The following is a 55258-nucleotide window of genomic DNA, read 5'->3' on the forward strand; positions in this document are numbered from 1 at the left end:
AAGAAAACTCCTCACAATAAAATTAAACTGGTATCAATGGGCGTAGAGATTGCAAACCCCAAACCCACGTACAAGAGAAGAGAGGAGCTGCGCCTCAACCAAACACGGACAAACGGAAGCGCCGGCTTCTTTGAGCGACGGTTGCTTCAGCCAATAGGAAATGAGATCTTCTTCCAAAATTCCCCAGCGTCCAATAGGGATGCTGGAAAGGCGGGAATAGTTGGAGCAGCGGGTTAGGCTTGCCCTCAGCCGCTGTGGCTGTGAGGCAGAGTGTGGCTTTAGTGCGGGCGGCGATGTGACGGGAAAGTTGTCGCTTGTTTTGTGGGCGACTCGGGCGGGCACAGGTGGCGTCGGCGACCAGCGGCGGACTTCTCCCTTCCATCCACCGGGGAGTATTACCGCAGCTGATTTTTAATTCTACTTCACACCTGGTGACTACTGCTTGCCCCCATTTTTTATCTTTTACCTTTAGAGGAACTCCCCTCTAAATGCCAGCAGCCATGATAGAGAAGGGGGCAGAGGGGTCGGCCAAGAGGAGGGGCAGGAATAACGCTGCCAACAGCAAAAGTTTGACGGCTCAGAATGGTAATGGCAGCAACTCGTGGGAAGAAGGCAGCAGCTCGACCTCCTCCAGCGATGATGAGCACGGTAATGGTAGCCTCGAACTCTCCACCTCCCCCCAGAAGTGCCCCTCGCCCCCGGCCCTCACCCTCTCCTCTCTTACAGGTGGCGGGGGCATGAGAGTGGGCAGCCAGTACCAGGCTGTGGTGCCAGAGTATGACCAGGGTAAGTTCTGCACTATTGTGCTGCTGCTGGTGGTAGCCTCAAACTCGCAGCACTGTCTGCTAATGCCAGTCATCATTATGTGTGCCCGGATCTGGGAGGGCATCCTGAGTGGGTGGGGGGCAGGGACTAGTGTAATATATGATATATTTGCCGTGAGATATAGTTTGTGTGAAAAGAATAAAAAAAAATCAACTTTTTTTGTTAATCCCCTCCTTGCACCTAGTGTTCACATGGAGAATAGCAGGGAGAAAATGTGTTGGGTAAACATGGCACGTGCAGGGTGGTAAGTAGCCATTCTGCAGGAGGGAGGGAGAAGGTTTCCCAGGTTCCTCAGCCTCCTAGCTATAGGGGGCAGTGGTTGGTCATCTACCATCACCAGACTAATGAGCTTTATGGATTCAAGGGAGGGAACAGGTAGTCACCCAGCTTTCCCATGTTCCTGAGCCGCATAGCTACAAGGGAGAGAGTCGCTCAGCTATCGGAGCCTCCCAAAGGGGGAGAGAATTGGTGCACATCTAACGTCTCCAAACCTCTGAGCCTCATGGCTATTAGGGAGAGAAGGGTAGTTACTCAGCTTTCTCAGGTTCCTGAATATAATGGCTACAAAGGGGGGTGATGGTTAGTTATGGAACGCCTCCAGGTCAATGAGCTTAATTGATTCAAGGGAATGCAAATGTAGTCATCCAGCTTTCCTAGGTATCAGAGCTTCATAATTACATGGGAGAGAAAGGTAGTCATCCAGCTTTCCCTGACTCCAGAGCCTCTTAACTAGAATGGGGAGAAGGTTAGTCACCCAGCTTTCCCAGGTTCCTGATCCTCTTAGCTCTACCGAAAAAAATGGTAGTCACCCAGCTTTCTGATCCTCATAGCTACAAGGGGAGCAATGGCTAGTCATCCAATATGAGCTTCATAGATTTTAAGGAGATAATAGGTAGGCACCCAACTTTCCCAGACTCTGAGCCACATATAGGATAGCCACCTAGCTTTCCCATACTGCTGAGTCTTTTAGCCATGAGGGTAGAATTTGTAGTCTCTCTGCTTTCCCAGAGTCGTATGTTTATATGGCCCCGAGACTCGTAGTCTGGAAAAGCTGGGTGACTTGTTCTCTTACACACAGCTTATTGTTGCTGGTGTATGCAATTCATACAGCAATCTGTTTCTGGGAAAGCTGGGTGACAACCACTATGGTAGCCATTATGTCTTGGACAGGGATAGTCACTCAGCTTTCCTAGATTAGTGAGTTTCTGTCTGCCTAATTAGTGTGGAGGGGAGTGGAGAAAGTGCCCCTGCACAAGCAGACAGATTTGCTTTTCAGATGTCTGGAAAAGCTGAGTCAGTCCAGGAGTTGCAATAGTCTCTGCATAGTTGTATTTCTGAAAGGGTTAAATGACCTCTGCTTTGCCTGAATGTAACTTTTTTGCAATAATAGGAGATCTGCTGATTTAGAGTAATTCCTCCCGCCGCTGGTTTTGGGGTTGTTCCTTATGTGAAAACTTTGTGTTCATCGATTGGATTGGTGAAGCGTTAGTTGGAACTTGTACAAGTCCATTTTGATACAAAGAGCAAAAAGTCCTGGGTGGTAGCCTCAAACTCTGAAGCTCTCATGCCACGCTGCAGCTGTTATCTCATGTAATCCCTTATGTGAACAGCAGGGGGCACAATTCTCAAAATGCTGCAAATCCACCCCCAATATCCATTTCTACTTCTATTAATTCTGGATTTATAAACCCATTGAAAAGGAGAGAAAGAAATCCACTTCCCCTTTTGTGAAGAGAGCGAGTATGTGGCCAGGAAATGTGCCCTGCCGATCTTCTCCCGCCACCAGACTTGTGCAAGACGAGATGCTGGGCATCAGTGCAGAGCAGGGGAGGCTGAGCAGTCCAGAACTACTTCCAGCTTCATGTAGCTTTGCTGTGTGTGTAACCTATGTGTGATCTGCTACAATGTTTTGTTGCTCTTATTGTTTACAAATATGTAGCAAAGAGCTGGAAATGTAGCAATTTTCTCTTTAAAAGCACACCTGTCTTTCCAAGAAGCCTCTGACCAGGCTGGTTATGTATCATAGCTGTTCAGTGGCATTACATCACTGCCGTCAGTCGTCGCTGGGGGTGGTGTGTTGCAGCGCTGTGGTGATGGGGGGGGGGGGGGGGGTAATTGGTTTCCCCTTCACAGAAGAGGGCACCAATGTGCAACATTGCAGTTAAAGGATGCATTAAGAGCCAATAGATTCAGACTCCACCCTTGATTTGAAAGCCCCCTGTCAGCAGAGGCCTTCATTGTTTTCTGGTACTTTATAAGATTGAATATCAGTAAAATGCTTATTGGGAGAACTTTTGCTAGAGGGGATTACTTTGGCAATTTTTTTTTTCCACTGCTGTTTTAATCCTGACTTAGAAGTAAAAATAAAATGAGGAGTGCTATAACTGCACCTAGTGTTCAGAGAGTGAATAGCAAGTGAGGGAAAAAATACGTGCCCTGCAAATAGACCTGAGGGAGACGGGATTGCTCTCGCTGCAATGTCTTGGGTGAGCAGCATCTAGCTGTGCCATGCAACTCCGCCACGTGATGTGCATAATGCAGCTCCAAGTGGAAAGTCTGAACTCCGCTTCTACTAAAGCATCAATTTCACTAGATTTCTGGAGTGTGATTGTTGTCATAAGTCGCTGACCGCTGCAGCTTGGGGCAGGGAGTTAATGAGGGTGGCTTGGTGCCAGTCTTTAGGCCACAATGTTGGCAGAAGTTGTTGTCTGGGCCAGGCCTTATTCCACATATTAAACGGATGCTGCTGGTTTTAATGTGTCCCTCCATATCTGTAGAGCAGAGCTGATACTGTCTGCGTGTATCTATACTGTGGCGGTGCTCTGAGCGGATCTGACTATTAAGCTGACATGCTGGATTGTCCCTTTTCTGCTAATGCGGTGTATTGGAGTTGGCTGTGCTTTTGTCGTCTTGCACCTTTTGTCGATGGAGGGTGTCGACTTTGCTGGAAGGTGCGGTATCTGAGACTGCTGGAGAAGTGCGCTGACTAATACACATTATCCCCAGCGCTCATTGCTTTATCATCTCTAGGCTGGGAACTATACAGCTGATCTATATTCTTTTTGTCTATTCTATAGCAGTCAAGACACTTTATTTCATGCCGCCACATACTGCACACCTCCCTCCGCTTTTCAATGAGATGCTCTTTTAAGCTATGCAAATGGCAGATGCCTGGGGTAAGACAGATTCAGTCACTAGTTGTCAGACCCTCCTTATTGTATTCCTCAGGAGCTGTGACACGACTCACCCGCCTACTTTACAATATGGTGAGCGTGAGCTGAAGGGAGGAGGCGCCTGCTGGGGCGATTAACTTTTGTACTGTTTCTTACACCTCCCTAACGGTTGCTCACCATCAGCTACTTGTTGTTTTGTCCTTCCTTCTATTTACTTGGCCATGTGAAGGGATTATATGAGGGGGCAACTACCTCAGCTTTATTGCTGCATTGTCTGCTAGATGGTTTTCAAGAAACTGCTCGATATCACGCTTACCAACGTGCGTCTTTTGCACCGATGCAGGGTGTGTTTGATTCAAAAATGTCTTGCATCACTTCTGTGAAGTTGCGATCCACAGGCGCGTCTCATGTGCGTCAGAGGATCGCACGGGTTTCCTATTGATTTCAATGGGCAACCTCACGTCGCACTTGTATGCACATCGCACGGCATGTGGGTGCCATGCAATGCCTTTAAAGGTCCCAATGGAAACGTGGTATCTTTGGGAACGCCCAAAGTTAGAACATGCTACGATCCCCCCCCCCCCCCCCTCCTTGCTGTGTCATGTGAATAAATCCATTTAAAAGATTTTTGCCCGCGTGAATGTGCCCTTAGGGTGAGTCTACATGTGCCAGTGTGGGGTTCGCGTATTTTCTGTACTGCGGATGGTCTTGGCAGCTCAGTGCTGAACATGCGCAGTACAGATTCCCCCCCCCCCCCCCCCCCCCAGGTCATCGCTAGGTGAAAACGCAGAATCCCAGCCCTCCGCAAGGTGGATTGTGATAGGGCCAAGGATTGGGCAGCTTCTATTAACTTCATAGGAAGCTGTCGGTGCAGAATCCACACAAAAATAGAGCAGTTGCAATTCGATTCCGCGAGTGTGCAGACAGGAGCGCCTTTTTTTTTTCTCCCCATAGCATGCTATGAACGGTATTTGCTGCTGAACCACTGTGCGGATGCATGCAAATCCATTCGTGTGCAGGCGGCCTAAGTTGTAAGGGCTCTCGCATGACTGTATTACTGTGCATGTATCCCCATACACTATGTTGGCATGTATGTGCGTGTGATTTGCACCGAGATACATTGCATTCTTTGTGTGCTGTCTGAGGCACCATTGACAGTAATGTAAAGTTAGTTACCTCGTATAATCTGCGATAAAAACCGCTCGTGGGAGCGAGCCCTGAAGGTATGAACTGTCTGCTTTTACACAAAACACTTCATTTTCGTGGTTGCTGAAGAGCGAAACTCCCGATATAGTTGTTAGCTAGTCGTTGAAAGACAAACTATTGCCTGTTTACACAAGACTATTCTTTAATCAGCCAGCGACTATTTTTAGGTGAGCTGAAACCCAGTGATAAACTAATAGTGAATGAATTGTTGCTGGTCCCCCTGTTGGTGGTGGTTACTGGGAGGAGCGGTCACTTAGTCACTCCATGGAGCCATTATTGGGATGATGGCTGTTCCATGTAAAGCCTCCCATAGTTGGTCTGAAATTCCATTAATTTGGCAGCCAATACTCTGGCATTTGTTTTCAGCTGTGTGCTAAATTGGAAGAGTAGGCAGCGTGACTAGATGATGAGATTTCTCCGATAATGGGTAAATTCTTGATTCTCGCACATATTACACTAGAGTTTATAAAAATAGGTAAGGCTGCACTGGCGAATGAATCATCCAACACGTGATTGCTCAACCATCAGCCTACTTCTGTCTAATAGTTATGGCATTACCCCTAAGGGTGGATTGGATATGTTTAGCCAATGACTCTGCTGATGTAATAGAACTTCCCTGTAAGGCCGCCTTCACACATTGTGGATCTGCTGCCAGATTTCTGGAGCTAGAAAGCCATAGTGGCCAAATCCCACCTAATTGGTGCAGATTTGGCTGCGGATATTAACCCTTAGGGTTAAGATCCGCAACATAAATGGACATGTTATGGATTTAGAATTCCCAGCGGTTTTTCAAAAATGTGGTTTCATTGCGAAAATTGAGATTGAACTCCCCACGTGGCTTGTAGTGTAAATTCAGCGGCATTTCCAGCCTGTGTTGTGCCAATCTAAAAACTTTTATTATTTGGTTAAAGGGCTAAGTAGGAGCCCAACGGGTGTCTTCCTGGGGTTAGAATTGTCCTTAGTCTAAGGCCTCCTTCCCACGAACGGATTTCCGCCGCGTAATTCGCGGCGAAAATCCGCTGCGTTGCCCGCAGCTATTAGGTTCTATTGAACCTAATAGCACAATGCTCACGATGCGTAATTCCAGCGCGGAATTACGCACCGCGATTTCTCCCGTCCTCACCCGCAGCATGCTCTATTTTCTGCGGGTGAGGACGGGCTGTACGCACTGACGGCTTCCATTGCAGTCAATGGAAGCCGTCCGTTCACGCTATCTCCCGCTGTAACCAGCGGGAGATAGCGTGAAAAAACGCTTTCCCGCCCACCGCCGCGCGTCACGTGACACGGCCGGCCGTGCACGTGACACGGCCGGTGACGCGGCGGTGGTGGGCGGTGACGGGCGGTGACGCGGCGGTGGTGGGCGGGGAAGCGATTTCACGCTATCTCCCGCAGGTAAGTATAGGGGCTCTGGGGGGCGCCGTGACGGGCTTCACTGCGTAATATTACGCGGCGGACCCCGTCACGCTCGTGGGAAGGAGGCCTATAACCGTGTTTCCTGTTAAAAGAAATACCTGGAAATGGATTTGCCAACTTTTCCTCTTTTATGAGTCTATTCTAGTCATTCTCTGCTCCAGTACAGATATTGGGTGGCCACTTGTGCTTCAGTGGATAGCCTACATGGATCTGTGTGCAGCGATATACTGGGTTACGTTTCCACCTAGTCTGTCTCCTACTGTCTTGTCAAAATAGTTGGTGTCAGTCTGTACTTTCTCTGGCATTTTATTCATGCACTGGGAAGCTGTAATCCCCAATGAACCAGGGGATGTGGGTTCATGTATGCAGTCTGTGGCAATGCATACAAATATAACCAATGCGACTTTCAAGCTTTTACCGTGAGAAGTGATTCAGAGAGAAATCCTGAGATGAAAAGCTGCGGCCCGCTAATATGTATCCGTAGCGGAGGGGAACGCTTAGTGGCTGAACCAGGGGATGAGCAGGTCTGCACTTGGCATTGATTTAAAGCTACACGTTCAGGGGAGGGAAGGATAGGGGGTGCCGGTATCTTCCAGAAGTGGGACATTAGTTACCCCCCCCCCCCCCACCCCCAATTTGTCAGATGTAAAGTGTTTGTGTGTAGGCGTCAAATGTGATTTTCCTCAGTAAGGGGGCCTTCACACTTGTGATCGCAATATCGCTGCATTTCTTTAACGAAATGTCAATAGGACTTTGTAATGTTACAATCGCATCGCACAAAAATTGCAAGTTTTGTACGATGTATTAAAATTTGAAAGTCCTATTGACATTTGTGTTTAAAAAAAAATGTAACGATATTGCGATCACAAGTGTGAAAGCCGCTCCTAAGAGAAACAAACTGATGTTTTAGATCAGGGGTCCCCAATTCCAGTCCTCGGGGACCACCAACAGGTCATGTTTTCAGGATATCCTATAGTAAGAGCATGTTTAGCAAAGTCTGAGGCCCTGACAATAATTATATCACCTGTGCAACACTGAGGAAATCCTGAAAACATGACCTGTTGGGGTCCCTGAGGACTGGAGTTGGGGAACACTGTTTTAGATATACCTTTTTGATGGCAAAAGACATGTCACAGAAGGAATTCCAACCTACTTGGGCCCCGGTCCATGGCATGCGGATTTTCGCAGCGGAAGACATGCGTGTCAGTTCAGGAATTATTTTTAAATGCTCGCTGGCGAACGCGGATGCAATTTTTTTTTTTTAAACACATGGACGAAAAAAAAAATTTGCAAGTCCAAAGTGCCCACCTTTCTGCTTCCTCTCCAAGCAGCCAGAGAGGTATCCTCCTACAAACCCACAATGCACCTGCAGTTGAATTGCAGATTGCTTGCTTCCATAGAGATAAATGGAGCCCATCCACGTCAAATCCACGGTAAAATGGGGCATGCTGTGATTTCTTTTCTGCACCTGGCATCCGCAAACCAAATCCAAAGGTGTTAATTGGAAGTGTGGATGCCCCATGCTTCCTTATGGGTGGTTTGCCCTGCGGATCATCTGCAATTCAGATCCGTCCGTGGACATGAGGCTTCGGGGTTCTTCATCAGGCTTAATGGGATAGATCTAAAGAAGGGAGTGTAATAAAAAGAGAAAAAGATATCTACATACTGATTAATTTGCACTTAAAACGATCCCATGGTTAGTGGACTAATGAGGTATTCCTGGACAAAATATACAATGTGTTTTTTTTATGGCATTGATTAATGTTCGGGCGATTTGCTCATTTTCACCATTTCTGTGATGTAAGTATTCTGACTCTCAAATATGAAAAAAAATCTGTAAAGGAGTAGAATGAGAGCTTTTGTTGATATCTGCTTGTTATGGGCAGATGGGATTTGTGTAACCAGATACAATAGACAAGTCTCCTGCGCTGCCCCGGTGGTATACTTGCCCCATAAGTAGTCCTCGGTAATGTCTGCAGTGAGGTCTTGCTGTAGCTGTTAGACAATGCACTGTAATCCCCCTTGTCTGACTGCTGTGGCCACAAACCATATTTGTATATCTTTCCTTAAAGTGATATCTTCGAGAAGTCCTCTAAACGTTTTACAGAGTTTACTGCGGACTTTGTATGCTGTACAACGCCTCCATCGATTTTCTATGAAGCTTCGCAAGAACAGTGTTTGAATGTGGTGTTTTACACTACAAAGGCCGCGTTCACATCTGCTCTGGAGCCTTCTGTCGCAGGTCCAGCACAAAATACCGGAAGAAATAGTGGTCAATAGGGTCCGTTCGGCGCTGTTTGGTTCCGTCATTAGACGATCCATTCAGCCAGGGGATTCCCCTTTCCTGCTCCCCTAAGGCATCCCCCGCCACAGATGTGAGTACCTGGCCCTCGACGTCCTGTTTGTCAATAGATCGGGCTGCTTTGACTTCTGGGTAGCAAAGATTGGACAGTTTGAATCTTTCTGTGCTCCGTTTTATTTTGCAGGTTGGATTGTGGAGGAGTGGTATGTGTGGGCAGCTTCTGACTAGGACATCCCCTTTAACCCCTAAAGGACCAGACTGTTTTGTACTTTTTTTTTTTTTTTTAGGGATTTGACCCATATGATTTTTTTTATTTATTTTTTTTTTTTTTCCCCTTCAGCTACCAAAATTATTTTTGCTGCATTTTTTTTTAACCCGTGACATATAGGGCTATACTTTTAATATCTTTTTTTTTTTTCTCCCTTTTTTTAAGTGGGAGTAAAAGGCTAAAAAAAAGATTTTATTTATTTATGCATTATTTTCTCTTTCTATTTTATTCTGTTATTTTTTTACTTATGTATGTAATCATGTTTTTTACGATCTCTGACCCCCATGACGTCCTATAAGACCTCTGGGGGACATTCACATGTTTTTGTTTTTTCATGTTACTTTCCCACTGTAGCTGGGGCATCCTTAGGAGCCCCAGTTACAGGAGAAAACATCCTCTGTAGTGACAGTAGTCACTGGCAGAGCTGATCAGGGTCTGCTGGGACCCTGTAGCTCTGCTGTGCCAGGGAATCCCGGTGGTCACGTGACTGCTGGCTCAAGTAGTGCAAGTTATACTTCTACTTTCAATTCTTGTGTACTGAAGAAGGCAGAAGGGGTTAAAAACCACTTCACCCTCTTCCGGGTTATCAGCTGTGACTAACAGCTGACAACCCTTCCTGCTTCTGATTGATTGCAGAAGCAGAGGCAATAATCCAAACACCCCCACCCCCTGCCGTATGCTGGGATTAAAGCCCAAGACAAAGCGCCGTACACTTCGTGTGCTTGCTCCCTAATGGGTTAAAGATCAGTAGGTCAGAACTAACAGTTTATCCTGAATTGCCATCTTTGTTACTGAAGGGATGGACGTTGCCTCTACAGAATAAGTGTTTTTTTTTCTGGCGCTTTAAGCGGTCTCTGTCCTCCCCTTGTCACAACATGTTCCTTTCCGTGCTGCGAGGCGCTCTGCAGACATGCAGCCGACAACCCGAGGATCCAAGACTGTGGCGTTACACAGGAGCGCTGCACACCACGTCCTCAGTGCGGAGAGGACTTCAGCTGTGCTCCCACAAATCTTCTGATAAGACTACATTGCGCTCGTATCCTCCACTCTGGAAGATCTTTGTGGAGGAATCCTCATTTTTAGAGTTTTTTTCTTTCATTGACTCTAACAAATAGACCATTTCCTTTTTTCTTTCCTCCGCCTTCTGCCTATACACGTACTTATAATGGAGCGTATAATAAGAAAAAGCAGCGCCAGGACGTCAGGTGACGGAAGGGACACCTCAGCACAATCCTTGGCAGCGTGCACTGCTTGTCTTATCTGTCCTCAAATTGGAGTTTGGGAGTGGATCATGTGAGTGCCGCCTGTGACTCTGTAGCTCGCTTTAAGGCCGGGCCAACACGGGCGGAATCTGCAATCGGCGTCCGCAACAAAACGCGAATTGCTTATTCCGCGAGCAGAGGAAATATTGCAGCCTGCTCCTCTCTGCTGCGGACGACCTCCATTGAAGTCAATGGAGGCGACCAACCCGCAGCCCGTACGCAATGTTAATATACCCACGTCGATTAGCAACACCGCAGGAAGAAAAAAGACTTGTGATGCACAGGACCAACAGCGAGCCGTCGCGGTCATCCGCAATACAGGAAAATAAGAAACACAGGGTCGCCGGCCGGGCTCACAGCTGGAATCCAGTCTGAACCCGGCCGAAATGTAGAAAATAAAATACAGAAATTCCTTTGTTTTGTGTTGTCTCATTACCCAACTCCCTTTTATCAGCCATAGCAAAAACCCTCCTCACAAACTTGTGGCTAGCAGTACAGCCATCACTACACTTGCAGTAGTCGCTGACCAAGTGCCTGTGTGGTCAGCATTATGCAGATGGGAATAAGATGCTGGCAGACTCATGGCGGCCGCTTATCTCCAGCAGTAACAAGGTATCGGGCATACGGAAAGCCAACATGCCTGATCGCTGTAAATTGGGCTCTGACTCTTATCTAAGGGTACTTTCACATGTGCAGTTTTTCTTCAGGTTTTTAGATGCAGTTTTTGAAGCCAGGAGCAGACCCCCCCCCCAAAAAAAAGTTGTTCCTTCGTTTATTCTTTCTCTCCTTTTATGATTCTCCCGTGGTTTTATTTCTTCAAAAACTGCATGAAATCCCAAAGCGCCTGACTGCGGTGGATGACCCCCCTCAACTCTTATCCCTGCTACAGCAAACAAGGCGCACTAAATCCTGCCACTGTCCTGTTAGCAGCCTCGGTGCTAGGAATAGGGAGAACATGAATCTGTCGTCTTTGCACAATTTCTCCAAGACTGTTTCAGGAGCCTCGAGAAGAGTCTGCAGACAGGGGAACAACAGGAGCGCGGCGGTTTCCATCTGTTAACATTTGCAGGTGAAATGGATAATAGTAAACCAATTATTCCAAATCAGCTGCTGTTGGCTTTTTCGGCCCAGTGGTGGAAGAACGGAGCGATCAATCATCATGTATACAAAATAACACAACAGTAAACAAGCAGAACACCGGAATGAACACAGCAGCCTTATGAGTTCTCCTTTGCTGGAGTTTGTATGGATATTTCCCATTATGATGTTGGTACTGGTCGCTCAATCAGCAGTTGGGATCATTTTGATCTGATTCATTTGTCAGTGACCAGAAAGATGTAATCTCGCTGGATGTTGGCAGCTCGGGTATTGCAGAACGCTACTGTCAGCAATTTATCTTCTCTTCATGCGCTCTGAAGTTGAATGCCATACAGATACGGTTCAAGTGTGAACTTTTTCAGTTTGACTAAGCCCAGCTGGTATTTGCTTCTATGGAGGCAGAGGAAATAAGCAGCTTGTGTATATTACTACTCATCTCGAGAAATGGTGTGCATGTATGGTGACGGGATGATGCAAGCTGTCTGTCTAGCTATATCCCTTTCACCATGCCTAAGGACCAGTCATCAGTGGGTATTCCCATAAAGACTGATTCTAATGAATGTGCTGACACAATGGCTGCATCTCTTGGATTGGTTGCGGAATTCTCTGAAAAAAGGGGGGAGGGGAATATATATATATCAATCAATGAATCCAATATAATTAAAATATATATATATATATATATATATATATATATTTTTTTTTTTTTTTAATTATATTGGATTCATTGATTTCTCTTAAAGGGCAATTCCAGCAATAACCTTTTTCCATCACTGCACCCCTCACATAATTGCCTATCACCTTCTGAAATCTATGTATATTGCAATCACTTCCATGCAGTGCAGTCTCCAGTCTGATGCTTATCGGTCACCATCTTGATCTTTAGATTTCTCCTTGCTTTTTCTTCCTCTATGATATAACCATCCCATAATGCATCACATGACTCGAGCTAGAGCTAGTACCATCTCTGCGTGCTGAGAGGACAATGTGATTAGCAAGTGTAGTCTCCTATATGAGCTACAGGCCATGAGTATATAGTCGGTGGGCTGAACTGTTGGACATTTCTAGCTGTGTAACAGGTCTTGCTGGTAGATCCCATCTGCCCCAGGGAAGACAAACTGCATGTATAGGTGTACGTGATCTGCAAGGATGGATTCATAACCAGATCGGTTCAGAGTGCCCTCCACGTGGATGAGCGGCCCAGAGAATGCCGCAGAACAATTCCCCAGACCATTATGCTGCTGCCACCAGCTTGTGTCCTACCAGTAATGGTCGTAGGGTGTTTGTTCTGTTCCTCTCCTAACACGCCAACGTCCATCCGTTTCATGAAGCAAAGAATGACTGATCGGAGAAGGCAGCCCTTTGTCAGTCAGCTGTGATCCAATTTCGGTCCTGCCATGCCAATTTTGAGGCCTTTTCTTCCAATGGACCTTTTTGTTAGCTCAGGCGCAGTGCCTGTCCCCTATGGTGCTGTTTGGCCACTCACGATACACTTCCACCATAGCAGCACGTGAACAGATCACAAACAGCGCTGTTTGAGAAATACTGCCACCCTCAGCCCGAAAGCCAATAATCCTCGCTTTTCGCGTCTCAGATAAATCGCCCCTTTTACCCAAGACGAGTGATATGTGAGCAGACAGCCCATCACCCACCTTATATGCCCACCAAGCCCATCACTTTCTTTATGGGCTACACTCTGCTGATGCCAAAAGTAGGAGGAGGTGGTCATGTGACTCAACTGTGTAGTTTCTGTAACCTGCCTCTGGAATAAAGCCCAATGTTGGCTTGTAGCTGCCCCCACAAGATTGGCTCTCATGACCCTTTTTGAAGGGGTTGCAAAAGATTAGGAGAAACTGCACCAATCTAGTCTGTGGGCTGTGACTCGTAAGAAAAGGGCTTATAGTATATAAAAAAGAATAAATGTGACTAAGTGACAGACTGGTAGAAGAGAGGACCTTGTCCCCGAGGGCTTGGGGGCCACATGCATGTTCAACTACTGTCGGACCATTGAGCGTTCACCTGACATGTCACCCTTGGCTGCCCTGTAATTGTGACTATTGGGCTTGGCTGAATGCTGTTGTGCTTAGGAAGGCAGGTCGCAGGCAGACAACACTATACGTTGGCTTATCTCCCAGGGAACAAAACAATGAGGTGTTGAAATTCATCATCCCCCAAGGCTCCTTTCCATCGCCATCATCTGTCGGGGAAAATTGAGTTTTCTGAACCGGCTGTTATCAGTGGGTTTGGAAAGCTGAAGTCTGTATGAGAACCCTTACAATCTGAATGGAAGGAGCCAATAGGTGAGGGTAGAGCTGCTCATATGGCAGGCTTACTGCACTTCTATACAACCATAACTCCCTATGTCTGCTACATCCATTTTTTGTTCTTGCATCTCTACTTCCAGCTATATGATGTATTGGAAAACAAAAAATAAATAAAAAAATGGCGGTGAAATGGGAATATTTATTTATTTTTTTAAACTTTTTAAGGTGTGCATGATGTGGTAGAACTGATATCTTAACTTTTTGTTTTATTCTGTGGTCAGTACAATTAACGCAACCTTGAATTCTTGTGTGTTCTGTTTGTTCTATGTACTTAACCCCTTAATGATGAACTCCCCCCCCCCCCCCCCCTTTTTTTTCCATTTTCAAATTTTCCTCCCCCCCCCCCCCCCCCCTTTAAGAAAGTCGTAACTCCTTTTATCAATCAACTTTGCTGTATGAGGGCTTGTTTTTTGTGGGACAAGGTGCAGTTTTTAATGGTGCTATTTAAAGTACCATGTAATGTCCTGAAAATGGGGAAAAAAACCAAAACCTGACATTCCACCATCTTTCAGTGCGTTTTTGTTTCTACGGCGCACAAACTGCAACAAAAATGACCTGATAACATTATTCTCTGAGTCAGTACGATTACTACGATACCAAATTTGTATGTGTTTTTTATTTTTTTTTGTACTGTTCTACTCTGGTGTGCATTCCTGGTGTTCTTTATTTTATTTTTTTTCGGACGACGTTTACCGTGCAGGGTCACTGATTTGCTACTTTGATAGATATGGGCTTTACAGACGCGGCGATACCAAACATGTATTTTTATTTTAATAATAGTTATGGCAAAAGGGGTGTGATTTAAACTTTTTTTTTTTTTTTTTTTCAATTAAAAAAAACTTCATTGATCTTTTTTTACTTTACTTTTAAGTCCCCCTGGGGTACTACAACATGCGATGCCTTGAACGCTCCTGCAGTATGACGTCATACTGCAAATTGACAAGCAGCCTATCGAGCCACCCCACGGGGATGGCTTGATATGCAGTCTCCTAAGGCAGCCCTGGGGCCTTTCAGCAGGCCCCTGGCTGCCATGACACCTGCATGGCTCCCCCGATCTCACCAGGAGGGGGGGCACGTATGGATTTAAATGCCACTGTCAGAATTGACGGTGGCATTTAAAGGGTTAATAGCCGCGATTAACCGTACGGCCAATTGCGGCTATTGCGACCTCTCTTCATACATACCCCGGCGCTCCAGGTCATAAATGTACCCCTAGGGCAGGAAAGGTTTAAGACCTTCCCAATACTATTCTTCCTAGAGCTCTTATATCTTTGAGTCGCTGGCGCTGTGTGAGGGCTTGTTAGTGAGATGAGCTGTAGTTGCTGTTGGTACCATTTTGGGCACATACTTTTTTAATTAAATGTCACTGTAGACAACTGACCAAAAAAGCGCCATTCCAGCTTTGTATTTCTTTTGTGTCTAGGGGTATTTACTTTGCCGGATACACAATGCGGTATGTTAACAGGCTGTACTTGTACCAGCGCAGTGCTGGCATGTTTGTTTCCCTGGACTTGTAGTCTTCAGTGTTGTGGTACAAGGTGCTGGCAGCTGCTTTCTGTGAAGCCCTGTGAAGAGTGTTCGGGTTGTACAGGTTGTCCTTTTCTGAGGCCTTTAAAAAGATTAGGAATTAAAACGCATAAGGGGTGTTTCTAATGCTGGTCTTAGTATAATTTCCCTCCCGTGCACCTAATACATGAAGAGGTACAACCTCCACCCCCTTCACGCCCCCCCCCCCCCCCTCCCCAATTCCTTATACATTTTACAAGGAACAGTTATCGTTCAGATTCTTGCTGGATCGTGGGGGGTGGAGGTTATACTCACCTGGTCCACGGCGTCCCGGTACCTCACGCTGCTGGTATCCAACGGCGATGCAGAAGTCTGCCGTGTCCTCTGCGCTGAGAAATCCTCTTCTTTTTGGTGACGGCGCTCTGAATACCCCACCTCCAGCAAAGTGAGCGATGTGATTGGATCGAGCGCCAGCCAATCACAGCCATTCAGTGTCATTAACTGGCTGTGAATGATCGAGCGCCAGCTCTGATTGGCTGGCACTTGATCCAATCGCAGTGCTCGCTCTGCGGGAGGCGGGGTATTCAAAGTGCCATCACCAGAAAGAAGAGGATTTCTCAGCGCAGAGGACAGTGCCGCTTACTGCAGTGCCGGGAACCATTGTGAGGGACTCAGACGCCGCTGGCCAGGTGAATATTGGTGATTTTTATTTATTTATTTTTTTTTTCCATGCACCTTAGCTAGGGATTATTTTCGGGTGAGGGCTTATATTTCAAGCCTCCCCTAAAAAGCAGGGTAGGGCTTAGTTTCGGGGAAACCGGTATCAGTCTTGTGTGAAAGCACAGGAGCGATTATTGCTGGGATGATTGTCGGGCGCGTCAGATCACAGGAGGCGGGAAGTTCTCCTTCAGTGGAAGTCTTCAGAGGCTGGACAGACATCTGTCTGGGGTGATTTAGTGATCGTGCATTGAGCAGGGGTTGGACCCGACGACCCTGGAGGTCCCTTTTAACTCTACCATTCTCTGATGAGATTGTAGGAAGGATTTTAGTTCCTCAAATTGACACAAACTATTTCCGTGTTTTTCCTTTTTGTCAGGTTACTTAGTGATCGCTCCACCCGAAATACATAACTCCTAAACGTATCTGATGTTACCCCCGCGTTATCTGTGTGCGGTTTTTCAATTATGATTTCTACAATAATTAATCTCAATGATAAGAGAGGGGAAAAAACAACTTAATTGTAAAAAGATCTCAAAGGGACTTATTTATTCTGTATTCTCTAGCTGTTACTCAAGGGAATGAAGGTGGTAATGTAGTGTTACTGCAGTTATATGGATCGAACAGTCCGCCCTCCCCTGCTGCATTACCAGTTGGAAAGGGCTGAGCCCCCCCCCCCCCCCCCCCCCCCCCCCCAATCAGAGCGATCTCCTGTTCCAGCTGACAGCTTACATGTGCTGTCAGTCCTGGCAGCCAGAGGTGGTTCCCTCTTCCAATGATGGCTCTGGGCTAGTGAAGTCTCCAAGCCCTGCCATGTGCTTATTTAACCTGTGGCAGGGCTTAATAAGTGAATGTTAAAAATACAGTATTGCAGTCCATCTTAGAAGTGATCAAACAATCAAAAGTTCTAAGACCCCTATGGGCTCATGCCCACGACCATCACTGGATACGCCTGCGAGAGTACCATAGTGGTAAAATGTGCGTTTTTCCACGGTCTCCATTAATACTATATTAATGGAGACCTCCCACGGCGTAAATCCGCGGAAAATGGAACATGCCCTGTTATTTTTACCACTCGTGTAAATCTGCATGTTGGCATTGGCTGGCAGAAAAGCTATTGGGTTCAATGGAACCTAATGGCTGCGGAATTCTGCTGTGGATTTACCCCACAGGACCTGCGGTACAAACCCTTTCGTGGGCATTTGGCCTAGGGGTACTTTAATCTTATTTTCCATTTTGACTTGAAAGTCTTTTCCCACTTTTCTTTTTTTTACACAACAATCTAAACAATTAAAGAAAAAAGAAATCTCCACCTAATTGGTATTGCCAGCCTGTAAAAGCCTGCTGCTCATCTCACAGGGTGAGCACTGGGGAAAAAGGAAGAAAATATCCTGCCGAGTGACAGAAAAAAGCATTTAATTTTTTTTTTAATAAAAGGGTTTTTATATTTTTAAGTAATAACATAATTTTTTTTAATATATATATCGTCCTAATGGTACATGTTGTTGTTGTTGTTGTTTTTTTTTCCACACCTAGAAGGCCACAAAAGTACCCCCCCCCCCCCCAAAAAAAAGGGGGGGGGGGCGGATTGGAAAAATGGCTATTATACTCTATTATACTCTCTCCTATTACTATTAACCCTTTAACAAAGGATAAGGGGTGATGAAGTAGTAGATGCAGGTAGGTAGGATTTGTGAAATGCCCACATATATAAATTATGGCAGATTTATGAAACTAAAACAAGAGAAATAACTTCGTTGCCCCTAGCAACCAATCGCAGCACAGCTTACATTTTACCAGAGCAGAATACCAAATGACAGCTGTGATTGGTTGTTAAGGGCGACTACGACTGTTTTCTTTACTTTCCTAAATCTCCCCCTATATTCCACACATGTTTTTAGTGTTCCCTTTGATTCCCTGCACGTTCTCCTACAACCGTCATTCTCCAGCCTGACTTGGCTCCTAACTTAGTGATAGACTGTGATTAGCTACCTAGCAGACGCAGAGCTGGAAGGTTAGGGTTAGCATCCCTTTAAGTGGAAAGTCAACTCCTGGTAATTCATTAGTGGCTTCCATGAGACTCTAGAAGCCGCACTTTCTAGGTGGCTGCCTAGCAACAGTCCCGCTGCAAGAGGTGAACGTAGAGGATGCTCTGCCCCCTTGTGGGCATTAGTGGTCACCTGCACTAGCAGATAGATGTGTGCTCACTCTCTAGCTACCAGCATTGTTGCCTTCAGCAGCTTTCCCTAACTATCTGACGTCTGACCAGCAGATTATTTTCCTATACTCAAACCTGATCAACTGCAAAGGTGTGTGTGATATCGCCATATAGCGCAGCGCAGACGAGGTACACCGCGGCCGGGGCTGTATCAGGTGGACGACCTGGAGCTGCATTATTTATGAAGCGTTCTTCCAGGGGCCTCCTTACTGAACGCCGCAGCGGATCTTGCAGTACTTGCATGGATTTTATGCTTTGCCCGGTCTTCAGAGACGGCATTGGGGTGCAGTACTGGGACCTGAGCTGGGCGCAGGCGCTTGTGCGCCAGGCAGTCGCTGCTTCCTGCACCATGCAGCTTTCTGGTGGTAATCTCTGTAAAGTGGATGTCAGAATGGGCATCTCACTGCTTGCCACTTGCTGTACAGGTCATCTTGGCAAGGGGCGACTGATGTCATTACATTATTAAAGCAACCCCATTGTTTCGAGAAAATGTTCCGTCCCGGGATTGGAGGGTCGGAAGAGTCATTACAGCTGCTGTTGTCCCGCTCTGCCGTTCCTCTGATTCCCTGGCTCAATATGGCATCCACAATCTTCTAACTAGCTGATGCACACTGCACTGCTCCCCGACAGGACAGCACGGAGCACATCAGCAGCCCCAGCCAGTTAGAGAGGAGGTTATATAACGCTTTGGAAGGCTAAATATTGCATTGGCCATCTTGGACCCAAGAACTGCAGGTAATAGACTCCCACCAGTCCCCAAGCAGAACTTTGGGGATAAGGCTAAAAAAAAATGTATAACGTCACTTTTTTTGTGTGATATATATATCACACATAGTAGAAAGGGGTGGATCATTTTAACCGCAGCGATACCAAAATTTGAAGGTTTAAAAAAAAAAAAAAAAAAAAAAAAAAATCTCCAAATGGTACCAATAAAAAGTACAACTCCTCGTTTTGACTGCAGCTCCCCCATCACACAAATGCATGATGGATTTCACACCTGTTTATCCCAATAAACCTCGTCACACCGTAGGATGAAAGATATAAAGCAAGTAATAAGCCAGCGTTTACCTTCCTGATGAACCTGAACACCTCTGCACAGTCGCAGGGAAACGCGTTGGCCAGCTGCACACGGCAGAGCTGGATTCTGCATGCGGATTTCCTTAGCGGAGTCCTGGTGTGATGCTGGTCTATCAGGGCAGAACAACGATTTAATAGGAGCTATAGGTACAGGATCGCCCTTGTCAGGACGGGTTACCTGCTTGGTAGGCAGGGCCATATTTATTAGCACATCAATCGGGTCAGCTTTCCTATTTGTCTCATATCCTCGTACATGGATGCATTATTTATAGGTCACTATATATAGTCATTGATGAAATTCTCATTTTATCTTCCCTGTGCTATGTAATCTGCTCCTAGAGGATTGTGGTCCTGCTAGACTGGCAGGGTTCTCAATCTAGTCTAATGAGCACCGATCCAAGTACGTGTTGGTCTAACTGACTCCAGCTCTGATCAGTACCTAATAGTGAGTGCAGCTCTGGAGTATAATACAGGATGTAGCTCTGGGTCAGTAGAGGATATGTAATTCATATACTCAGTGACTTCACCAGCAGAACAGTGAGTGCAGCTCTGGAGTATAATACAGGATGTAGCTCATATACTCAGTGACTTCACCAGCAGAACAGTGAGTGCAGCTCTGGAGTACAATACAAGATACGTAATGTGGTTATATGTGTAAATTACTAGCTTTAAAATTTAGTGTTCAGAGGTGACCCTTCATTTCCGGTTAAATGTTTACCCTTGCACTGTTCGTAATTGGTTTCCAGCTTCCTTCTGGTGCCAGTTCCATTCCGGTGCTAGATCATACCTGGTTGGGGAGTGCATGTGGCAGATGTCGGGGTTCTGTCATCTTCCCCAGAGATCGGGAACATTTATTGTAAACTGTATAGTAATGATGTGCATCCAGCGGCCTCTGTGCATCGGGCGTATGAGAATGAGGCTCTCTGCCTGAGGATGTGGTGATGGCAAAATCCATAGAGGAGTTTGAGGGGCCTGGATGTCCTTTTATAGGCCTATAATACAGGATATAGACATTAAATAACCAGCAGGGTTGTTGATCCGGGTCTTGGAGTCAGGTAGGAACTTTCCAAACATTGATCCAGGGATTATTCTGACTGCTATTATGGAGTTGGGAAGGAATTTTTTTTTTCCCCCAAATGGGCTGAATTGGCTTCTGCCTCATTGTTTTGGCTTTTTTTTTTTGCCTTCTGTATCAACAAGCGGAGGTGGAAACAGGCTGAACTGGATGGATATAGGCTGAAGGGAGACAAACCTACTATGTTACTATATCTGATCTGTATTAATCCTGATGGTATCTGATCACCTCTGGGGGACTGATTTTGGTGTATGCCGCTCAGTTATATATCATGAGGATTATGTTTTAGGCAGCCGCAGTAGGTTTTTTCCCTGTAATATTTGATGAGTTGGTTTCCTATGGTCATTATGATGTTTCTGGCAGTTGCCTGTCAGTTGGTGGATCTGACCCAGAGAACCTTATGGTAGTAAGAATGAAACCCCCCAAACCATGGCGGAGTGTTCTCCTGAATGTTATCAGCTGATTTATGGCCAGATAAAGGAAACACTTGTTGTGGTTTCTAGCTGATTAAAAAGTGCAGAAAAGGAGAGAGAAGGGTTGAAAACTAAAGCTGCTGGAACGTTTTCTACAGCGCTTAGCGTGGTGTTTGAAACGCCCGCTAAAAACGCTGTAAACGCCTCCATAGAATTCAATGAGGTCTCCCAGTAAAGCGTTTAAGCGTGGTGTTTTTAATGCTCTGTGCTCTAATTTAGAGTGTATCATATATATTTCTTTAACCCATCTCATCATCCACTGCAATGATGGGCGTGTTTAACAACTGTTGAACACCTTGGAAAACGCTGTTCGAAAATGCAATAAAACTCTGCATTTTTTTTAAGGTGCCATTTTTTTTTTTTGCCAACAGTGACCGAATACCTTTTTTTTTTTTTCTTGGCTGCTCTCACACAGGCGTCTGTAAAAACGCTGTGCTTTAAATGCATTATTTTTCCCTGACAACAGACTTGCTGCTGCCTTATATGAACGTCTTAGCATCCAGAGTCCATTTGAGGGACAAGGTGGCTTCCCCGGAGGAGCATGGTGCTCTGGCACACGGGCCTCCGAAATATTCTGTAGGGAGTTCACCAGGGAGTTTTATTCACTTTATAACCATTTCTTAGTTAAACTGGTTATGGCTATTAGAATATTATCTGCAGTCGCACTACACACCACACCACAGCTAGGGGGCAGCGTTTCTGTTCAGCCTAGAAGTAGGACCACTGCACTTCTGCTCCATAATGCACATTGTCTGCCCTCTAGAGTCAGTTGGTAGAAACTCTGCTTCACATGCTGAAATATTGGAAACCCACTAATTTCTTACATCAGTTATCCTGCAATGTTCAGCGACGTCCTGAATGATAGTTCTCTGCTGCTTCCACGCAGCTTTATCCTATTATATGGGATGTGGCAAAGACAAGTGAGTGAAGACTTGTGCAGAGCTGGTAGAACGGTCCTTGTGTTGTGGGCCTGCTAGTATCTGCAGCTTCTATCTCCTTGGGAACAATGGACGTTGATTTGCTCATAACGAGGTCTGGTTTTCCCTTTTTGCATGTATAAAACATATTTCTGTAATTTCTTCTGTCTCTTACAGAAGTGGCAAAAACCTGTCAGGAGAGAGAGAACCTCGGCATGCTGGTGTGGTCCCCTAATCAAAACCTATCGGAAGCCAAATGTGAGTATCCAATCATCGAAAACACGGAGACCGTTTTTATTGAAGGGTAGACTCGCGCCTGCTTTGCAGTTTGTCTTGCATTATTACTTTTTTACATTTATATTTATTCATTCATATTTTTTTTAGCCCATTTCCAAGATTTAGTGTAAATATCTCTCACAAATGTGCTTCTAAATTACCCCCAAATACTTGGGCGTAATTATTTTTTACTTCTAATAAATGCCTGCGCTGCATTCTGTATTTTACCACTAGATGGCAGTGACGGGCTACAAATGTCTTACTGCACATATTTAGTCCTGAACCGCACATTAATACTGGCAGCTTTACCAATGACCTCTAATAATTAGCACAAACTTGGAAAGTATTCACAAGATGTGCCAAATGCAGTGGGATGCATTTTGAATGTTGGCCTTCTTTATACCTCTCTTTGTGGTATACTTAAGACCAGGTTTTTTTTGTGATCTATAGTGCATTTTTTGACTTGACTCCTTTTTCTAGACCCCTTTTGAAAAGTGACTAGATGGGCACAGAAAATAGTGCCTAAAACCGTTATTAAATGTGGCTCATGGAATGTACATCGGGTTTCTTTGGTGCATTTTAAGTGCAGGAAATGTACACCCTTTGTTACGAGTGCCAAAAGTGTTCGTTGTTGGGAGGGGGTTATGAAGACCGGTGTCTCAATTGCCAGTCTTAATATGATCCCCATCAGTGCACGATGCACCTAATATAGGAATGTGCACATACCTCTTCACACATTAGGTACATCCAAGAAACCTATGTAAGTTCTCGCAGATTTCTGGTATAATTTTACCTCTAGCATGAAGTATGCAAACTGTAATTGTGCTGGGATGGGGCAGCCATTCTCCGACAGATGTGGCTGCATGTGTGCATGTAGCACTTCATCCCAAACCCGAGCAGCTGGGTGTAAAGTGGGCGGACCCCATGATAGTCACTGGGTACGACCGGCGCTGTTCGCTTCCATCCACAGACTGAACCGTTTGGTCGTGGGGATTTATCTTTCACGCTCCTTTTGGGAATTCCTAGCGCAGATGTTAATGCACCCTTACACATGGCAAAACTAGAAGCATAATACATATCCCCCTTTCTATGTATGTGTGTAAGGCCGCCTGCACACAGGCGGAAATCCCGCGAGATTTCCGCCGCTCAAAGCCTGCATACGAGTACTTTACAATACGCACTCCTATGCAGACGGCCGCGCGAGATGTCGCTCGGCAAACAAACCGCGGCATGTCCTATTTCTGTGCGGGGCTCGCACAGAAACGTCACTCACCCGGCTCCGGTCTGCGCATGCACCGGCAGCCGGCACATGAAAGAGCCGGGGCCGCCGGACACGGGTGAGTACGCGCTCGTCTCTGCAGGCGCTCAGGTCAGGTCCTGCGGCGAGAATTCTCGCTGCCGGATCCGACCTGCTCGTCTGCAGGCGGCCTAATATATATTATATATACACACAACTACAGAAGGGGTAAGCTAAAATGTGTGTTCTCAACGCAGTGCTTCTCTTTATGGCACGCTTTAGTTTGACACCATGTTTTAAGCAAGGGTTTATTCTAGCTGACGGCATTTTGTTGGGAATGTCATTGAATTTTCATTAATAAAAAGGCCTCTGTGGAGTTCTAGACTAATTCAGTATTCATCGTATGGTCTATTTATGCATTAATCTAACTTCTGTCTTTGCTTTTCAGTGGATGAATATATTTCTGTTGCAAAAGAGAAACACGGCTATAACATGGAGCAGGTAACGAGTTCTTTTTAGTGGTGGTCTTGATGTGAACAGTCTGGCTCTTACTAGTTTCAGCACCCTTTCCTATACCAGTAACGTAAATATCCCAGTCACTACAGCTGCTGTGCTTGTTCCACAGAGTAGGAAGTATACAAAAACTTCCTCAGGGTGTACCCCAAGCTTATTAACAATAATTAACACCACATTTGCCCAGAGGGCTAGAAATGTCCCAATTGAATACACTCTTAAAATCTGACCACCTTGTCCGTATCATTAGGGGACACCTATGAAGGCCATAGGTAAAGCTACTGCCACTAGGCGGCAAAAGCGAAGCTCCTACTACCAGCTTTACCTTTCCTGCAGGCACCAAGCTAACCAGTTTAAACTTGGTGTCCGTAGGAGGCAGACCTGTTTGTTGCTGGTCTTTAGGAAACATTTGGACTTGGGGAATACAAGGTTGACAGGACTCTGTTACCCCACTGAGGAGGAGTACCATTATGTTGTCTGCCCTGACCTCAGAAGGAAAGAAGGCACGTCCAATTTTTAACTTGGATGTGACCAGCCTAAAATTTACAGTATTTGCTTAACCCATTGTAAAGGGGTTGTCACAGTAAATGGGCCCCAGGTCTAGTGATTAGTAGGGTTCCTTGTCAGACGTTTATTGCCTGTAATGTAGGTAGTTTATGTCCATTGTGGCACAACCCTGTATATGCATTCAAAACCGACCATGAGGTACTTGCAGATTATCACCTAAAAGGAACCAGGAAACTATTTTTAAAATCAGATTTAGTGTTGCTTTATTTAAATGTGTTCCAGTAAATGCATATTGCCAGTGACCTCCTCCTCCTCCTGTTGTTGGGTTTCTTCACTGCGTTGCTAAAGAGCTGAGCTTCTCCATAAGACCACTGGCGCAGGGGTGTATGTAAACATTGGCAGCTGACTTATGAAGCGTTGTCCATCCTCACTGTGGCTTACATGATTACACGCTCCTCTCACAGGCTCTTGGAATGCTTTTCTGGCACAAGCACAACATTGAGAAGTCCTTGGCTGATTTACCTAACTTTACCCCATTTCCCGATGAATGGACTGTCGAGGATAAGGTTCTATTCGAGCAAGCCTTCAGCTTTCATGGGAAAACGTTTCACCGGATCCAGCAAATGGTAAGAACAGTGCAGGGAAGATGTAAGGCTGGAGTTTACATGGCCACGGGGTTGACTGTGTTGACGCAATCCAAATCCAGCCGTGTGCAGCCGGCCTTACACAGGCTTCATAGTCCCATGTCACAAATTAGTTTTTATGGATATTCTATATAAATAAGATGCACACGAGTGCTGAAGTGTTTTGAAACAGCAGTTACATGCATTTCCATGCAACACAGGTATCGCGTGTAATCCTTTATAGAGAATCTGTTGTGTATGGAAATGAATGAGCAGTAATGTATAAAGGCTGTCCTCAAGGGGTTAATTTCTTTGGTTTATTATGTAATGGATAAAGCATTTTACTAGATCATGGATAATTGCATAAAGTACTTTTGCACCTATATTACAGACAAGTGGGCTGGTCCGATCGCAGGTCTACTGACCAATGCCCACAGTGTTGCAGGTCCCTGAGATCCTTGGGTTCGACACTCTTCTGTAATACAGGCGTAAAGATGAGCTCTTAACCCTTATGTCAAAGTAGCTTTACTCTTATTTGAGCTCGTTACCCGACAACTAAACCTCTTCTTAATTGCTTGCAGCTACCTGATAAATCCATCGCCAGCCTAGTCAAATTTTATTACTCATGGAAGAAAACCAGGTCCAAGACCAGTGTGATGGATCGCCATGCTCGCAAGCAAAAACGTGAACGTGAAGGAGGAAGGTGAGTCTAATCTCCTTTCTGAGGAGGGCCCTTCACAGTATAGACATATAGTAAAAATCATAAGTGTTATTGTTAAAAGCAGGGCACAGTTGGGTCGCATGCACCTTATTTGTGAGAAGAGCAGGCGGTCTAGACGGACACACACAATTTAGACTCCAACACAAACATTGAGAATGCCCACGTTCGGGTCTTCTAGCGGAGATCCGTATCTGATCTGTTAATATAGATAACAGGGGAGGTCGGATCCCTTAATATTACTGATGGGGAGTTTGTTTGATGTACTCCAGAAAGTGTTTTAGCTCAATATTGGAAGGCGCTATCACTGGTTCCCCATTTGCGATACATAGGTTGAAATGTATCAGTTTATGGTCTCTACAGTTTTTTATTGGCCTACCGTTCGATACATTTCTCTACTTAGTTTGTAGTTCATTAGGAACCTATTGACCTACATGGGAGGGGAGGAGAATGGATACCTGAGCCCACCATCAGGGCTATAGACTTTACCTCTTTATTTTTTATGTTATTTTATCTATTCAGTAACTATCAGATAAGACACTCTAGCTAGCATTAGATGTGATGCTCCGAATCAGATTAGCTTGCAGTAAGAACATAACTCCTGTTCTTATGCAATAATGACTAGGCAGGACTAGTAGGAACGAATCATACAAACTCCCCATCAGTAATCTTAAGGGATCAGACCTCCCCTATTATCTGTGTTAACAGATAGGATACTGATCCCCGCTAGAAGACCCGAACGTGGGCATGCTCAGTGTTTGTCTTGTGTGTGTCCGTCTAGGCCGCCTGCTCTTCTCACGAATAAGGTGCATGCGACTTAACTCTGTGACCTGCTTTTAACGATTATAATAAGTTATGATTTTTACTATGTCTATACTGGGAATAGTATATAGACTATTCTGCCTCAGCGAGGAGCATTTCTGGGGAAGAGCTTTAGTATAAGGAGCCCGCCCGCCTTCCTCGATTGTCGCTGCTGCAAACTTATCAATCTGCTTTCTGCTCCCAATGCTGTATTTTACAGTGAAAAGTGTCTTTTTGTTAATCACTCCAGGAATGAGCTAAAATGGTCTTCAATTCATCGGGGGAAAATATCCATAGCAACATTATTTTGAGCTAAGTGCCAGCTTTATTTGGATGGCTGGTGGCTGTTCAATTACATGTAGGAGTTTTACTGACTGTATTTTGCTGCCGGCTGAAGATGGCTGAATGCTTGTTCATTCAGCTGCTGTTTCGCCCCATAAGTGAGCATTTATTTCCATTGAGAGAGGGGTAAAAATTGCATCCAGAGATCCCAATGGCAGCACTGATGTCCCATGGCAGGTTAGAATGCTAGCGGTGGTAGGTCATGCTGCCTCCCCATACACCGGAGATTGTAGGCTGTGTTCAGACAGTGCAGATGTGTACGGGAAGATTCAGCTTTAGACAAATGTGTAGGTAGGGTATCGGTAGAGAAAATCCATGATGGAGTTAAGGAAAAAAACATGGCTGCATTGGGGGAATAGGACTTTATAAAATCTCACTTGCATTAAACCCTTGCTAAATGTAGCCGTCAGAGGTTACAAAAACATGACTGCTTTCTTCCAAGTAAGGGAGATGGAATAATACCTCCACAGTGCCACCTATTGGCTGGTATAAAGAGTCTAACTTTGTCTGGAAGGAATGCTGCCTTCCAATAACTGGAGGAATTGCTCCATCTCCCTTATTTGCATATTGCCCAGAGGAGCATGAATGGCCTTTTGAGTCTCCTTACTCATCGTAGAGGTGCTCTCCCTAAGGAGAAAAGATGGCGTTTCGGACCTGCTTTCTTCCAAAAACTGCACTGCATCTGCCCATCGGTTGTGTGTAGTATATTACAGCTTGGCCCCATTCACTTCAGTGAAGCTGAGCTCCAATACCAGACACCGCGTGGACAGGAGCTGCGCTGTTTATGGAGGAAAGCTGCCATGTTTCTGCAATGCTGTGCAACTTTTTAAAATTCTCTGGACCTCAAACTTGACAAACGCAATCTGGCGAACCATTGCATGTATCTGTGCTATTAATGGTATCTGTGCTATTAATGGGGCACATGTAGTTTTTGAATCAGTTATTCATTAAAATACTTTCTTTTTTTAAACCTTTAGTGGAGATGAGATGGAAGAGAACAATGGCAACAACCCAATTGGTGATATGGAGGTCGACCCCCAAAAGGAACCTAAAAAAGAGGCAAGTAATACTGGAGCTGCTTTGGAATTGGTTATTGAAAACTACCTTTCAGTTTTACTGAAACGTCTGTTTCACCGTAATAAACACATGCATGTGTAATAGGAATTTCAGAGCCCCTACCCTTTTTATTTTCTTTTTTGAATTTTTTAGAATTTCTTGAATTATGTGTCTCCTCTGTTTTTTCCTGAAAGTGTATGAATACATTTTCAACTTATGGCGTTACCATTTCCCTGGTCAGTAAGGTGTCTGCAGTCACAGTTCCATGTCGGTGTCAGTGTGTGCTGCATTGACAAGAGGAATGGTAACGCACTTATTCTTTTCCAGAAACGCAGGAAAAATGACGGGAACGCCACAGAGCAAAGTTCTTAGTTAAAATTTGCATTCCCCATAAAATAGTTCTCTGTATTTGGTTGATGTTTTGGGGACCGTGGTATGGAGCTAAAGTAAACCTATGTATCTATTCACATTCATGGATGAGTGTTAAAAACACAATATGGCCTTTTTTTTTTTTTTGCCTCCGTATTTGCATTAATTAGCTTTTTCTATTGGGAAAATCTGCATCAGTGTTTGCCCTATAGAAACTCAATGACCACAGATATGGGGGTAAAGACAGATGAAACGCTCTTGATGTATATGTCCGTAATATGCCCACCCCAAATGGACCAAAGACTGACCTGTCGGAAGAGGTGAGGTCCTCTTTAAAAGTAGACAGTGGGTTAATAATTGAAGGCATCACTGGCTTCTGTATGCGGCGGGCTGGGAGTCTGCCATGTGGGCGCTATTTTGGGTACAACTTTCTTCTAAGCTGATTTCTGGGGTAATTTTGCATCCATAAACAGCCGCGCGGGTCCTCTGCTCTGAATGAGGAAATGCGTGTTGTGTTTAATTGTCAGCTGGCTTCTGTGTGCCAGTGGTGAGGATTCAGCTCTTGCTGCTCTACATTCACTAGCTAAAATTGAATTAGCGGTTCATTCACTGCCGAGGAGAGGCTCGTTATACAATAGTGCTTTGTGCTTCAAATTCTGCATTTATTCTGCTAAAAGTATCTGATCTCACTGTTATGTAAGATTATGGGCATCATGACTGAAAATGGTCCCCAGGATTATATTTATGTCCAGTGTATACAAAAGGGCTTAACGCCAGCAACTAAGGGAACAACGCTCAAACACAAACCTTATTGGTCTCCTTGTCAGCAGTGTAACTCTATGGCTCCATCCACATGCTGCTGTTGGAGATCTAGATGGTAACCTGTGGCTTGGGAAGTAGTAAGAGGCAAGAAATACGCCCACATTGTGTGTTTTTTTTTTTTTTGTTTAGAACTCCATTACTGCTACATTTACTATGTGTATATAAATTTTTAGAGTTCTTGGCACATGGTTTAGATCAAATTGTGAGATCCCATCTGCCAGCAACAAGGCAACCTCTTTCTTCAACCATATTCTACTTGTGGAGGTGCGTACGTACGTGACAGTACTGAGCTAGACTTGCATCCAGTCTTGTACATCACAGCTGTGATGGTTACTGTGCTGCATTTCTTTGCAGTATTCGAGAGCTCTTCTTGCAGCTATGAAATGCAGTCAGTCTTGTTTCCACATAGCCCCTTATGATCATATGCTGCTACACACTGGCTTATGGGTCTTCTCATTATAATGAGCCCTGCATCTGTGCTTGTAGCATATTTTTAATCTGTACATGTAAGCAAGAATTTCTGTTTACTGACAGCGTGTGACAGTCACAAGGGGGTTTTTCAGGCAATTGGATAGGTTATCAATAGCTGATTGGCTGGGGCCTGCTGCTTGGACCCTGACCGATCAGGTGTTTGATACCCGCTGTCAGCACCACAATACAGACTACAGAATGGAAGCTGATCACTCCGACCCCTAAGTAGTGGCCAGCACTGGTAATTGCAGGTGCAGCTCTCGTTTATCTTTAATTAGAGCTACGCCTGCAATTATCAGCGCTGATCACTACACGGGTCAAGGTTATCGGCTTCTGCTCCTTACCCTGTATTGTGGTGCTAATGGTGGGCATAAGAACAGCTGATCAGTCAGGGTCCTGGGCAGCGGGCCTCAGTCCATCAGCTATTGATGACTTATCCTGAAAAGAGGTCATCAATAACAAGTGCCTGGAAAGTCCCTTTTTTTAAAAATGCTGAATTTTTGCATTATACCATAAGATTTTAGTTATGGAAAACCAGTGTAAGAAGAGCATTCTGCAATTTAGGAATCGTCCAAATTAAAATGCTTTTCATTTCTAGAAACTGCACTCATGTAAAGGGTATTCTTTGACTTTTTTTTTTTTTTTTTACATGTGGACAGGAGCCAAAAAACGATACCATCCCTCATGTGAAGAAAGAGAAGCATCCATCCCAGGCCAAGAACAGAGCCAAGAGGAAACCTCCCAAGGGAATGTTCCTCTCCCAGGAAGATGTGGCAGCCGTTTCTGCTAATGCCAACGCTGCTACCACTCTGCTGAGACAACTGGATATGGAACTAGTCTCCATCAAGAGACAAGTAAGTACTAGTGCCCAGTATCCACAGATTGGAATTCTTAGAGCATGTCTAAAATAAAGTAATTCTGTAATGGGTCTGAATTAAACACTTCCTATAGCCCTTCTGCTCGCTTTGTGTTTCCCTGGTAACAGACAACAAGAACACCGCTGTAGTCTGATCCTGCCGGCACTTGCCCTTCTATCTGTCCTCCACTGCTCACCAGCCTGCCAGTTTTGGCAAAAAAAAAAGTAGTAGATGATAAAAAGCCTGCAGGATTACACTACACACAATGTGATTTCGGTCTGTTACAATGGACACACACAGGCAGACTAACTCTTGAGATGTGCCAGTAATGGTCTTGCATACTCTGCTCCACATTCCTGATGGATTTTTAGGCAATTTTAGATTCATAATTTTTCTTTGTGGGGCAAAATGTTGTCTTAAAACCAAGCCAACTAATAGATGGTATAAACGTAGACTAAATAGAGATTTGTATTCAGTGTAACAGATGTATCACAGTCTGTTAGACTGTATTAGTAAATGTGCCCGATAGGCTGCAAAGAACTGGGTGAAATATGTAAATAAGACCTGCTGCAGAGTTGCTTCATTTTTCTCTTTAAATGTATGCAGACAGTAAACATTGATCTTGGAGGTGTATATCGCCTTTAAAACGTTTTTCCAGCTTTTAATATTGATGGCCTTTTCTGTTTAGCATTGGTTGGGGGTCTGAGCCCTGGAACTCATACTAATTAGCAGAACGATGAGGGGCATACAGCATTTCATTTTGGTCCAGGGATCTTGACTTCTCAAAGGGACACCCTAGCCTTTAAAGCTTGTTGGCGTATCCTTGCAGCAGAGGTCCCCAACCTTTTTTGGTTCTTTTAGAGCCACATCCAATATTGAGTGATAGTTGGGGGCCTCATCGTAGTAAACATGAGGAACAAGAAATCATAAAATTGCAAGGATTTACTAAACTTTGGATGGTATAATACAGGGGTGTCAAACTCCTTTTCACCGAGGGCCACATCAGCCTTAGGGTTGTCTTCAAAGGGCCGACCGGCACGGCCTCATAACACAAGACCTAGCGGGTTTTCTCCCTGAGGCAAAAACGTGTATTAGCTTTCAATTCTTCTCTCGTTGGGATTCAAATTGTTCCATAAATGATGTTCTGGTGCACCGCCTAAGTAAAGGGCAAAGATGTTCGTTACCACCAGGTTAGATATTACTGTGGCAAAGCAAAAGGGACTTCTGTAGGTGCTTCTCTCGGTGGCTCCCAGCTTACCGGCTGCTCCTGCCACAACCAGTAATGAAGAGATATTGGCGCCCGGTACGTCGATGACAGCTGTGTTCTGCAGCTCCACCTTCACGCTATGTTTTGGAGGCTGGACAGGGCTTGCTGTGTCATAGCGAGAGGACGAAGGGGTGGGTGGTGAAGACTCTGCTGCGGTGCACAGGGACTCCTAGCAGACTTGGTCCTGATGCTGTGGTGCTGCATGTAAAAACCTGATTTAGGTTTTGCATGCAGCTGGCCACAAAATGAGGTGGCGGGCCGGATTTGGCCCGTGGGCCTTATGTTCGACGTGTGCCTTTAAAGTAATGTTTTCTTCATTCTGCTGATCTTGACGTTCCCAGGATCCAGCTTTCAACAGTTGCACATTGATGGCCATCAACGTTACAGCTAGAAAACCCATTTAATATAGTCTTGCCCTGTTAAGATCAGTTTGTATATAAACGTTTCTCTTCTCCTTAGATCCAAAATATTAAACAAACAAACAGCGCTCTTAAGGAGAAGCTACAGGGTGGAGTAGAAGAGTTCAGGATCCCTGAAGTACGTACGGCCTCTTGGCCTAAAGGGTTGTCTATGTGTGGTACTCCCTGCTGTCGCTTGTAACTTGCCAGATAGTTTTTAGTTTTCCTACAGCACCCCCATCACATGGGAAATGGAGCACTTATTTTTTCTACTTTGCCTTTTACATGACTTCCAGCTCAATCTATAATACTGATCTGGTTATTACTACTAAGCAAGCGGCTTAATTTTTGTGAGTACGGCTCTGTTCACATATGCATCGTGACTTCTGTTCATAACTGAAGCCACAGCGCTGTGCTGGATCTCTCATATGACAAATCTCATTGACTTGTGGTTTCACCTCAAGAAGCAGCTGGAATTACTGAAGGACATTTACATGCATTAGGCCATGTTCACATTTGCATCTTTTTTTTCCCCACTAGTGGTGTGTTTGTTTGTTTTTCCTTTAAGTTCTTTCGAGTTACGTATTCTATTTTTTTTTTTTTTTCTCTCCAGTTTCCTAAACTTTTCAGTATTTGCTGTTAGTGGAAGCCTTCTTTACATGCATTAGGGCTACACTGGTGCTCGCTGAACATATGATATAGATGCAATTAGATGATGGATATGCTTCAAAATAATCTGTGTTTTTTTTAAATATGTATTTAGGTTGCTCAAAAGTTCAATGCCCGCTGGACAACGGAGGAACAACTTCTCGCCGTACAAGGTAGTAATAAATGAACAACACTGAGTGTCTTGTTTCAACTATTTACTCTATATGGGTGAGGGATTTTTTTTTTTTCATGCAGAGTCCTCATAAGAGGTGCAACTTCCACCCTTTTACTATGCAAAAATCTTTACCAGCCCAACCGCACCTCCCCATATCATTATGTCCTTTGTAGCCCTGCTGTCATCTTGTATGGCAGGGTTTTGGGGTCCAAGCTAGGATGCAATCTCTCTACTTCCTACAGCTATGCGGCAGTGTATGCAGTCACTCACATTATGTAACAGCCAGGTATGAAGAGTTGTCCAGCTCCACGGTTAGTGAATGACAACAGCAACATAGGAGGGCTGTTTCTTAACGTTTGAAACACGTTTGCATATGGTAAGTCAGGTTGCTTTGGATTTTAATTGTCTCCAATAAAGATATTGAGTCACTGACCGTGGAGCTGGAGAACTCTTATGTGATGGCTGCCTGGCGAGCTGCTTATCGTTTCTTTTTCTCTGTAACATTAACCCTTTTAAATCTGCTGTCTGAAGACCTTCTGATTGAAGGCTGTACAGCTCCGATGTCAGAAGACGTCCGACAGGGTATTCTTACTGTATATTGCTGGCCACTCTGTTATTGGGGGGCCTCTCCCGCATGTCCCATATTGCAGTACTGGCTGTAGCCAGCAGATGGCGCCATTGTAAAATGGTAGAAAAGTCCCCCTAGGAAACCCTGAATCCAAAATGGGATTGCAAAGGGTTAATCCCTGTAGGTCATTTGCTCTTGATTTTTTTTTTTTTTTTTTTTACATATGCTAAATATTTGATCACATGTCTGGCTTCATACATTTTGTTCCTTGACCCCACAGCCATTCGGAAATATGGACGCGACTTCCAAGCAATATCTGATGTTATTGGGAACAAATCCGTGGTTCAAGTGAAAAATTTCTTCGTTAATTACCGCCGCCGTTTCAACATTGACCAAGTTTTACAAGAATGGGAAGCGGAGCACGGAAAACCTGAGGAGAATGGGGAATGCATTGAGAAGCCAATCAAATTAGCAGATACAGCTATGAAGATGTCAGATGAAGAAGAGGAGGTAGGACACTCATGTATACTTATAGTGGTCAGTATAATAGAAGACATGTTCTGCTCTGGCTATTGATGCTTGTTTCCTGGGGAATAAAGTGTCCTGTTAAAGGATAATGACATTCAAGAGTTCAGGAAAGCGGAGTGAAAATCATTGTTGGCAGTAACTTAAAGGGGTTGTCCCGCGGCAGCAAGTGGGTCTATATACTTCTGTATGGCCATATTAATGCACTTTGTAATGTACATTGTGCATTAATTATGAGCCATACAGAAGTTATCAGAAGTTATTCACTTACCTGTTCCGTTGCTAGCGTCCCCGTCTCCATGGTGCCGTCTAATTTTCAGTGTCTAATCGCCAGATTAGACGCGCTTGCGCAGTCCGGTCTTCTTCTTTTCTGAATGGGGCCGCTCGTGCTGGAGAGCGGCTCCTTGTAGCTCCGCCCCGTCACGTGCCGATTCCAGCCAATCAGGAGGCTGGAATCGGCAATGGACCGCACAGAAGAGCTGCGGTCCACCGTGGGAGAAGATCCCGGCAGCCATCTTCACCAGGTAAGTAAGAAGTCACCGGAGCGCGGGGATTCAGGTAAGCACTGTGCGGTTTTCTTGTTTAACCCCTGCATCGGGTTTGTCTCGCGCCGAACGGGGGGGCTATTGAAAAAAAAAAAACCCGTTTCGGCGCGAGACAACCCCTTTAAAGCTTCAAACAAATCATGTTGGGGTATTCTGCTAAGCTTTTTTTTTCCTCTTTAGTTCTAGCAGGTTGTTTGTGATTTGAAAAACAGGGCTTCTGAAAATGGTGCCACACCTGTCCACAGGCTATATATGGTATTGCAGCTGAGCCCATTCTCTTTGATGGTGCTGAGCTGCAGTAACCTCCTGTAGACAAGTGCGGTGCTCTTGCTGGGGGGGAAAAAGCAACCTTGTTTTTCTAATTTTGGACAAGCCCTTTAAGGCTGCATTCACATACAACATTCAATCAGTGACCTAATGTGGTAGTTCTCACAGTATGTGTTTTTTTTGTTTTTGTTTTTGTTTGTTTGTTTTTTTTTGTTTTTTTTTTAGTTTTGGGTGGGGTGAGAGGGGGGACCTGCAAAAACTAACAAGTCCTCATAATGGTACTTTGGAAAAGTAGAACCAGTTATGGTTCACGGAAAGTTGTAATGACAGATGGAAGCCAATTGCAGCCTCAAGGCCAAAATAGGCCAGGTCTCGTTAGGAGTGAAGGCATCTTTCCACGACTTAAAACCACCTCACAGCCACTCTGTAGGTCCTGGTGGTTGATAACCAGGACATGTGACTGCTGCAGCCAATTACTAGCCATAGCTGATACCTTCTCTAGCTTGTGATTGGCTGCAAGGAGTTGCATGTCCTGGTCCGCAACAACCAGGAATTAGAGTGGCTGTGAAGAAATATAAAGTGGTGTGAAGCCCTTTTAATAAAGTGCACTATTCATCGTGTAACTAAAAAAAGCCTAGCAGAAGTTGTCGTTTTGTTGCAAAATTCGTCATGCAGTTACATCTCAGGCAGATATGCAAATAATTAGAGTTGTGGTGTGATTAGATGAATAATCTTAAGTGGTTCCAACCTTGGCTTAAAAAAAGGCTCTCTGAGGCTACAAGGTGTAATGGACCTCTATTTCTGCTTGTGTAGAGCTTGTTGACCACTAGACGCCTCTTAGATGCAATCAAAGAGATTTTGCCCAGTTAAGGGCAGCTACCCACTAGTGTGTGTGTGTGTGTGTATTTTATTTTATTTTTTTTCTTTTAACGCTGCAATGACGCTGCGTTTTTTTTCCAATGGGACTTTCTAATGTTAAAATCGCATCAAACAAAAATTGCAAGTTTGTGCTGTTACAATTTTTGTGCGATGTGATTTTAACATTAAAAAGTCCCATTGGAAAAAAACGCAGCGATTTTATTAAAAAAAAAAAAAAAAAAACGCTACTGGGTAAAAGCCTTAAGACTTTGAGGGGGCGCATTATTGAATGTGAAAAGCTGGATGGTCGTATTAACGAACTGCACACACCCTGGGCTGTTCTGACCAAAGTGCTAGGGCCAGTGGATGTGCGAGGGCACATACACAAGGCAACCAGGCTCAGGGCGCTCGTGGTAGACCACCAGTAGAGCGGATCGTTTGTCCAGCAAGCACAATAGTCTCCCAACTGTTTCGTTATCTGCCATACACAACCTGTATAACTCCATACCCGCCTGTATCTCATCTTGTATCCAAGCTAGAGGCGGTTCAACAGAGTACTAGAGCCTCCATGCCCGCCTGTATCGCATCTTGTATCCAAGCTAGAGGCGGTTCAACAGAGTACTAGAGCCTCCATGCCCGCCTGTATCACATCTTGTATCCAAGCTAAAAGTGGTAGAACAGGGTACTAGAGCCTCCATGCCCGCCTGTATCACATCTTGTATCCAAGCTAGAGGAGGTACACCAGGGTACTAGAGCCTCCATGCCCGCCTGTATCACATCTTGTATCCAAGCTAGAGGCGGTTCAACAGAGTACTAGAGCCTCCATGCCCGCCTGTATCGCATCTTGTATCCAAGCTAGAGGCGGTTCAACAGAGTACTAGAGCCTCCATGCCCGCCTGTATCACATCTTGTATCCAAGCTAGAGGCGGTTCAACAGGGTACTAGAGCTTCCATGCCTGCCTGTATCACATCTTGTATCCAAGCTAAAAGTGGTAGAACAGGGTACTAGAGCCTCCATGCCTGGCTATATCGCATCTTGTATCAAAGCTAGAGGCAATACAACTGGTTCCTAAAGCCTCCCTACAAGGGGTCAGTTTTCCGCAATAAATTCTCCTTTTACTCTGATATTGTAATCGCTTACTTATACCAATCTTACAATCACACAGAGAAAGTTTCATTCCATTCTGACAGCGTCGAGGTTCTTGATGTTTTGTGTTTTTTTTTTTTTTTATTTTATTTTTTTTGTGACCATGTATTACACAGCGCCCATTGATGTCATTAGGAGGCCTGATGTATTGGGTCTTCCGGAGGCCCTTTTGCTACTAATGCTGCTTTAGTGGTTTTAATGAAAAACCAACATAATAAACTTTATTTGTATAGCGCCAACATATTCCGCAGCGCTTACATAGACGGGGAATAAATAGACAAAAAATGCAAAAATTACAGAACCACGGTTACATAGTAATCAGTTGATGGAAACAGTAGGGGTGAGGGTCCTGCTCCAACGAGCTTACATACTACAAGTAATGGGGTGATACAGAAGGTAAAGGGGCTGGAGATGTGCGCGGTATGCCGAGGTGGAGAGTGAGCGGTGATATACACACAGACAATGGTCAGACATTTGGCCGGGTGACGGCAGAATCGTTATGACTGCAGGAGCGGTTTATGATGGCTAGCAGGGATTGCAGTCAATAGGTCATGGAGCATGTTATCAGACGGAGTACAGAGGGGTTTGTTTAGGAAATGCGGTATGCCTCCCTGAAGAGGTGCGTTTTTAGAGCACGCCTGAAGTTCTGCGAGTCCTGGATTGCTCGGGTAGCCTTTGGTAGTGCGTTCCAGAGGACCGGTGCTGCTCTGGAGAAGTCTTGGAGACGGGAGTGAGAAGTTCGAATTAAAGGGGCGCTCAGTCTGGTTTTGTTAGCAGAGCGGAGAGCCCGGGATGGGTGATGGATTGAGATGAGGGAGGCAATATAGGGGGGCGCTGCACTGTGGAGGGCTTTGTGGATGAGGGTAGGGAGTTTAAATTGAATTCTGTGTTTAACGGGCAGCCAGTGCAGTGACTGGCACAGGGCAGAGGCGTCCGAGTAGCGGCTGGACAGGAAGATGAGCCTGGCTGCCGCATTTAGGATGGATTGGAGGGGGTAGAGTCTGGTGCAGGGGAGGCCGATCAGCAACGAGTTGCAATAATCGAGCCGGGAGTGGATGAGGGCGACAGTAAGCGTTTTTAACATGTCCACAGTGAGAAAAGAGCGGATTCTTGCGATGTTCTTGAGGTGCAGCTGACATGTTCGGGCAAGAGATTGGATGTAGGGGGTAAATGATAGATCAGAGTCTAATATGACCCCAAGGCAGCGGGCGTGCTGTCTGGGAGTTATGGTGGCGCCACACACTGAGATGGAGATGTCAGGATGAGGTCGGTTAGTGGAGGGTGGAAATACCAGTAGGTCAGTTTTAGATAGGTTTAGTTTTAGGTAGAGAGAGGACATGGTGTTAGAGACAGCGGACAGACAGTTAGTGATGTTTTGGAGTAAAGGTGCAGAGATGTCACGGGAAGAGGTGTATAGCTGGGTGTCATCAGCATAGAGGTGGTATTGGAGGCCAAATCTCCTGATGGTTTGTCCAACAGGGGCTGTGTAGATGGAGAAAAGTAGGGGGCTGAGGACTGAGCCCTGGGGGACCCCAACAGCAAGGGGAAGAGGAGGAGAGGTAGATCCAGCAAAGGAGACGCTGAAAGAGCGGTCAGATAGGTAGGAGGAGAACGAGGAGAGAGCAGTGTCCTTTTGTGAACCAAAATAAAACATTAAAAACAAAAAACATTAATAGTCAGCGATGAAACAAAATGACAACATGAACTAATAGAGGGCCATTACTGGAATTGCAGATGTGGTATATAATGGCCAGGCTAAAGAACCCAGATATGGATGACAAGATATATGCGTAATCAAAAAAAAGCCAGATGGCATCCCGACGACTATTACAAGATATCTGCTAATAGTTCAATTCACATGTAAGAATACGATGGCAGAATTATTCAAAATACAGAAGTCTTACGATGTCTTTTTTTTCTATCCACAGGCTGCTCTTCTAGACGTCAGATTCACCCCTGCTTCATGAGACCAAGAACTGTTAGTGTTGACTACTTAATTTGCCCAGAATTTCAGGTATTAAAAGAACTCAGCCAACCACCCGCGTCATGCTTTGTGGACAAGCAGCTATTTACCAAAAAGGCAAATAACCTCCAGCCCTTTGAGATATCTGCCTTAATCATCTCGTTACCCTCCAAACACATCTGCACTCTGCTTCCACTTTTATTAGTGAGGACAGAGACTAAACTTGGAACAATGTGACCTCCTTCAGTCTGTAAATAAGTCACAGTCTCTCCCTCCTCTTCTGAAATGTTCTCGGCTGCCTGATGACCATGGTCCCGGCTGTACAGATGCTGCATGCACAAACTTGTGTCCTTTGCTTTTTGGATGTTGTAAAATTAGTTTTTAGCATTAATGAAGACACCCCCCCCCCCCCCCCCCCCCCTCCTGTACACATAAATTTACCCTTTTTTCTTTTTTTTTTTTTTTTTTTTGCTCTATGGACAAACTCTGCAATTGATCATCAATTCTCCGTTTTGGGTTCTGTTGGGCCAGATTTCTATGGACACGTTGAAAGTTAATATTTCTGGCGTTCTGGATACTGTTCGAGCCAGTTATCCTTTTTCAATATTGCTTGGGAGGGTAAAAAGTCTGTTCGAATTTCCGTACACTTTAGGGATCGTTTTGTTTTATTTTCTCACTATGTAGGATTTTCTGTTTCTTTTTAAATAGCTGCTTATTGTTCTAATAGGAAATTCTCTTCTACACAAGCAGAACACTGTCAGAGTTTTATAACTTGCCTCCACACTTAACCTTTCACAGTTTACATCTTGAAATAATGCCGAGTAATTGTCAAAGTACTTGAATGACACCGCACTCCAGTCACAGCCAAAGCTGCTGTCAAAACCTTAATGTACCCCAATTAAAGCTTATGACCTCACAGTGTGACATCCCACTTACTGCACTGCGGTTACAGGAAACTAATGGTTTTGAATGCAGCCTTGGCTGTGAATGAAGCCTAATGTCCTGTCTGAAGAGCTGAACAAGGTGAGTTATTCTGTAAATGCTTTACTGAAATGTTGCGTAGATCTGGTGAAAATTTCATAAGTGAAGTTTTCCTCTAACTTCCCAGCATTAGAGATTTGCAATGTCTAGGCGATCCCACCTGTACTCCATAGTTGTTTGTGCACATGTAACGTTTATATCATGTCTCTTAACTTTTAGCCTTTATACTCATTTGTAACTAAAAGCTCCGGAAACCAATTTAACCACCTTTTTGTATCTCCGTAATATTAGTTAATATATATTTTTTTTCTTGCTACATAATTTATTTCTTCGTCAGATCATGCTTCATCAGTTTTATTTTTTTATTTGCATGCTCGTCTTATGTGCCTTTTACATTTTACTACTGGCTAATGACCTGTATCAGCAGATGTTTTAATGTGTTTATTTTTTTGTTTTGTTTTGTGTCCCTATTTTTGTTTCTGGTTCAAAAAATTTAATATATTTAAATTCCTTTTTTATGTGCAGGCATTCCTGAATTGTACTCTATTTATTTGACTGGTGTGTCTTTTTTGTTTGTTTTTTTTTTGTTATTTTGTAATCCTGATGCAGGGTTGTACCTGGGACCTTTAACTTAACAGTACAAGCAGATTTCTCAAGTCTCTGCAGCCAGCATAGGATACAGGGGTATTTTCATGCTGACATGTCTTAAATGGCCTGTAAGTCACGCATTACCCACTTACTTTATAGAAAAAGCCTGTGAGTCATCCTTCAATCACCCTCACAGGGTGATCGCGGCTGTAGATGTATGCCAACTAGAGATGAGTGAGTATACTCGCTAAGGCTAACTACTCGAGCGAGTAGTGCCTTAGTCGAGTATCTGCCCGCTGGTCTCTAAAGATTCGGGTGCCGGCGGCGGGGAAGAGCAGGGAGGAACGGAGGGGAGATCCCTCCCCCCTCCACTACTACCTGCTCCCTGCCGCAACTCACCTGTCACCCGCGCCGGCAGCCGAATCTTTAGAGACGAGCGGGCAGATACTCGACTAAGGCACTACTCGCTTGGGTAGTTGGCCCTAGCGAGTATGCACGCTCATCTCTAATGCCAACGTATACACGGAACAATTAATTGTACAGTGTAAACGCGACTAACAATAAATCACTCGCTTTCTGTTCATTTCATGCATAAAAATCACTGTTGGCTCATTCACAAATCATTCGCTTTAGATGCCAATTGTTCAGTTGTTTGCATTCACTGTATAAGTGATTGTAAACGACTGAACGACTTCATGTGAATGAGCCCTCTAGGTATCTGCCTGTATGAACAGGCTGCCCTGATGAACTCTGAGCGAATCTCAAACGAGAAATCGGCAGGTCTAAAGGGACCCTATAGCTGTAAATCCCTGTGCGGTTGGCGTTAACAGGACTCAAAGGCTCTGAGTGGAGGAAGAAAGTCTCAAGGCTTTTCCTATGGGTGGATGGGGGAAGCAGGACTTCTGAGTCCTGGAAGCAATTAGGCAATGTTTTACATAAAAATACTAAATGGCTTCAACTATACATCCGCACCATGCCCTCTAAGCTTTGCTGTCTGGGGTAAAGACCTGACAGACACACTTTTAAATTCCCAAATCGGAGAAGAAAATGAGTTTTCCAACATTCAAGATTGAGTTACTCAAGTGCCTAATACAGCTGTTACCCGCTAGTACACAGTTTGCTGCTGCTGGGTTTTTAGCTGCCACATCTCACTTTTTGCACATTTTTTTTTTTTTTTTTTTGGTGGAGCCTTGGTATGAAAATCTAACATAATTCCCTATTTTAGAGGGGTAGTCCCAGATTGACAATTTATCTCTTATCCTCAGGATAGGTCATATATTCCTGATGGGTGGGGATCCCCACCAATCATTAAAACGGAGGACACTGGACCCTTGTTTCCTTGAAGTAGCATCAAGCATGTTCGCTGCAGCTCCGTTCATGCCAGAAGTAGCCGATCGCGCTATTCTATTTTCGCTAGTCACATCGTTTGCATGGAGCCTGAATGTGCATGCTCGGCCATCGCTCCATTCAAACAGGTGGTATTGCAGTGGCATTTGAAGTACAGGGATTGTGATCACCCATGGATACTACTTGTTTTTAGTTATCAACACGTTAAGACTACTTTCTCTACAGTGCACCTCCGACTGCTTCCACAAATCCCATGTCTATTTCCAGTGACTTGACTAGTGTCTGACTTCTTCCTACATTCTGATTGAAGCTTGTAAAGCTCCAATGTCAGAAGATGTCCAACAGGGTATTCTTACCATCTATTGCCAGCCACTCTGCTGTCGGAACCTCTCTGGTGCACACACTGGCTTTAGCCAGCAGATGGCACCATTGTATAACAGCAAAAAAAGAGAGCCTTTTAGGAAACGCTGAATCCAAAATTGGATTGGACAGGGTTAATGCTAGGTTCCTCCAAATTTGTACATTCATTTCCTACAGAGAGGAAAGTAATAGTTGTAGTCTTTGATTAGAGGGATTCTGCATTAATGTTAATGTATACTATGACGTCTGAGCTCCTCTGTTGCTTATGTTGGTTAGTAAATCTGCCCCCAAAATACACTATTTAAAAATGCACCTGTTTTCTGGCGTGAATTGCATGCTTTTGCGCCAGATTTATGGGGAGTTGCATGTTTTTTTTGCCAAGTCCAAAAAGGGGCGTGGGCTGAGCAACTTTTTGCACCAAAATTTTGTTGCGCAATCTGTGGAAAATCTAAAGGGAGACTTTATCAACCCTGTACTCCAGATTTCTGGCATACAAAATTTGCTGATTTTTGCACAAGTCTGACTTATGCAAAATTTTTGAGACTTTTGGGATTTTGCACTCTACTTGCCACTTTCTGAAAAGTGGGCTATAGTTTCTAACAAAAACCTAGAGTAAACTATAGCTGACATCTAGGCCAGCTCATTGCTGGTGTTAGATTACTTCTGACATACGGGCAGCCCATTATGCACATATTATATTAAGAGGCGTGTTCCTCTTAATAGGCGTATGTTCCTACGGCAGGGTGGCATATTACGACTAGGGTTAAAGGTGCGAGTCTTAATAAATCTGCCCCTAAGCCAACTAATAGGTGGTATAAAAGCTGGACTAAACAGTCTAAATTTATCACCGCTTTTAAGTATTGGACAGTATTGGTGCATCTGCCCCATTGTGTGAAGCACCAGTAACTACAGTGTGCTACAGATACTCCTCTGTGAGCTGTCCCATGGGCGAGCCTGCACTCGCTGCGTTCTGTTGTGGCTGGTTCACACATGGCCAGTGGCCCACAAGGGCATGCCTGCAGCTGCTCTGACTATTTTCAGACATCAGCCTTTTTTCTCCCCCCCCCCCCCCCCCCACCCATGCCCACTCTTCAAATCGGTGTTCAATGGCAGCCAAGATAGAGGACAGGGTGAAGAGAGAGCCAAGCCTGCCTGCCTTTCTCTCCATTAAAGTTTTAAAGATGTTTTCCAGATCTTAAACATCTATGGCCTAGTAACAGAATAAGTCATCGGTAGCTGATCGGCGGGTGTCTACCTCATGACCCCAGCTATCAACCCTGTACAGCACGGGAAACAAATGGCTCTGTAAATTGTGCAGTGGCCCATTGTGGTATTTCAAGCCGAGTTTCAACTGAAATGAATAGGAGCTCTGCCTACAGTACTGCCAATTAGCTATGAATGACATGATGGCACATCATCCTCTGGAAGGTAACACTGTTTCCATTCACTAACAGCAAGCAGGGATCTTAAAAACGTTGAGGCCTTGAAATGCAAAGTACATTATAAAAAAAAATTCACAATGGGCCTCATTTATCAAATCTGTCGACACATTCGGTGTTGCCTGTAGCAACCAATTGGAGCTCAGTTTTCCATTTTACAAAACCATTTCGGGAATGAAAACTGAACACTGGTTGCTAACGGCAACAAAGAATACTCATTTTATCAAAATGGTCTAATAGAAAACCTAAGTTCGGCCCCCAGTATATAAAGTGTTCTAGTCTTTTATTATCCTTATTGCAGTATAGAGAATGACTGCACAATTGGCAGTCATATAGGAAAAGCAAAGTGTAACATTCTACATAAGGCCAGAGGGCAGCAATGAGGAGGGATAGTTTACCTTTTTGTGAAGGGGGCCTGAGACTGAGTCCTCCGAATCTATATGGGTCCATTTTGGCAGAAGTGACATGAGGATCCATGAAATTCTCACCTAATATATTCATCACATTTTTATATCATGTGAATGTTTAAAATTTATATATTTAGGTGAAATCAAGAAACGTATGTCTGAAATATAAGTTATTGTGCAAAACATGAGTGTTGGGATGGCAATAGTTTGTGTTTATAGACTTTTTTTTTTGTACACTCGGTAACAGATTGAAAGGGGTTTAAATCTTATCAAAATGACTCAAAGTAACAAAAGAAACTACTTATTGGTCTTCAGTCCTGGCGATCCAGCACTGCTGCCCCACAATGCTACAGCTCTGTGACAGCGGAAGTCAGATGACGGCTGCCTGCCAATTGGAGGCGGCACCATCACCATTCCAAAGTCCTGGCATCATGGTGCCCAGGATATGAACCCTGATGCCAGGAGAACAGACGGTGATGCTGCTCCCCTCTGATTGGCAAGCAGCGGTTTCTTGACTTCCACTGTTAACACGGAGCTGGAGAATTGTGGGGCTGGAGCTGAGGACAAGCACGTACCTTTGTTTTATTGTCTTAAATCATTTTGATTTTTGTTTTCCATAGATTAACTCCTATCCAGGCAATCCCTTTTAATTTGATCATCAATTCACTTTCTAGAATGAGATATAAACTGCGTTGAGGATAAACCTTATTGCAATCCTATTTCAGTAATGATCCATGTCTTTCAGCCCTTTCCTTATTATCTAATTGTATATAAATATCAACCTATTTATTATTCCTCCTATGAGGAGCTATGTGCAAATGTTCGCTGGTTTACTACATTGTGGATGCGTCCCTTCCTTACTTTATGTATCTGCCGGATGGATCCCACGCACAACCAGCCTTTAAGTGAATGCCTGCCTTTTTAACAACTTGTTTTAGGGTCAACATTCTGATTAGCGGCCGCTAATCCCGGTGTTGGCCAACCATGTGGATGAGACTTGTCAAAAATCTCATCCACATGGGGCGGCAAATCTGTTGCGGCAAAGCCGGCGCTGCGGTGTGGGTTCCCGGGCCGCAGCATGTCCTTTCTTTCTTTTTTTTTTTTTTTCTGCTGTGGCCGCGCTCTCCTCTATGGGAGACCCGGCCACAACAGAAAAGCATGTGGCAAAGCTGCACTTTCCTGGCGAAAATCTCACGGTTTTTCGCTGTGGCAAAACCACAAGATTTCTGCCAGGAATACGACCTGTAACCCCAGACTTAAGGATTTTTTTTTTTTCTAGCAAAAGCTTTGTTCTTCTGACACGGGGCCACAAATCAACCTGCATAGATATAGTTAGAGTACAATTATGATACAAAAACTGCAAGAATGATCAGTGGTGCCAAAAGCTTGCAAAATCCATCCATGGGATCCATGATAATTATTGGCTTTATTAACCCTTAAAGGCTATAAACACCTTTTGCACTGAATTTTTATTTTGTTAATTCGCTTCCTAAATACAAAATCCAGCAACTGTGGAAATCCTCCATTAAAAATGTCCTACCATTTTGCTCCTATAGAGTCTGTGTAACACCTTCACCTAGCTAGCTGTCCTGCTGAACCAGACATTAGTCGTACACTGCAAAGTTTAAAGCAGAGAAAGTCAACACGGCCAGCAATCTGTCTTATGGTTCCTTTTACACAGGGTGATTATCGCCGAATTCTCGTTGGAAACAGAAAATTTGGGTGATCGTACTATGTACACGCGGCCACTGACAGGGCACTGCATGAGAAATAGGACTGGCTAGGTTTGTAGCAGAACTAACAGCCAAGTGACTGAGCCCGTGTACACAGAAGCCGCTCAATGCTTGAGCGACCTCTGTTTACAGTGCATGGAGGCGAGTGGGCCAGAATGATTCCAGCCTGCTCCGCCTCCATTCACTCGAACGCTTATCGCTCCTGTGTAAGCACATAGTTGGATGGCAGTCTGTGGGATAGTTTACGGGCACTTCTGTGCCCGACAGTCGTACCGTGTAAAGATACCTTTAAGATGGCCATAGACAGGAGATGGTTGAACAATCCTCTGGTGTACATTCCTTTTGAAGATGCAGCTATTCACTCTTTTTAGTTCCTATTGGCTGTTGCAGTTGTTCAATCTGGCCATGCCTGTTACATGACACCGGGCGATGGATGATCTTTCTGGAAATATTCATTCTTTTAAAGCTCTTTCGTCTGACAGATGACAACTTAAATTGCTGCAGACTTCTTTCTAGATGGTGGTGGTCTGCCAGCAGTTGGCTAAAATGATTATCCTTTGGGTAAAATCCTCCCATTTTGTCAACTTTAGTTTAAGGTGTACGGACTCCTCTAAAGATGGCGGCAGGGAGAGGGAGGCAGATCAGAGTGTGGAGAGGGAAAGCATCTTAGTTTTCAGGAAGAGCAGATCACAGGCTGTAAAGAGCGGAGGAAAGCAAACGCAAGCCAGTTTACAGGGGAAGGAGGGAGGACTCATGCCGGCTGTGTATGGGTAAAGGGAAAGGAGAACATCCATTGCTACCTCAACACGAAGGGAGAGGAGCCTATTGTAGGTTCTAGAAATCTGTACTTGTAAATGAGCTAGTGAGGGCAGCAACACATGGACCTCTCAGATGCAGCATGTTCTCCTGGGGGGGATACATGCATATGGGGAAAGTCTTGGCAGTAACAGCAGGTGGCAAACTGCTGAGTTTCAGGCTTCAGTCTTTTCAGTCATTTTCAGACTCCATGGGGCAGTTACCTCAAATGTAAAAAGTTGTACTAATGTGGGGGGGGGGGGGGGACGGGGGGGGACACATGTCAAAGATGCCCATCGCTTTTAAAGATTAAATTTGGGGGGGGGGGGGGGGGGAGGTCTATGACTTCATAGACTGAAAGGAGGGTTATCCAATAAGATGGTTTTCAAATGGTGTATTTGTAGGGGGCATGGCCGCTGTGAGGTTGCCTCCAGCCACTCCACAGGGACCTCCTCTTCTGGCAGCATTCTACAGACGTTATAATTTTAGTATGAGGCCATCCTAGTAGGATGATTCTTCAGCATCGGTTTGCACTTCCTATAACTTTAGCATCTATTAAAATTTTCGGTTTTGATTTCCCAGACACAGAGAACAAATTGTGCTTTAAATCCCGGGCTGTGGTAGGAGCCTCAGCCATTATGTCTTGTCGCTTTCAGGATAATGAATATTTAAAGACAAGCTTTGCCTTTGAACATCGTTTTGCAGTTTACATTTACATAGAACGAGTAACTTGCAAATGCTTTGCTTTTACTTACCTTGTACCGATTTGTACGTTAGATATACTACAGTCACAGTCAAAGCTGCGTTTGAAATCCTGTTAGCGGCCACTTCAGTATACCCGCCCAGCACAGACAGCTTCTATGATGCACTACTACAGTTACAGTACATAGTCCTCATTCTCTGTCAGCCTAGTGTCACACTATATCCTGTGCACCACCACAGATCTGTGCTGACTCATCAGTCGGGGCAGCAGGAAAAGAGGAAACCTTGTGAATGCAGCTTCGGGTGCTGCTGGAGTATACAAATCTAGGCAAAGGATTTGTGAAGCAGCTTATTGATTTATACTGTTAAATGACTATAAAAAGCCGCGGCTGCGCTGGACGTCCTGTTCTACATCCCCTGGAAATACACATTCATTCTTTATACCGCATCAATTCATTTCCTATAGGAAGCAAAGCACAATAGCAGTTTGGCTTTGGAAGACGAGAGGTAATTTTAGGACCAGGCATATACTGTTTTTGGCTATAACTTTGCTCTTGGTTTGCAACTCTGGGTCATTCACTAGCAAAGGATGATGGGAGTTGTCTTGCCATCGCAGCAAATCCTCATGCCAAGCACTGCCTAACCCTGGCTTAGACTATGCATGTTGTATAATACCGTGTTTTACGTATATTGAATTGCATTTATACTGGAGGGTAGGAGGATTCCATTACACTGTACCTGACGCTTACAGTTTGCTACAAAGTTACAGGATAAGAACAACATGCAACACTTGTAGAAACCTAGACGTGTAAAATACAAAAGTAGGCCCAGAAAGGGTTAAACATGGTGTGTTGTGATAGACGTGCTGTTCGTAAACTGGTTTGTTTCTTGATTTGCTTGTTTTTTTTTCCCCTTGAGATGAATGTCCCATCGCTTACCAAGCCTGCTTAATCACTGGCAGTAACTTTTTTTTTTTTTAATTTTTAATTTTATTTTTTTTGTTTTGACATTTAAGATTTTACTGTTAAAAAAATAAATAAAAATAAAAAATAGTGGAATTTGAATTTTTATTTGTGATCTTAAATAAATATATTCTTTATATATGAATAAGAATGTTTTTGTTTGTCTTTTTTTCAAAAGGAGGCAGGCACTAATTTGAATGGACAGAAGTTGAGTTTTTTCTGTAAATACTTAGCATTACTCTTACTATACTGATCTTGTATTATATTCCACAGCTGCACTCTTCTGCTAGTGACATTACTTAAAGGGCGTTTCTAGGGAAATATTAATGACCTGTCCTTGGGATAGGTCATCAATAGTTGATTGGCTGGGGTATGCCACTTGGGACCCTGGCGCCTGCTGTCATTGTCATTACACACTGGGATGCAGAGCAGATGCTGCTCCGATCAGTGGGTAGTGGCTGGTGCTTGTAACTACAGGTTTAGCTCCTATTTGATTTTGAAAGCTGTGTCTGCAGTTACAAGTGCTGGCCACTATACAGGGGTCTGAGCACGAACTTCTGCTCTGTATGCTCTGTATTCTGTGTAGTAGCGCTGACAGTGGGCGCCTAATCCGCTGGTTGGCTAGGGTCCGCCACACAGGACCCTGGCTGATCAACTATTGATGAACTGGCCTGAGGATAGGAATCGATTAGCATTTCCCTGAAAAACACCTTTTTGAAGGGGTTGTGCCATGTTGAAGAAAAAAAAAATCTATCCCCTCTCCAAGGGGGGGTAGATATTGTCTATCTCTGAGAGAGAGATTTAGACCCCCTGTAGATAGGGGTTCCATATAGCCTGTTGCTAGAGGATAAAGAACCACTGTTATGAGTCCCAGCAGGGAGACCACCTCAAATCAGACATGTATACTCTGTGCAAAGTTTAAAACCTATCCACTACCCAACCACTTTTGGCCTGCAGCTTCAGCGCTGCAATCTCCCACCATTCCTTGCTTGTTCAGTGTCTTCCTGTGGTGACTCATATCCTAGTAAGTGGTGGTGGGTTTTTTTTTGTCCAGATCTGATGTAGATAAAAATGAATGGCCCCCTCTAGCCATAGGAGCTGCTGTGGTGGGGGGTTGTCTGTCAACTTACTATTTCTACCAACCACAACCAGCAGAACTGATACTGCAGACCTGGTGTATATAATAAACTGTAAAATGACTTTCAAAGGACAACCTGCTCCAAAGCTTCACATTATTAACCATATTAATACAGGAGCTTGCACGATTGGTAATTCTTTTATTAATCTAAATCTGACCCACAGAGCGACAGAATTGTCAGCGCCTCCCTGTGGATGTTCCGGATCCATCAGCACAATAGGTAACTGCGTTCTAACAGTGGATACTGTAGCACAATGACTGAAGTATCATCACTTTTGCATGAGAAAGGTTCAATTTCCCATAACAAGAAGTGCTGTTCAGCCCATAAAGTTTAGTGACCGAACATAAGGGCTTATTCACACGACCGTGATTTCGGTGCATGACACATGGTGAGTGAAGGCATTGAAAGTCAATGGACTTCACATTTAGCGCGTAGATACGTATGAAAAAGATTACAGCACCCTCTATTTTATCGCATATTGCGCATTGTCTGCGCTATTCTTTTGTATGGATAGCCTATGCAATGTTATCCATGCGCAATACATTGCCCATGGGTAATGATTCATACAAAACCCCGCTATGGAACGGAGCCGAAGTCATACTGCGCTTGGCTGTGTGCGTGAAATACACAGTGCTAGCCGGCTCACCCAGACTGGTAAAATGCTGCATTACCCACGCAGTGTTTTACACGCTTGTGTGAATGAGCCCTAAATGTATTTCAGTTCTCCTCTGCTAGAAGCCATCAACTTTCCAGGTTCTTCAGTTTTATCCTTACTCGGCCAGTAATCCTTAGTATTCCTTAGCTTAGGCTTTCTTTTACATGACAGCCACCCAAGAAAACCTCCATATTGTACACTGTAGGTTGCATCTGGAGGACTGAGAATGGGGCAAAATGGTCACTGGGTTCATACTACAGCTTGACTTGTTAACTTATAGAAAGATTGGGACCCTTTTAAAGGGATATTCCAGCACTACAGACGCGTATATAGGGTTACTGGGGCATGATGTGGTCACAGTGAAGCTAAAAGGCTTGCTGGATAACGGTAGCTCATAAACTAAGCTGATAACTACGTTTGCTGTAGGATGGGACTTTATTCATATTTTATAGCATCTGATGGCCATGGCTAAGTATTGGAGGGATCTAAACTAGTTCTGCCCTTGTGATAACTGGGTATCTGCTGTATCGTAACTTTTTTTTTTTCTTTTGGCTGTTCCTGCACTGTCCAATACATGCCAAAAGTCATGGGATAACACTGAAAACTGACTATGAAGTAGTGATGACTTGGGTATGCCTACACCTGTTTAAGTGGTAATGGTCTCTTGTGAGGGAGGTTGAACACTGGCCAGCATGCTCATGGCAGGACGACATAAGGTATTAGTGCGAGTGAGACACGATGGATGGGACATTACATTTCTGATGTTTTATGTGGGCGTTTAACACTTCTCGAGCCACAGTGTCACGTGTGCACCTGAAATCCGTCTTAGCAGGCATTACCCAGCATCAGCACTGTGGTCATCCACGGGTGCTTAATGATCACCATTGGCACCATCTGGCTAGAATTGTCCATGCAAACAAGGAACTCCTAGTGCGGTCCCAAATCATATCCCAAAGGTCAGTGCTGCATTCTTTAGCTTAAGGCCTCCTGTCCACGGGCGATATTTCACTGCGTTACCCGCGATGATAATCCACATGTGGGTAATGCAATGAACGCTTTCCTTAGAATAACTATGGAAAGCGCAGCCCAATGTACAAAAGCGGAAAATCGCAGCCATTTTCTGCTCACGTATAAAAAAAAAATCATGCCGCGATTTTCCGCAATTAACCTATCGCAACACCCATGGACAGCCGGCCTTACGAAAACTGATGACTCACCTGAGTGCCTAACACGATGCCAGCCACAGCGCCCCACCTAGACTAACTGGATTCTAGAGGACAGCAACATGAGGCGTGGTCCAATGAGTCAGTACCAAATGTTTCTGGCTGATGGTAGTCTGTATGTAGCGCAGACCCCATGAGGCAATGGACCCTAGTTGTCAGCAAGGCACGGTGTAGGCTCCTGGTAGTTCCATACTGGTGTGGGCTGTCTCCTCATGGCATAGGTTGGGTTCACTGGTTCCCCTAAATACGTCATTGTCCGCTGCCTTCACAGCTTGGTGACCATTTTGCAGATTTTCATGGACTTCATGTATTCTCACAATGATGGGATATTCCAACAAGATAATGCATCATACCATTGGACCCAAGTTGTCCAGAATTGGTTCGAGGAGCTCTCGGGAGAGTTCCACCGATGTTGTGGCCTGTATGTTCACCCAGCAGAAGTCCAAGAGACCATTTATGGGATGTGGGGGACGAGGTCCTGCATCTACAACTACCACAGAGCTGCGGGTGGGCATCCAGACGCCATGGCTTAATATTCCTCCAGATGTCTTCCGGCCACCTGTGGAGTTTCTGCACTTTGCAGGACTAGAGGGGAACCTACATGATGTAAGTTCCTGTCTCATAATTTTGGCACATTCGTGTATAATGTGGAATTTCAGGCAGATGACTGAACAAAGATTTAACAAATTCTTCAGATAACATTTCTTACAGTACTGAATCTCTTATCTTAGCCTACATTTCTAGAGGATATTTACCCTTCCTGAAGTCTAGCATGAAGATGTGTTTTCTAAAAGACAGTGAAACTCACACATTCTACAAAGTGCTACATGAGAGGTTTATTTAATGTTCTGTTTAACATTCAGCATTGAAAACTAATTTTGCAGCGACATCTAGTGTTAAAGAGTGTGTACTGTTTTTTTTGTTTTTTTTGAAGCTCATTTAACTATAGGTTACCATGGGGATCCAATTAACCTCGGATCCAGATACTTTCTCTGCCACTCTAAAGCGGTTGACATCCTAGAATGAGAATAGGGGGAGCTACTGCCACAAGGCAAGAAGAAGAATGGCGATGTACCCTGGTGCACAGAAATGAGTATTTGTATGTCATAAGGGCCTTTCCATGCACCGATTATTCTGCAAATAAACGTTAGATTGAGTAGGTTGCACTATAATTAAGTGTAAATATGCGCAGTGAACGAACGATCAGTGAAAAATTGTTCAATCATCACTGATCGGCTCTTTCATGCAGACCTGAAAACCTGTTTGTCTGCCGCTACATTGTTTGGTATAAACAGGCGTTGAATGATTTGCATAATGGGGAGCAGTGGCAGAATTGTTGATCAGAGGTGCGGCTATGATTGCGTAAATGACCAAAACTACCTAATTGTCCAGTGTAAAGGCATGCTTAGTGAACTATATACGATCGCTATGTCACCTCTGGTTGCATGCTTGTTTCAATTTACCTTGTTGTGTAAAAGGTCCTTTAGTGAAGAAGGAAAGAAGACCGACGATAGGTGAGAGTGGGTTTTACCGTGTTTTTGTTTTGCGGTTTTTTTTTTTCTCCAGATTTGATGGGTTGGAGCAGTGAGTCCCAAAGTATGGGGGATGCACGGAGCAGTCTTACAGATGGTCTAGAGAGGAGAGCAAGGAAGGGGGTATTGTAAGGACAATTGGGTCAGGGCGGTATGGAGGAGACCGTTTCTGGGCAGTTTTGTATGTCTGATAGTCTGAAGTGACTTCGCTGGCCAATGACTAGACAATGAAGGTTGTGACAGAGGGAAAGCATGGACTGGAGGCTATAGCGGATGTTGCAGTAGTCTAAGTGAGTCAATAGAAAATGCTAGCACGTTCCATCAAAGGAGCATATGAGATGTTTTTGAGTTGGATGCCATAAGGAGGTGGTAAACTGGTTGGGATGTGTGATCTGATGGGCAGGCACAATCAAAGGTTACCCTGAGGCCGGGCTTATATGGGTGGATTCCAATTGCAGAATCGGCCATCGGAATCTGCACGGAAGATCTTCAGCAAAATGAGGCCATTCAAAGGCATCTACTTTCGCTTTTTCGCTCGCACTGTTTTTCTCCTTGTTGAGTTTTTGAAATTGGAAAGAAGAAGAAATGACGGATAACCTCTCTGCTGTCCAGAAGCCCAGCGTGTCTAGTTTGAATCTCATCAACATAAAAGAGGCACTGAGACTCTTTATGAGCGGTTCTTCGGCAGAGGTGTAGCAAGAGAGTAGAGGTCCAAGGACGGAGCCTGGAAGGGACACTAACAGAGGTGGTGGGATGTCCGTTAGAGACGCAATGTTTGGTTAGCGAGGTATGAGCGGGCCAAGTCTGTGATGCCAAGGGGTAACCATTTGTAACAGGTAGAAGAAGCAGACTAATGTTGGGAGGGAGTGGGAAGGTTTTGGCATTTAGCAGATGATTAGTACCTTTTTGGTTAAGATAATTTTAAGCACAATGGTGGGTCAGAAACTACATTGTAGCCAAAGAAAGAGCTGAATGAGAGATGGGGTATAGTACAAGTTATATGTGTTCAAGGAGTTTTAAGGTAAATGAGAGTAATGAGATGGTGTTTTAGTTAATAGGGGTTTCCTCACTCAGAACCCTCTTTGCTAATTTTAATGCAGATCAGTTTGGTCGTCCTACATTCTTGATAGAAACCAGACACTAGTGGAAATTGATGGATTTTAATCTATGTTCTTTGCAAGATCTTTGCTTGCTGTCACTGAAAATGGCCTATAGATAGTTACACGACTTTTCATTACACAGGGATTAACCTATACTTGCATAAAACAAGAACCCCCCCCCCCCCCCCCCTTAGGCCACCTTCACCCAGGCAGGAGCAGCTGTGAAAATTCCACAGCATTTACAGTATAAGGGTGCATTCAGACGACCGTATAATCGGCTGGGTTTTCACGCCCAGCCGATATACGGCGGCTCTCTCTGCAGGGGGAGGAGGCTGGAAGAGCCGGGAGCAGTGCTCTGAGCTCCCGCCCCCTCTCTGCCTCCTCTCCACTCCCTCTCCGCCCCTTTGCACTATTTGCAATGAGAGGAGGTGGAACGGTGGCGGGGCTAAGTTTCGGGAATTAGCTCCACCCCTGTCCCGCCTCTCCTCATTGAAAATAGTGCAGAGGGGCGGAGAGGGGGCAGGAGCTCAGAGCACTGCTCCTGGCTCTTCCAGCCTCCTCCCCCTGCAGAGAGGGACACCGTATATCGGCTGGGCGTGAAAACCCAGCCGATATATGGTCGTCTGAATAAGCCCTTAGTTAGGTGGAGAGAATTTCCGTGATGGATTTGCAGATTCTGATGCCCTACTATGTCTATCCGTGCTGCGGAATCAGAATTCAAAGCATTTTATAAAAAAAAAAGCAAATTCGCCAATGAAATTTCCCGCACTTTGATAGGGGGATTTTTTTCAATCTTCACATTCCTTGTAGAGTGAAAACCTGCCCCAAATCCCACCATCCAGGTGCAGATATGGCCAATGTGGAATTCCTTCAGAATTGCTGCAGGTTTTCCTTGTACAGAATGTCCGCAGCGCTTCTGCTACACGCGGAGGCGGCCTCAATGTTTTGTTCTTCTCCACAGACATTTCTCATTTGTTCTGTTCTTTTACATGTTTTATTATCAGGAAAGACTTTAGAAAAACTATCATTAACAACTTATCTCTTATATGTAGTAATGAAGAGCGACTGTTACAATGTGTTCTCTCTGCCAGTAATTAGAATCATAAAATCTGCAGTGACACAATAACAGGAGCCCCCAAAGACTCGGGGGGGGGGGGGGGGGGGGGAATTGTAATGTAGTCTATACACTGAATGGCCACTTATTTAGTGATGTACCTACCCTTTCTCGGTTGGTGCTTCCCTGTATGAAGATTAGACACGTAACTCTGGAGTGTAGCATAAAATCGAAAATCAAGCTTCAGTGGGATTTGACATTCGAATAGGAAAGTTAAACAATGTGAGTGACTTCAAATGAAGCACGGTCATCGGTGCTAGACTAGCCGGGGCCAGGTTTGGGAAAAACGGACAACCTTGTGGGTTTGCTTCTGCAGCAACGTGATGGAGGAAAAACAGCCATCAAAAGGGGTTATTGAGAACATAAACAACTCC

General features: G+C 44.6%; 1 protein-coding gene across 2 annotated transcripts; it reads left to right on the plus strand.

The window, feature by feature from the left end:
- The first annotated feature begins 244 nt into the window (after positions 1 to 244).
- On the plus strand, positions 245 to 39217 carry RCOR1 (REST corepressor 1). 2 transcript variants are annotated; one of them, XM_066607485.1, is made up of 12 exons: positions 245 to 648; positions 727 to 786; positions 22032 to 22112; positions 23816 to 23868; positions 24852 to 25013; positions 25592 to 25713; positions 27849 to 27930; positions 30249 to 30443; positions 32173 to 32250; positions 32875 to 32932; positions 33783 to 34012; positions 38773 to 39217. In XM_066607485.1, exons 1-12 carry the CDS (start codon positions 489 to 491, stop codon positions 38809 to 38811), a joined length of 1320 nt encoding a protein of 439 aa, XP_066463582.1. In that variant the 5' UTR covers positions 245 to 488; the 3' UTR covers positions 38812 to 39217. The 2 variants fall into 2 exon arrangements, with proteins under 2 accessions (XP_066463582.1, XP_066463583.1); XM_066607486.1 differs by lacking the exon at positions 32173 to 32250.
- Positions 39218 to 55258: the final 16041 nt, after the last annotated feature.

This window comes from Eleutherodactylus coqui, chromosome 6 (genome assembly GCF_035609145.1).
Source record: "Eleutherodactylus coqui strain aEleCoq1 chromosome 6, aEleCoq1.hap1, whole genome shotgun sequence".
Classification (NCBI taxonomy): domain Eukaryota; kingdom Metazoa; phylum Chordata; class Amphibia; order Anura; family Eleutherodactylidae; genus Eleutherodactylus; species Eleutherodactylus coqui.

Coding starts and splice junctions, on each gene's coding strand:
- RCOR1 (XM_066607485.1), top strand. CDS start 489: ATGCCAGCAGCCATGATAGAGAAGGGGGCAGAGGGGTCGGCCAAGAGG. Junction 23,869..24,851: donor ACGGCTATAACATGGAGCAG/GTAACGAGTTCT, acceptor CTCCTCTCACAG/GCTCTTGGAATGCTTTTCTG. Junction 32,251..32,874: donor AAGAGTTCAGGATCCCTGAA/GTACGTACGGCC, acceptor ATATGTATTTAG/GTTGCTCAAAAGTTCAATGC.